At 35.4% G+C, this 72,089-nt stretch overlaps 3 protein-coding genes across 11 annotated transcripts; 2 read left to right on the top strand and 1 right to left on the bottom strand.

Annotated features, from left to right (window-relative positions):
• The first annotated feature begins 29,467 nt into the window (after nucleotides 1-29,467).
• LOC125859323 (uncharacterized) lies at nucleotides 29,468-35,662 on the top strand. The gene is made up of 8 exons (XM_049539047.1): nucleotides 29,468-30,078; nucleotides 32,029-32,176; nucleotides 32,306-32,456; nucleotides 32,541-32,666; nucleotides 32,802-32,882; nucleotides 33,739-33,931; nucleotides 34,002-34,272; nucleotides 35,012-35,662. Exons 1-8 carry the CDS (start codon nucleotides 29,881-29,883, stop codon nucleotides 35,278-35,280), a joined length of 1,437 nt encoding a protein of 478 aa, XP_049395004.1. The 5' UTR covers nucleotides 29,468-29,880; the 3' UTR covers nucleotides 35,281-35,662.
• A 3,792-nt stretch (nucleotides 35,663-39,454) lies between these two features.
• Nucleotides 39,455-46,378, top strand: LOC125859317 (uncharacterized). 8 transcript variants are annotated; one of them, XM_049539034.1, is made up of 12 exons: nucleotides 39,463-39,589; nucleotides 39,732-39,803; nucleotides 40,313-40,407; nucleotides 41,957-42,142; nucleotides 42,232-42,343; nucleotides 42,441-42,474; nucleotides 42,655-42,698; nucleotides 42,805-42,836; nucleotides 42,922-43,074; nucleotides 43,173-45,667; nucleotides 45,812-45,889; nucleotides 46,006-46,378. In XM_049539034.1, exons 3-12 carry the CDS (start codon nucleotides 40,337-40,339, stop codon nucleotides 46,050-46,052), a joined length of 3,252 nt encoding a protein of 1,083 aa, XP_049394991.1. In that variant the 5' UTR covers nucleotides 39,463-39,589; nucleotides 39,732-39,803; nucleotides 40,313-40,336; the 3' UTR covers nucleotides 46,053-46,378. The 8 variants fall into 8 exon arrangements, with proteins under 8 accessions (XP_049394992.1, XP_049394989.1, XP_049394995.1 ...); XM_049539035.1 differs by lacking the exon at nucleotides 39,732-39,803 and having other exon boundaries at nucleotides 39,455-39,473; XM_049539032.1 differs by having other exon boundaries at nucleotides 39,461-39,796.
• A 1,622-nt stretch (nucleotides 46,379-48,000) lies between these two features.
• LOC125859318 (uncharacterized) lies at nucleotides 48,001-69,551 on the bottom strand. Of its 2 annotated transcripts, none has more exons than XM_049539039.1 (15): nucleotides 69,384-69,551; nucleotides 69,072-69,206; nucleotides 67,978-68,064; nucleotides 66,191-66,262; nucleotides 65,434-65,635; nucleotides 63,611-63,729; nucleotides 62,708-63,100; nucleotides 62,486-62,620; nucleotides 61,653-61,772; nucleotides 61,312-61,467; nucleotides 60,545-60,772; nucleotides 55,820-55,977; nucleotides 55,403-55,541; nucleotides 55,194-55,274; nucleotides 48,001-48,490 (listed from the first exon to the last, which is right to left on the bottom strand). In XM_049539039.1, the coding sequence occupies exons 1-15, from the start codon at nucleotides 69,510-69,512 to the stop codon at nucleotides 48,284-48,286; spliced, it is 2,361 nt and encodes a 786-aa protein (XP_049394996.1). In that variant the 5' UTR covers nucleotides 69,513-69,551; the 3' UTR covers nucleotides 48,001-48,283. The 2 variants fall into 2 exon arrangements, with proteins under 2 accessions (XP_049394996.1, XP_049394997.1); XM_049539040.1 differs by having other exon boundaries at nucleotides 55,403-55,517.
• Nucleotides 69,552-72,089: the final 2,538 nt, after the last annotated feature.

The raw sequence follows: 72,089 nt of genomic DNA, 5'->3' as shown, positions 1-72,089 counted from the left end.
TGAAAAACTTCCAATACATGGTTAGATCGGTGAGGTTAGTAGGGTTCGCCGACTCAATCGGTGAGTCACCGACTTGATCTTTTCCTCGTCGTTTCCTGCATCATTTCAGATCAAATTCACTGTCAACTTCGACAAACTTGTATGAACTCGCCGATTGCATTCGAATCACCTTTGTATCCATCTACTCACCTTAGTTCTCATGACTTTTAGCTCAAGTTCATACATTGTTGGTGAACATGATGGAGCTTACCTTTCACGTTTGGTGAATTGTCAATCATCACTTTAGCTCATCTTTTTTGCTTTCAATTTATCCCAATTACACTATAATTTTCAGCGGAAACATGGCACACTAGGTGAGTTGCTGAGTGTCTGTTGGCAAGCATAAGCTTCGCCTTTTTGTTCTTTCCAATGTTTTTAGCCTCTTTTGTGTGATTTCAACCTTGCCTTGTCCTTAAGCCTTCATAGCTACAAAACAACAATAAATCATTAGATATGAACATAAAAAGGCATTAAGAACGTTATTTGTTGAACTAAAAAGGCCACAAATGAGTCCAAATCTTAGACTCATCACTAGTCAACCGTAGAACCAACTATTAAAGCCAAAATCCATCCAAATTTCCATAAAACCTTTCTATGGGTCGTCGTCCTTTCTACGACTCGTAGGTACCACTCGTTGAACCCAAGTTTGAGTCTAAAATTTTACTATGTATGGATCACTTCTACGGATCATTCGTACATTCCGTAGAACACCCTACATTTCGTCCTATCCATTCGTAGGTTAAACATCAAATATTTGAAATTTCCCAAAAATCAATCCAAGTCCTACGACTGCCTTCTTACGGACCATAGAACTTCCTACAGTTTGTAGGTGTCTTCCGTAGAACCTACCTTAGCAGAATTTTCTAAAATCTTTCCTTTTCAATCTAACATTGGGGTTTTAGCTAGACCCATCAGTAAATTCTACCCATATTCATATATTCACACCCCAAGAATTGGGGTTTTAGCTAGACAGAGTAAAGAGAGAAATCGATACTGAAAAGTGTTTCCATCAAATGGGTACGATAGATATTGTCTTTACACACGTCAAAGATGAAGAATCTTCAATACCCACTTTCAATTGCTTAGAAATAGAAACCTTTAAATCTTCAAAGCTAAGGAACAAAGTCTCCAAAACTCTACGTTCTAAAAACTGAAAATAATGTTTGATACTGGTTTCCTACAAAATCTAATTCAAAAATTCCATTGTGAGCTAAGAATTTAAACAAGTATTTATAGTTGTCAAAAGTATGTTGCGAAGGACCACTCGGCGCAGTTAGTCGGGATCGCCGATCGACTCGGTGATCCGCCATTTGATCTGGTTCATCGCCTTTCTGCATTGGCCTTCAACAACTTCAAGTTCTGTAACGTTGGGCAATGAAGTACTGCATCGCGAAATCGTTCGGTGACTCGCAGACTACTCTTTTATCTCGCTCACTCGATTTTCTCCTTCAAAGCTTGGCACACTGGAACATTAGGCGAGACCCTATCCATTCGGCGACTCGCCTAATGGCTTAGGCGATCCTCATGCCGTTTTTTCTTCGTTCTTTCAGCTGTCTTGTTCCTTTCTGCTCAATAGTGTCCATGCTTAGTCTCTAACTCCAAATACCTGAAACTCAAGGATTTTCATCGGTTATTGATACACAATATGCATTTGAGGACACTAAATCTATCAAAATAAAGTCCTAAAAGAGTTCAAAACGTGGACTCATCAACAGAGTAGAGAGAGATATTAGCAGCCCAACATGAATGTAAAATACATCAAAATGCACATAAATAAGGAGAAATCACTCCGAGCTAAACCATAACTCATATCAAGTTTCCTTGAACATACATGTATCTAGAAACATGAGAATGACTAAAATGCATGAATTTGAAGAATGAACTGTGAGAAACTAAATACCTCTAGCTAGAATAGGAATGGAGGAAAAAAATGATGATACTTGGACATCATATTGGATTCGGTCTCTCAAGTAGAACCATCAACTTGTTGATTCCTCAATAGGACTTTTATGGACGCAACTTCCTTATTTCTCAACTTTCGAAATTGACAATCCAAAATTTCAATCGAAATCTCTTCATTCGAAGACTTTCCTTAACTCTCAAAATTTTCAATGGCAATAATGGACGTCAGATCACCAACATACTTTTTCAACAAAGAAACATGGAACATCGGATGTACCAATGTTAAGTCGACGGGTAACTCTAATTCATAAGAAACTTTCTAATACGCCTCAAAATCTGTTATGACCCCACATAACGGGGACTAAGATTCTTTTCTTTCCAAACCTCATCACACCCTTTATGGGTGAGATTTTCAAGTAGACTCAATTATCAACTTTGAATTCAAGCTCTCTTCTTCTAACATCGGTGTAGGACTTTTGTTAACTTTGAGCCATTTTCAACCTTTCCTGAATGAGTCAAAACATTTTCCATAGCCTCATGCACTAACTCGAACCTATCAAAGTGAACTCACCAACTTCAAATCAATCAATAGGAGACCTACACCTCCTACCATAGAGAGCCTTAAATAGAGTCATTTGGATACTCGAGTGATAACTATTATTATAAGCAAATTTGATTAAAGGCAAATAATAATCCCAATTATCCTTTAAATTAACTATACAAGCTCTCAACATATCTTCCAAAGTTTAAATAGTATTCTCGGGTTGTCCATCAGTCTATGGATGAAAAGTCATGCTAAGTTTCACTTGAGTACCAAGACCATTCTGAAATGACCTTCAATACTGAGATTAAATTGTGTACCATGATCGAAGATAGTGGATAAAGGCACTCCATGCAACCTCACCATTTCCCGAATATAAAGTTTGACATAATATTTGACTGAAAATGAAGTCTTCACCGAAAGAAAATGAGTTGACTTCGTCATTCGATCCATAATAACCTAAATTGAGTCAAAACATGAAATTTGGCCTCATAGGCTGCAACAGACATCTTCACATGAAGAAAATGACCTTAATCCCTTCAGAAAGCTACAAATCTGTTTTTTCGGACTAAAGCAAAATTGAGTAGAATACTTGAATAAATCAAGAAATTTGGCCTTATATGCTGCAACAAACATATTCCCTCGCTCTATATTTAGGTACTCATCTCTCATTTTTTCCATCTAAGTTTAGGGATATACTTCTCCAAGAAGAAGCTATAAAATGATGCTCAAGTCATAGGTAGTGTCTTTAGCTGGGTCGACACTCAACATGAGATCGCCACCACATTTTGGCGTCTCCCTTGAATTGGTAAGTTAGAGACTCAACACCAAATTTCTCTACTATATCCATCTTATGAAGCAGCTCATGACAATCACTAAGGAAATCACAAGCATCTTCAGATTCAGTACCCTTAAAGACCATTTCAAATTTAATAACTTAATAAAGTAATCATGTCGGTCACTAGTCATTACATGTCATGTAGTCAATCAGAGACACATACTTGTTTTCAAGGATGCATCCATATGGGGATCCACAACGGCTTGTATGTTGTACTCCATGAACCTGAGGTGTTGGTGCTAGCATAGAAAATGTTGGGTGCTTGACCTTGATCAGATAAACCGTTAAGATAGGTGAGAACATAGTTGATCATCTCTAAAATAGGTTGGGCTGGTGCTTTCTTCTCATGATCTACTCATCATCCACCTTATCACCCTTTTTCATTACCTAATTGCCCAATGGAGGGGTCGTTGCTCTATCCTTTGCTGGCCCAGCTGCCTAACCTTCATCCTTGGTGGGCTTTCTCCGATGACCTCTACCACAATGTGTCATCACTACTCTCTATCGGGTTAATGCCCCAACTGTTGACTCAGGTGCATCCTTTATTGCTGGTGTTAGTGTTAACACTGTTGTTGCTCTAGTTTTAACCATCTGGAAAATAAAGTGAAGAAGGTTAGATACCAATTTGTATCACCCACTTACCAATTTGATTTAAGTAATAGCATGAAAGAAAGAAGGAATGAGTTTTCCTACACCCTGAAAGTATCAAAGAGTCTATTACATATTATTCCCAAAACTTGAAAGTCATCACTAGTTCATAGAAATCTGAGGAAATGGGAAGCACCATTTTGAGAAGGAAAATGGAACACCTTACAACACAATTGACCACAAACTAGGTGACAAGAATATGAGATATTAAGATAATGAAATATTTGATAAATAGGCCACGAGTTTCCTATATGTCCTTGTCTTGGGAGCTAAGGCTCAGTGAAGTGTATACGACAACTTGTGTGATAGCCTTGATTCCACCACATCATATTTATCCTTGCATTGTATTGTACTATATTGTATTGCATTGACTTGTCTTGTTAGTTTGTTTGCTTAACTTCTAAATTTGGTAATTAGTATGTTGTCTTACCAATTGCGATAATGATGCCTATGTGGGACTTTTTGTATGCCGGTGAAATGGTTTTATAGTTTATTTTTATAAGTAATGATATTTTATTTTACTCAGTAATCCTAATCTACTGAGTACAAGTAGGTCGTACCCACCCGTACTTCTACAATTTTTTGTTGGAGCTATTAATATGAGTGGTACTCCACATGGTTGATTGATCATGTTCGGCGAGTTGCTTTCAAAGCTATGGCGAGATCCTGTCGTAGATTATTATTTTGGAGCTTTATTTTTATTCTTAATTTATTTTTATGTATATTTCAAAGACGTGTGATGTAATTCATATATTGTATTAGAATACTCTTTAATGCTTATAATACTAGGTTTTGGAAATGTTGTATCTCAATTTTTCATTATGGCATGACTTTGTTCTAAAAGTTACGCATGTTTGTTTTGATCATATTTTGCTTCTACTTACACATCGATCTTGGGTTTGGGATATGTGTCATGATGACCTTGGTTTCTAGGTCATGGTGTCTATGTAAATCATCTATAAAATTTACAATATCGGGGTAAGCCCAAAATACCTCAGATGAATGATCTCCTTTGCATGTTTCATACCAACCTGAAATTTGTTACATTACATTCACTTGAACCTTCGAGTGAGCTAAGTTTAGCTTGTTGAACGTGTAATCATTTGGTTCTTCAAGGTTGATAATTGTGCTCTTAATTAAGTAAACTTATCAATCTCTTACATGCCTGCAATATTTTTCATCATAGATATCTATATATCGCTATTCTAGTCTGGGTTACCTTAGAGATTCCATTTAGATGCATGTATAGATCATCTTATGTCATTTCCAAAGCTTGACCACTTATTATTGAATCTAGAAATATCTACATATTTGATTCTAGACTCTCGATTAATGTATGAACCGACACTTCATTTGTTTGATTATGATGCAAAACAATCTTTGAAGATATTTGAACATTTCCCATGTTGTTTAAAGCTAAATATCTCAACTCTCAATCTTTCAATATTCCCAAATGAAAAATAAATAAATTAGGTATTTCTTCACAAAATAATTTTACAAGGTAATAAAGTTTGGTGGTTCAGCCTTTAACCACCTCTTCACTATCTACAAAAGAGAAAATAGGAATAGAGTGCTTCTCACATGATTGGTTGAGACTCCCTCAGGTATATACATGTCACTAATATCTTAAAAGTTCTAAATATATTATTGTGGATCCTTATGTTCGAGACCTATAAACTGTCCATCGGTGTGCAATAGTTGCACCACATTCCATTTTAACTCAAATCTACCTAATGTCTATGATATGCAGATGCCTACGTCGCATACTTTCAAAAGAGATACTACCATCTCTAAATGAATAGTCCCCTTTTGTAATTTCTAGATTTGATATAAATAAAATAATTGAACAGCAATTTTTTTCTTTCTCCGATGAAACAGTCTTTCTAGCTCAGGATGTGAATCATCTACTTCTTCATTCCATGCCATCGTATTTGCATCTAGATATTGTACATGTATAAATAACGACTAAGATAAAATTATTAATATATGAATAAAGAAATTGTAAAAGACTACTTTTTTAAGTTCATGATGGCGTCGCCAAAAACCTATTTCTTCTAAATGCACACACAACTATATGTGGTTGTGCAAGTTGTATAGAGACTCAAATGATCGAGATGTCAAACCCATAAGGTTTAGTGATTAACATGTGTTTAAGTAGATAATGATAGATCATGATCATTAATTTTATCTACATTAATTAAAAGATTAAAAACAAGTGAAATTTATTAAAATCAGTAATTGAGAAAAATTTCAGGGTAACGACTCTTTTAAGCATTCATGTATATTATACAATTTCATTACTTAATTAATTTATATAGTTGTTGATTTAAGATGTTTACAATATGATCATGGTATTCTGAGCCTATAACAATCTTTCCACATCGATTCCACGACTACATCATTGAGCAATGAAATGATAACTCAACATAGAAATATAAAACTATCTTCTCGTTTTTATAACCAAGTAAGACATTCAAGGTCTACTCTTATTCTAAATGATTGAAATACATTTCGAAAATCTTTTTTAAAAAAATATTTTGTGCTACATTTTTAAATCCATCTATGTAGACATTAGTGTCTGATACGAGTAATGATATAATGCTAAATGAAATCTAATTAAAAATTGGCATAAACCATCGGTGGCCCCCTAAAATTGGCATAATGTTTCACTTAGAAATCCCAACTGGACGATTTTCATTTTTAACACCTAACGTAGGGTCCCGTTATGTCACTTTAACACTTTTTGCACAGCTGGAATCTCACGTTGTTTTCACTCATCCAAGGCGCGTAAACATCATTTTTTCGTCTGATGTGGCGTCCAACTAGCAGGCTAACGGTAATATCCTTTATTCTTTATTTAATTGTTCTATTGAACCCTAATTTAGAACACCTACTTCTCCAATTTCTCCCTTGTTCTCCAATTTCTCTCTTTTTCATCCTTAATTCTTTCATGTCGAGCTTCGCTAATTCTTCCATGGCATCTGTGGATAAAGACCGATATTATAGATGTGGTAATGAGGCACTATTAAAGACTTCGTGGACACAATTAAATCCAAGGCGTAGATTTTTTTACTTATAAAATTTCAAAGGTAATTTTTTAAAATTTTCTTTAAGTGAATTAGATGATTAATTGTTGGCGTCTAATTCTTTTTGAATGGTTTTTACAGAAAATAGGTGATTGTGACTATTTTCATTGGTATGAAGATTGACACACTTCTCAAGCAAACAGGGTGATATGGGGTTTGTTGAAGAAAGTCAAGGCTTTTGAAGAAAAAATAAATTGAGCAAGAAATATATTTAATGTTGGTGCCATTGGTACTGGGTTGGTGATGTTTGAAATATGGACATTGAAGCCTAATTGTTAGGTGTTCCTGAGGTCTAGTAGTATTTATCTAACTGTTAGTGTTCTTGAGGTCTAGTTTAGTGTTCAGTCTAGTATTATTTTGGATGAAATGAAATTTTATGTTATTGTTGCAGTAAAGTTGTTGTTTTGGCTACATACAAGTCTCAAATTCGTTCTCACAATGTAACACCAAAAGCAAATAGCAATTTCATCATAATATTCTCAAAATGTAGTCATATTCGTCACAATGTAACACCCAAATTACACAAAACATGGACAATTATATTGCATGCTCCATAATAAGCTTAAAGTTAACATTATGCTACATACCATTCCAGGCTACAACCTTTAAAAAAAAGTGTATACCAGTACCAAAATAAAGCTAGCATAATCCAAAAACATTAGAAAGCAAAATCAGGGCCCAAAATCAACTTATTCTAAGTTGATGTTACTTTTTCTTTTTGTTTGCCATTTGCTGCAATTGGGAAGTGGAGACAACATCTTTGTTTTTCCATCTCAAGCCTCTAGGCTTAAAGCCAAGGTCTATACCCGTTGAACTTGCATCCTTATAACTTAAACCTGTTGGTAGAATCATTTGACTTGAAGTCCCAGGCTTTTTTTTGAAGAAAAAAACCAAGACTAATATATAAACTTGCATTTATTTAAGAGACAAATTTTGTGACAAACTTACGTTTAGTATTTGGATTCCACTTGCACTTGTGCAGATGCCAAATCCAACATTACTTTATCCATAATTAGTTGGCCTCTTTGGTCCCCCTCTTGCAAAATCTTCTCCAGTTGCAACTCTTTCTCTTTTTTGTCCAGCGGTTTCTCTTGTCCTTGGAGGTAGTTGACTGGTTATTCCTTTTATAACAGTAATACTTGTGTCCACGAATGGTGGTGGTTGGCTTGATTTTGCAGTTTCTCTTGCCCTCTTAACCCTAATTGTATCACCACAAACTGTTGTTGAAGAAGCATGATTGCTTGATGTTGTTGATGCAGGTTGGTTGAATCTTATTGGTCCATGTTGGTAGGAGCTTCTTGGTTCAGGATGACTACTTCCTTGTGAACTTTGACCAGTAAATTGTCAACTGTGGCTAGCTGGTTGTGAAGTATGGACACCAACCTAAATATCAAACATAAAGTTTGTTCATTAAATTCAACAAGAATTTAAACAAGGCACAAATAAATAATAAATTATTTTACCTTGCAATATTTCTTGTTGTGGCCTTGTTGTTTACACTTGGAACAAGTAATTTTCACCCCTTATTTGGACATCTTTCCATACTTCTTTCTTGGTTCATCTTTACTCTTTCTTATATTTCTTGGAGACTAGGCATTGGTTTAGGTTCAGGAGGCTCAATCCTTGGATTGTTAGTTTTAGGTCACATCTTCATATTTGAAATTGGTTGAATGAAATGACTATAAGCCTTTTAGAAAGTATCCTCCCTATACCAATGCTCCACAAGTGGTTCAAGTTCCTGTTCTATGTGGCACAAAGCAAAAATAACACGTTGACATGGAACTACAAACTCGTCAAGTTAACTGTATGCCTATACTGCCTTCTCTAATCTCAAACCCAACATCAGCATTCCAAACCATATTGCATGCCCTAGACTTGTCCTTATTCTCCTCCAATATAAGTCTATCTATAGGTGCAATATCAAATATCCAGGTGTCAACAAACTTAACCATATCCACAGTTCTAGTCATTATTTTTCTCCTAATTTCCACCAAAATGGTTATTATAGATTTGTGTCTACATGATAAGATCCATGAGTTAAAGTTTTCACATATGTTACTTTCAACTGCGTCACATTTGGAATGCTCTTGAAAGAATGCTCTAACTCATGACACATGTGGATAGTGCAATAAAACATCACAAATTTTCTTACCAAGTCGGCTCATTTTAGGAAGCTTCTCCCTGAACTTCACTTCAAAAGTTACCTTGGAACATCTCCAAAATTGTTTCCTTCTTTCCACTCCCTTCCATCTTTTATTCCAATTAGACCAGATGTGTCTAGCACACCTTCTAACTTCAACATTTGGTAGCAGTTCATCAACAATTTCATGAAGACCGTATGATAAAATACAATTCAAGAAAGAAAATACATTTCTGCATATCTACAATTATCAAAGTAATAGACAATTACCTTTTGCATATCTAACATTACAGTATGACCCTGCCTAGTACCCAACTGCAGGTCCTTTTTCAAGAAGTTGATAAAGAAACTCCAGCTATGTTTAGGCTCCTTGTCCACAATTGCCCAGGCTATAGGAAACATCTGATTGTTTCCATTCTTGCCAACTCCTACTAGAAGTTCACCCTTGCAAGCACCCTTTAAGAAACATCCATCAAATCCTATTATTCTTCTACATCCTTCCTTCCACCCCTTCTTCAACGCTTCTAAGCATACATAGAAGTGCACAAATAAATTCTATCCTAGTATAGTTTCTCTATCTATCCTTACCCAAACAGAACTACCAGGATTGATTTGTTTTATAATTTCAGCATAATCACATAACCTTTTGAATTCCATATTCCAGTCACTCATGGTCTCTCTAAGAATCATCATCTTTGCCTTGTAGCAAATTGTTCTACCCACATATAGTCATAATTCCTCCCTGCACAATTCTTGTATTTCCCAAATCCTCAAAGATATTTGTTTAGTTATTTCATCCTTGAATCTATTTGCTAGGAACTTAGTTGTACACATTTTGTTCTTATTTAATGGAGAACACTTGTGTATAGGATGGTAATTCTTAATCATGAACTTACCACAATCCCTATCAATAGCACCATAGAACAACCATTTGCATTTCTATTTGAATTTACATTTAGCTCTCACTCTATGAGCTTCATTAGGCCTTAACTTAATCTGATAATTTTTTTCAACAACATATTTTGCCAAAGCCTTTCTAAATTCCTTAGCATTCTCAAAAAACATTCCAAGTTCAAAAATAGCAACAATACCTTCATCATCATGCCTGCCATTTTTGCTCTTCCTTCTGCCTGGTAGATCAACACCTCTAACAGCTTCTGCATCTAGCATATCAGTGCTATCATCACTATCACATTCTGAGCTATCAATATACTGATGATCTCCTCCTAATCTGCCAACATATCTACCATTCCTATTTATTCCAATATATTCAAAGCCTCTGTCCACACCAGCCTCACCTATTGGTACTTCTTCAGGTATTGTTTTCTTCTTCCTAGGAGTAGGATTTTTTTTCTTCCTAAGATTATGATTTCTTTTTTTTTCTCCTTTCATCCCTAAGGGATCATAATTCTTCATCAAAATCAGAATCATTTTCATCTAGAATAGCATCTACATCTGTGTCACTACTAGGCAGATCTGTATCAGCATCATTCTTATTTGTATCACCCTCCCGGCAGTTCTGTATTAACTTCATTCAGATCTGAATCATCTTCATTCAAATTTAACCTCATTCTCCACAGTTCCCTCAGTATTTATACCCACATATTCATCAACAGGATCATACCATGTTAAAAGACTAGTTAGAGTAGGCAATTCCTCCAGCTCATCAATTCCATAGACCACATACACATGAAGCTCATCACCATCTATCAAGTCTTTTACAAATTCTAACAATTGAATTTCAGAAGTAACTTGAACTAATTCATTGTTATCTTCACAGTAAAATCCCTTCACATTTGTATACCCAAGGTCTTTAGTGTATGAAAGGAGATCGACAAGAGTAAAATGATATTTATCTATGCAAACACCAAATACATCTACTTTTCGTTGGTAAGTAGGGTTAGGGTTTCTAACAACACAACCCCTATGATGAAAATAGGTTAAAATATAGTTGTTCATATCCCAAAAAGAAAACCCCCAAAAAAATGAAATACCCAAAAGGCCTTTACTTTATCATCACTAGTTAGGCCAAAACCTAAATTCAAAATGAAAATAAAGAAACAGGAATCAACAACAAAATACACCTTCTTCAAGAATAAGCATACAAACACAAGAAAACAAAGGCAGAACCTTCAATTTCTCCAATGTCGCACAGCCCGATACCTCATCAATACTTGATTTTCAATCGCAAACCTGAAAAAATGTGACATAAAATAAAACAATGGTTAGTACTAACAACGAATTGAAGGAAAAACAAAGCAATACATGTGAAGTCGAGTGGGTTTAGGGATTGACCGATTTACCTACGATTTTCATTGGAGAAGAGAGAAAATCAATCAAGGAAGTTGAAACATCCATCTTTTAATTTGAAGAAAAATGACATGTAAAGGGGTTTAAGAGTTGGCATCATATAACTGGTAAGTTAATCCACGTAGATACGGTTGTATTGCACGCGCCTATGATCTACAGAATGTTGTGCAAAAAGCGTTAAAGTGACACATCGGGACCCTATGTTAGGTGTTTAAAATGAAAATCATCCAGTTGAGGTATCTAAGTGAAACATTGTGCCAACTTTAGGGGGCCACCGATGGGTTAGGCCTTAAAAATTCATTCAACTTGTTAAAAAATGAACGTAATCATACGTTTCTCTTATTACCCAAATAAATGAGAAATAATAATAGCAATAATAGATCAATAATATTAACTAAAAATTTACGCAAATAGCAAGATCAAATTAAAATCAAATAACCTTTTTCATAAATGATAAACACTACCTATTTCATTCAACACAAAAGAAAAGAACAACAGACACAAATACTGAAGCAACAAAGCAAACTAAAAACATAAACTTAAGCAAAAGTAAATTGACCAAAAATGTAAGACAAAGATAGCGACGACAACAAAAAAACTTCAACCCATGGACCCTCAAAAACCTAAAGCCTAAGTTCTAAGTCAAGCTTTTCGACCTCATGATCATCATTCTTCTTCTCACACATCCATCCTGCAGTAACTTCACTAGTGCTCCCAATGGATGAATGGGTTAATTCTAAAGGTCTGTCAGCTAATGCACCATTCAGATTCAACTGGATCTCATGTTGAGCCAGTTGACTAAGACGTTGGATGTTATTTTGATTAAGAGTAGGAGTGATAGGTTCATGTGCATTAACATGAGGAATTTGTTCTTTATCACCACGCATCATACAATAATGAGGAAGTTGGTGTGCCCGTTGTTGTGGTGGATTTGGGGTATATGACATCTGACCATGGATAACTTGTTGAGTCACCTGAATCATTGTATCTTGTTGTTGCGATTGGTGATAACCATGTTGTGGATGACCTTGAGGTTGAGGAGGCACCTCTAACACCATGGATTGTTGCAATGGGTTAAAAATTGATCGACGATCGCTAAGACTTATTATAGGACTCTTCAGCACTGAATTCCTTATAGGGGGATGACGTAAGCGTTCCTGGTTGCGTATAACTACTGAGTCAGACATGAGATAGCCTAAGTAACGACAATGAAAGGGGAGGTCAGCAGATGAACAAAAAAACTTGTGATGGTGTGCACCCTTTATCCAAGTGTCCTCAAATCTATGTTTGGTTTGGTGCCCCGCAAGCCCTTGACTAGAGGTGAACACCTCATTGCAGAATCTGCAACGATAACACCAAGAACCTGTAGGCCTTGTTAAAAAGGATGGATAAATCATTTGTCTTGTTAGTGGCGGCTGTATTTTTTGTGAAGAATTATTTGGAGAATTGAAAAATGAATTGGCGAGGAAGTAAAGAAATATCCACAGAAATATAAAGGACCAAAATTTCAAAAGAAATGATAATAATGTTTGTATGATTAAGGTAATAAGTTAAATGTACTGATTTTCTTTCCATATATTTATTAAAAGAATTACTCACATATGATATCTTTTACATTTTTAGACCATAATTGAATATTTTCCCTATTTCATCTTATTTCACTCCTTTGATTATTTTTCCTTTTTTAAACCACTCAATTTTAACTTAATATAGATATTCTTTAACCAAAAAAAAATTGTTTAATTTGACTTTCTTATACCTATCCATAAAGGTATGCACGAATTAAACAAAATTATATAAAAAACAATAATAGATAAGCATATTTTAATTTGAAGCTGACCAAACACATACAAAACAATATACCTTAAAGCTCAAAATAAATATTATCTAGTAGAATGAGTATTGTATATCAAAGTATCACGACCCAAAGTACACCATACACGTAACATGATGTATAAGACCCCGAAAAGCCCTATGATAAGTCTGAGATTTGGACTCATTTGAGGCTTTGTTTATATAGATTTACTGTCCTCAAATGCTTAATTTGTGTCATAAACTGATGTTAAATCCTTGATTTTCAGGTACATGGATTGAGGAACAAAGCAAGGACACTAACAGGCAAAAAGGAACAAAACAAACTAAAGAATTGAAGAAAGGCAAGCCTGGTGATCGCCAAGAGCACTCAGTGAATCGCCGAGTGGCTAGCTTGACCGCATAAAGTTCCAGTGTGCCACCCCTGAGGGAAGAAACCAAGTCGGAGACAAAAAGGATTAGTCGGCGAATCGCCGAGTAGTTTCGCGAAGCAAAAAAAAATATCCCCCAAAGTTACAGACCTTGAGGATGCTGAATGTCAAGGCAAAAGAAGATAGAAGAGATCGATTGGCGGCTCGCTGAGTGGTTCAACGAGCCCGAATTACTTCGCCAAACGGCCCTTTGTGGCTTATTTTTGGCAATTATATATTTTGAACATTTAGTTTAGTATCTTGATACATTTTACTATACGAAATAAGCTTAGAAGAACTTTCTCTTGAGTTTTTCTTAGTTTTGAAGAACCTTATAGATTCAATTTGGAGATTTAGGAGGTGGGTTTCGAATATTCTACAAATTGAGCATTGTAAATACTAAATCTCTCTTACCCAGTTGATAGATAATCAATTCGGTAATAGTTTTTATCCTTTTATGATGTTTGGCTAAAACCTCAATTCTTGGGGTGGGATCATGTGATTATTAATTGAATTAGTTTATGGGTATTGTTAATTACTAATTTAAATGCTATTTTAAAGTGAGTCTAATCATTAATTGAGGTTTAATTTATGAATTATAGTTTCAAATGCAGTTCTATCTTTGTGTTCTTGGCTTGGTCGAGAGGTTTAATGATTTGTGGGTATTGGGTTGACCTGGGTTTAGCTCGAGAGAGTGAACCTTAAACCTAATTCTACCTATCTAGCTCTAAAAGAGTGGACGAATTAAGGTGTGGGTTGTTCTTCATTATCGTGTTTGTTGATGTTCGAAAGAAATCACCTGAGTCGAGTTAGTTGTTCGAGAGAAATCTATCTCCCTTATAGTCTAGCCTACTCACTGATTTTTAGATGTTTACTAGTAGTTTCAATTACCCATATCCTTATATTTGCCTATAATCAATCACATCCCGAGAATCCTTCTCCCTATTGTTATTTTGAAGTTTCGGTGACTGCTTTGTAGTTGATAATTACAAACAAAAAACCCCATCTGATATTCATGTCACCCTTTTTATTTAATTACTATCATTTTCGATAATTTTTATTCCTATGGCTGATTAGACCACGTTTGCACTTCATAATTGAATTTGAAACACGTATCGCTCCTTGTGGGATTCGACCCCAACTCATTTAGTTGAGTTTTATACTGATTTACGATCGTTGACACCTAGAATTGGATGAGGTGTGCTTGAAACGTTAATCAAAATAGCGTCGCTGCTGGGGAGTGGTGTTGTTTGAAATTCTTTTGGTGAAGTTGAATTGTGTTCTTTTTAGTTATAGTTAAATCTAATTACTTTTAGTTTTGGTTTTGTGTTACTTGTGTTAAAAATAAAGGAGGAGATGATCGTTAACGGTAGCAATGGTAGCTAAGTGGGCCACCAAGATTATGTCGGAAACCTCAATGACATCAATGACCCAGTCCAAATGGGTGGTGTTGGGGCCACTCGTTTACCTCCAGCTGAAGGAAACATTGTTTTCCACATCACAAACCATGCTTCAGCTCCTACAATTGAAGGGTTTGTTTGGGGGGCTAGCTCATGAGGATCCCAATGAGCATCTCCAAAATTTTGTTAATGTCTGTAGGCCATTCTCATTTAAGAACACATCCAAAGAATCGGTCCGGTTGAGGTTGTTCCCATTTTCTCTAATGGGTGAGGCAAAAAAATGGTTGGCTGAGTTGCCAAGATATTCTATCACTTCTTGGATGGGGATGGTCATAGTGTTCCAAGTGCGATTTTTCCCTCCATCTAAGATGACGACACTTAGGGATAGTATCCAAAGTTTCAAGCGTATGAAGGGTGAGACAATTCATAAGACGTGGCTGAGGTTTGAGAAGTTAGTGTTGCAATGCCCAACTCATGGATTGCCCAATAACTTGTTGCTGCAATATTTCTATAGGAGTCTTGATTTGGTGAACAAAGGAGTTGCTGATCAATTTGTTCCCAGTGGAATAATGCAACAACCTTATGAAGTAGCCTCCCAACTACTCGATTGCATGACCAAGATGAACAGGTCATGGTATACTCGTGAGGACCAAGTCTATCCTCTCAACTTTAGAATGACAAAAGAGAAGATCGAAAAAGATAAAGAGACAGACCAAAACAAGGCAGGGATGACGACCCAGCTGGATATCTTGGCTAAAAATCTCATGGGTGTTGGTACGAAGAGTGTAAATGTTGTGGGTGTTAGTGGAGTGAACCCTGATGAAGCCCAATTTGAAGCGTTGTACAATGAGGAAGTGACTTTCCTAGCCAAACAAGGAAACGGTTATCGTGCTAACTACCCAAGACCAGATGGAAATCAAGGTTGGAATAGAGATGAGGGCTGGAGAGACCGTGATAGAGACTGGTGTGATCGTAACGCCACTTGGAAGGAAAGAGAAGGGGAGAAGGATAGATATGTTCCTCCCCAGGAGCGTCAAAAGCCCAAAGATTCTGAGGGTGGCCATACGGAAGATATGCTTTCACACATTATCAACAAGGTTGAAAGGTCCGATAAAGTTTTTAAAAAATGAAAGAGGATGTTTCGACTCTCAACCAAACGGTGACTTCTCACTCAGTCTCAATTAAGCAGCTGGAGACCCAAATGGATCAAATCTCATCTCATCTGAATTGTCTAGTGATACTATGACAAACCGCAAGAATGAAGCTTCAATGGGTACTTGCGTCATGCCACGACGTTAACTAAGGCACTTTTTGGGAGGCAACCCATGTTTTTAATGTTTTAAGTTTGATTTTGAATAACGAGTGTTGATTGTGCTTGTTGAAAATTGGAATGTGTTTGAGAATGTGCAGTTTGGCAAACGCAGAGTCCAGTCGGTGACTCACCGAAAAGGTCGATGAGCCCGACTTGGACCGTCGTTGGACTCACAAAAATATGAAGTGGAAGCCTGTAAAACTCGGCAGGCCAATTGCTGAATTGGCGACTTACCAAACAGGTCGGCGAGACCGATTTTGTCCATCATTTGGACCCTCAAATTAACTGGAGGTCTGGTAAAACTTGGCGAGGTAAAGTACCACTCAGCGCATCACCGAGTGGTTCGGCGTAGTCAACTAATACCGCCGAATAGGCGGCGAACTGAAAGGTTTTAAAAGGCCAAACAATTTAAAATTTCAAAATCTTTCGCATTTTCTCATTTCTAACCCCGTACACTCTCACCCGCACTCTAGACCTTCATTACTTTCCCATATTTTGATGTTTTCCTTCGTTTGTGTGTGATCTCGTGCTTGGATTTGGATTACTTTGTCGCCTAGCTTATCAAACTATCAATTCAGCAATCAGGTTGGTTTATCAAACCTCGAACTCTCGATTCGTAGTTGAACTCGAATGCCTTTGATAATTATGTGTTGTTGCATGGTGGGCCTGTGTTTAAATTGTGTTTGATGTGTGGTTTGCCTATTTCGTGCTTCAAACTTGTGCCTAATTGCTTAAAATGATGAATCCCCGTGTTTAATGCGTTTAAATTGATTCTAAAATATTGGATTGCGGTTATTTTATGTTGGGTCTAGTTGGGTGAAGTCTGAGTAACCCCTTAATTGAGCCAAATGACATAATTTTCCCAATGATGGAGCAGTTGACGTCATTCTTAATGGAGAACGTCATCAAATGGGCAATTTTGGCCAAATCGATAGAATTCTGAGTACTTAGGAGGCATGGGTCTTATGGGTCTTGTATGAATTGCATATGTGTGAGTTTGATTTTGATTTCGGGGGGCTGCGGGCTTGATTTTGCGAACTAGGGTTGAAATTTGGCACGTTGGGCAATTCAACAAGTTGGGTTGAGCTCGTTGAACGATTCGACAAATCTCCAACGTCCCCCTTGATCGCCCTTAATTTCACAATTTGGCTTAGTTTTAGTCTGTAACTTGCAGCAGGAAGCCTAAGCTCGCCAAGTGAACTCGGTGACTCGCCAAAAGGTTCATTTGATCGCCCTTTCTGCGCTAACCCCTAAAACATACTGTAATATTCGGCGAGCTAGTCTGAGTTCGCTGAAAAGCCCTGAACATTGCCGACCTACCATTTTTCTGAAAATTTTTTAGTTAGTCCTTTCGGCAAGCTCGATCTGGCTCACTAAAGTGACTCGGTGACTCGCCGATTGGTTCGACAAGTCTTTCTACAACTTGAATTTTGTAATTTTTCTTGAATTTTTTTTAGTTCTTTTTGATGTGTTTTGCAAATATGGCTAGGATTAATTGGGATGAAAGTGGCATGCCGCCCCTCAAACGAGCAGGGGGCATTGTGATAAATGAGGGAGCAACTGCTTCCAACAAAAAGGGAAAGAAAGCACCTCTACAGGGAGGCAAGGGCAAGGGTAAAATTCCCTTAGCTGAGAGGCCGAAGCACAACTCTGATAGTGATGAGGAATCTTTTGATTCTCAGGCCTCATTCTCCGAGCCTGAGAATGACCAACCACTAAAGAGCTGGCAAGTAGAGATTCGTGGAAGAGTTCGTCAAGGTCTGTCTAAGATCGCAGAGTCTACCCCTCATGTTGTTGATACAGTGCCAGCTCCGGTGCAAACGGTGGTTCCAGCACCACAAGTTCAGGGTCGTCCTCCCCGATTACTCAACAGGCTAAAGGCCGAGGGATTGAGGACTATTCTGGAGAAAAAGAGATTGTCCACGGATGGCGCAGTGGACAGGTACCCTTTGGTGTGGGACACTCTTCAGTTCCACAAATTTGAAGTATTCACCAGGCCCCATGGCTCATACATTCCCACCTGGGTCAGAGAGTTCTACACAGCATATGGTGATCTAGTACTCCAGGGGAAGAAAAAGGCCAGTGCCTTTAGACCGGAGGAGTCCATAATGGTATAGGGGAGGACAGTGGGATGCAGCAGCAATGATATCAATGTTGCACTTGACAGAGCTACAAGGTTTGAGCATGATTACGAGAGCATGACTACAACACAGACTCTGGATGACCTAAAGGGTTGTATAGCTCCCCTCATTTCTGACACCACCTCGAGGTGGATTGAGGCTGAAGCCCTTATTGAGAAGAAGGACTTAAATATAGCAGCTCGGTATTGGCTTGGGTTCATCAGCAGTTCTATCATGCCCTCGCAGAATGTGGACCATCTGAAGTCCACAAACTTCACTTCACTGTTTGAGTCAACAGAGGTCCCTAATGTGCCGGGTGAAAATGTCCCAACCAGTTCTGATATGCCTCCGGCTACCACCATAGATGAGGATATGGAGGATGTGGTTGCTTCTAAGTCAGAGGAGGAGACAGATGATGAGAAGCTCGACGTTCAGGAAGCGGCCATTTATGGGGACCTGCTAGTACAGTCAGTCATTCAGACATCACTAATAGATACCTCCAAAGCAGGCTCTAGCAGAGCTACAGTTGTTGTTATTCTCGGCACGACACTGATGCCCAAGACCAGAGTATTACCCCGTGCATTGACGCCCCAACAGATGGAGTGATAGAGAAGACAAGATGACATTTTTACCTCCCTCTTTGTTATTTTTATTGATTTTTGTGTGTTTTATTTACATTTGAGGACAACTACTTTTCTTTTGTAGGTGGGGTGAGGTATTTCCATACGTAGCTCCTGTGATTTGATTTCATTTGTATATATTGGGTTTTGTGTTTTGATTGTGTTTTGACCTTATTTTGTGGATATTTGAGCTTGTGGCTCCTTGTTTTGAATGGAAAATGGTTTTTGACCTATTTTGAAAATTTGTGCCACCTCTTTTGTGTGTGATTGTGGCTGTTCTTGTGCAAATTTGAGTATCGGTTATGATCCATACCGATGACTTGAATAGTGCTCTTAATTGAATGAAATGAATATGCGGCTACGATGAGACCAAATGAAGTTGCATAAATAATGTGTGGACTTTTTGCATCTCGTTGTGACTAGCCGATTATCGAATGAAGTCTCTTGTGATGAACATTGCACACTAGCTAGAAAGTGTGGAGTCTCGTTTGATATTGGTGCCAATGCCTAGTGTGATGAGCTTACCTTGAATATTGTGTGTGATGACACCTAGAATTTTCCCCGTTGGTCCGGTTGACTAAGTGATGCAAGCACTTGAAATGATCTTAGGCAACAATTTTAAAGAGTGAAACAATTTGACAATATACCATTTTTTTGGCCAACCTTGTGAGATGTATGAACCTTGCTTGAACCCTCTTGAGCCTTATCCTTTTTATTGGAAGAAACTTGAATAATTGTGATCCCTCTTTATCCATTAACCCATAACTTTCATGAAGTGTGGTTTGTTTAAATAGCCAACTTAGGCCAAAAGCCTAATTTGGGGGTGTGGTGAAAAGAGAAGGTAAATCAAAAAGTGTGAAAAATTCCCCTTTGAGCAATAGTCTTGGAAAAGATGGAACCCCTCCTTATAAAAAAAAAAGAGAAAAGAAGAAAGAAAAAGAAAAAGAATGAAAAGTTGTGAAATAAGTAGTGAAAGTGCAAAAAAATGGGGTATCCGGTAATTCATTTAAAGTGAATAATGGGGTGAATTACGAGCATAATCAAAATGTTAAAGAAAAGGAAGAAAGTGATGTTCAAACCACATTTCATGAGGGTAGCAACCACTGAGCCTAAATGACCTTACCTTTACACTTAACCCTGTTACAAGCCTTAAAAAGACCATTGTGATCTTGAGTGAGCTGAAACAAATGTTGATTGGAAAATAAGGGCAAACCTATGGGTAAAGTCATGCATGTGTTCATATTTGTGAGTGTGAGAGTTGTATGTGATTTCGAAACTATAAATTGTTGAAAAACTTTGTGTGAATAGGGAATCATCTTTGTGTGAGGGCATTTGAGTACCTTTGCTGTGCATTTGAGGCAAGTATTGTCAACTTGACCATCTTTGATAATGGTGAGTCACAATTTGAATCTTTGAGTGCACAATTGGTCATTGCATGAGTAAGTTGAGTCTTATTGTGTGCATTCATGTTGAGTCTTATGTAGCACTGTTTGAGACATCCTTTTTGAACTGCTGAACTTGAGTTTTACTTGAAGACAAGAAAAAGTTTAAGTTGGGGGTGTTGATGAGTCGGAGATTTGGACTCATTTAGGGTTTGTTTATATAGATTTAGTGTCTTCAAATGCTTAATTTGTGCCATAAACTGATGTTAAATCCTTGATTTTTAGGTACACGGATTGAGGAACAAAGCAAGGACACTAGCAGGCAAAAGGAACAAAACAAACTAAAGAGTTGAAGAAAGGCAAGCCTAGTGATCGCCAAGAGCACTCGATGAATCGTCGAGTGTCTAGCTTGACCGCCTAAAGTTCCAGTGTGCCATCCCTGAGGGAAGAAACCAAGTCGGCAACAAAAAGAAGCAGTCAACGAATCACTGAGTAGTTCGGCGAAGCAAAAAAGATATTTCCCAAAGTTACAGACCTTGAGGATGTTGAATGCTAAGGCAAAAGGCAATGGAAGAGATCGATTGGCGGCTCGCCAAGTGTTTTGGCGAGCCCGACTTACTTCGCCAAACAACCCTTTGTGGCTTATTTTTGGCAACTATAAATTAGATTTTGAACATTTAGTTTAGTATCTTGATTCATTTTACAATACGAAATTAGCTTAAAACGGTTTTCTCTTAAGTTTTTCCTAGTTTTTGTAGAACCTTAGAGATTCAATTTGGAGATTTTGGAAGTGGGTTTCGAATATTCTGCAAATTGAGCATTGTAAAGACTAAATCTCTCTTACTAGTTGAAGGATAATCGATTCGGTAATAGTTTTTACCCTTTTATGATGTTTGGCTAAAACCTCAATTCTTGAGGTGTGATCATGTGATTATGGGTTGAATTAGTTTGTGGGTATTGTTAATTACTAGTTTAAATGCTATTTTGAAGTGATTTTAATCATTAATTGAGGTTTAATTTATGAATTGTAGTTGCAAATGCAGTTCTATCTTTGTGTTATTAGCTTGCTCGAGAGAGAAGTTTTAGAACTAAGATTATTGATTAATGATTTGTGGGTATTGGGTTGACCTGGGTTTAGCTCGAGAGAGTGAACCTTAAACCTAATTCTACCTATCTAGCTCTAAAAGAGTGGACGAATTAAGGTGTGGGTTGTTCTTCATTATCGTGCTTGTTGATGTTCGAAAGAAATCACCTAATTCGGGGTAGTTGCTCGAGAGAAAGTTATCTCCCTTATAGTCTAGCCTACTCACTGATTTTTAGCTATTTACTAGTAGTTTCAATTACCCATATACCTATATTTGCCTATAATCGATCACATCCTGAGAATTCTTCTCCCTATTGTTATATCGAAGTTTTGGTGTCTGCTTTGTAGTTGATAATTACAAACAAAAACCCCATCTGACATCATGTCATCCCTTTTATTTAATTAATGTCTTTTTCGATAACTTTTATTCCTATGGCTGATTAGACCACGTTTGCACTTCCTAATTGAATTTGAAACACATACCGCTCCCTATAAGATTCGATCCCAACTCATTTAGTTGAGTTTTATACTTATTTACGATCGTTGACACCTAGAATTGGATGAGGTGTGCTTGAAACGTTAATCACCCTACACAAGTCACTTGACATACATGCCACACAACATGAAAGAAAATGCAAGATGTAAAGGTAAAAGTCCTATTTTGACATAAAAGTGAAAGTCTAATCATAGTTTGACAAGTCATTCCAACATTTCAAAATAAGTGGTTAGAACGTAACCCATAAACCACGTACAACATCCAAAAATTAAAGACATAAGAAAGTAAAGTAAAAGTGGCATGGTCCTCGGAACATGAGGGTTCACTAACTCTTTAATCTACAAAGCAATACACTAGTCACGAGCGGGAAGAGGAAGAGCCTAGGACCGTACATTATTTAAACAATGTAGGCACAAGTATGCAATAGTACATGGAGTGTACTAAGTAGTCGGACTCAATTATTTTATTTAGGATTTTCTACATCTATAAATAGTCCATAGGAATAATTATTAAGGAGAATCATGCTTTGTAAGAAAAGTTGTCAATGCTTTTTAGGGTTCGTTTCTTCTTCTTTTCTTAGACATTAGTAGCTAAAGACCCTTGTTCTAGGGCTGTAGCTACGGGTAATTAGTGAACATCGATTATTTTGAATTAATGTTGGTTATCACTTAAATTACTTTTGTATTCTTGTTTTAGTATTTCATGCTTGATCACCATAAAAATAAATATATTGTTTATTCTTAGACTCGAGAGACAAAGAGGTAGATAGACCAAAAAATATAAAAAAACTCGATCTCTTTTGCGTATCACTTGTTCAGATTCGTGTTCAGATTGACATCTGGATGAACACCGAGCTTGGTTATAAAATAGGATGAAATATAAATGCTCACTAATTGAGTTTGTCTATTCCCGCTCAGCGATGTAGTTAGACAGTCAATTGGAGTAGGTGATTAGAGGTCAGGAGATCATGATCATAAAATCAACCTTGTAAATTAGTAATTTGATAATCGTAGTTAATTGACCACCGTTTTGGACACATCCGACATAAACTTACTCATCATTGCCCTTGAATCGACAACCATAGTTGGAGCATACTTAGACAATTGAGTAAACTTCAAGGCATACTCCTTCACACTCATATTGCCTTGATGGAGATTAATGAGCTCAAGCACTTTCACTTCACTCAAGAGGAAAGAAACGATCAAGAAAAGCTCCTTTGATTTTGTCCCAATCAAGAGGACCTGCATCAACCGCCCTCTCTTTCTTTCATTGGTTGAACCAAACTTGACCAACACCTTTGAGTTGGTAAGCGTACAATTCTGCCTTATCTACCATAGACAATCCCATAATTCCCACTATTTTATTCATCTCATCAATGAACTCTTAATGATCCTCATCCACCATGGGACCATGGAGATCCAAAGGATTCATCCTACTGAAGTCCCTTATCTTTGTCATCGTCATACCCATATTTGGGTTCACAGGAGAAATATTCTCTCTATTGATTTGGGCCATCATAGGTTAAGCCAACCATTAAAGCGGCTTGGAATTTGGCCCGAGTCACTTGCTCAACCAAAGGATCGACTCGAACTTGAGGAATCTCAAGCTACACATTCTCACCTGCATATTTTCTCACATATGCTCTATGAGGGGCCATATCTTGAAAAACATCAGGGTAGATTTAGGAGAAGGATCTTTATAGTGATAGACTCTATGACACAATTTTAGAGTAATGAAAGAAGTGAAATTTCCTAAACGCTTTGTAGTCTCCCATTCATAAATATGGTGTGCTTCACACTCATACTTTTCAAGAAACCTTAATACCTAAAGAACGAATTCAACCAAAGAATTGAGTTCACTCATGGACTCAATGGGAGAAAGGATGCCCATTAATGAAATCTCGTGTATCTAAAAGGAAAAGTAGTGGTGGAATATCTAAACTTAAAGCTTGCAGATAAAGAACCCTAGTTTATTACTTGAGAGAATCACATTAGCCCGTTCTTGAACTTTGAGATGAGTTATCTTGAAAATTCTAGGTTTCTTGAAGAGGATCTTGAACTTGTAGTCTTTAAATCTTGGAATATTGGAAAAATATATTTCTTGATGTTCTTGATCTATGGGAGAAGGAGAAGTAATTTTGAGAGTGTCTATATGTATAAGGATGTTAATTTAAGGCTAGGCATCGGAACGGGTTGTACCGGTACCATTCCGGTCCGTTACGGTACCATTCCGGTCTGTTCCGGTCCGATAGTATTCGGGACGGGATGGGATACATTGAACCGGTACACGGAACGGAACGGTACCATGATTTGGTACCGGTATACCGGAACCGGTTCATCCCGGTTCATTCCGGTTCCGTTCCGATCCGGTCCGGTACCGATCCGGTCCCGATAAATCATTTTTAATTAAAATAAAAAATAATATTTTTGTCATTATTTACTTTTATTAGCATTTCTTTTTTGTTTATTTAATTTTTTTAAAATTACAAACTTAAGTTATTTAACTTACAAGTTATAAGTATAACTTAATTACTTATAAACTTTAAAAGATTCAAATCTTTAAAACTTATAACATAACTACATAAGCTCAAAAACTAAAAAAAAGACTTTATTAAACTTAACTTACAAACTTATATACGTAAAAATTAAAAAAAATATATCTTTAAAATAAACTTAAGTAAAATTATTATAAATTTTAAAACTTAAATACTATAAACTAATATAACTTAAAAATAAAAAAAACATTCGTATTTTCGTAATTCAAAATAACTCAAAAAAATAATTATTTTTTGAAATAGCTATATGTGTCGTCCCGTTTATCCCATCCCGTTCCGTTCCGATCCATTCCGGTCCGTCCCGATTCTATCCCGGTATATAGTGGGACGGGACGGAACTGAGCCTCCATCCCGGTAGTTCCGGTCCGGTTCATCCCGGTACTGGTCAACAACCCGGTCCGGTACCGTTCATTCCGGTCCGGTGGTCCCATTTCGGTCCGGTGCCCAGCCTTAGATGTTATTATGTTATAAGATGGAGTTGAGAAAGTTACTAGGGGTAAGAGGGCAAGAGTAGCCCTCTTGGAACGTAAGAAGACGTGGAAAATTGAATAAAAAAGACTTTTTCATGAATCTCGTCGGTCAAATCGGTGATTTGGAGGTTCCATCGCTAAAATTTTTGGTAGATCGCCATAGTGGGAATCTTTGAATCGCCAAAATTAACAGTTTTTTAAGGTTTTATGGCCACTTTTGTGATACGCCAAACGATTTGGCAATTCATTGAATTGAAAGTTGTCATCACCGAATTTTCTAACATGCGTATGTTTCATTAAAACAACTATAACTTTCTACTCCAAACTCTATTAAACAAATGGTTGATAGCTTTGGAAAAAAGATTGATAGACCTTTACTTTGATAGGTTATGAGTCATCTAACTTATCATATTATGAGAGATATGATCATTTGAAGTTAACTCTTGTAAGATCTAATGAAAAAACTTAATCGGTAGGAAAGCTTAAACTTGACTTAGTGCTAGAGATTTTTTATGATTCTAAACCACACCTGATACACTCCCTACATATAGTAATACACCTTAACACACACGCACAATTAAGATACCATACGATCCATGTTGATATGCTTTTACGATGAATAACTCAAATCTTTAGCATAGGATTTTGCAAGGTGTTACAGATCGATCTTTGAAACAACTATAATTGTTAATAAGTTTCAAGATGTGTTACAGAGGATTAACCAAATATTTCATTTAGTTTAGAAATAAATTTAGGCGTTGATCCATTCTCAATGACTCAATATAGTTCTATGTCATTGTTGATATGACTTTGTGGAGTAAGTAACAATTACAAATTAACTTGAGAGTTTCTAAGAGAGAACAACTCATCTTGAGGTGTTCAATCTTGTTCTTCAAGATGGAAGACTTATGTTGTTGGAATTTTTTTTTTTCAAAAAGAAAGAGAAAAGAGACTTATCATCATAAATAAAAAATTATTACTCAAATAATATTTTTAGTGTATTATTGTTTTATTGGAAAAAGGCCCTAAAATACCCCTCAACTATGTGAATTGGTACAAAATTACCCTTCTTCAATCTTTCGGGCCTAAAATACCCTAGACTTTAACCTTTTGACTCAATTTTGCCCTCATCTTTAACATACAAAATCATAATCTCAAATAACAAATTCATTAATGACGTATCATTATTCTATTGGTTACCCTAATAATTAATTAAAACAATCAAAAGGATCAAAACCACCCGCTCCACCCAAAATCCCAAAATCTTTTAACTTGAACCCAATATAAAATCAAATTCACAATTTCAAACTGCCAACAAACCCATCTACCTCTTTTGCTCCTTTCTTTAATTACTACTAGAAAAATCTCTGAATCCATAGTTGAATTTATTATTCCAACAAGTAGATAAATCAGAAGAAAAAGGAAAATCACCATCCCCTAACACTGGATGGATGAAATTCAAATAAAAAATAACTAATGTTCATAAAAGCTAAGTAATTTAATTAGAAAATGTAAAATTTAAAGAGAAAGGAAAGAAATCTGAAAATTTAGGGTTTGAAGAAATGAATAAATTGATAAAGAGCAGGCCTTTGATGCGAGTTATATATGAACTTGCAAGAATTGATTTGCGGTGTTTATTGGCGTCGTCGCCGGAGAAATGGAGGTCGGGTGGGGCTTTTGGGTTAAAAGATTTGAGAATTTTTACGGGTGGGGCTTTTGGGTGGAGCGGGTGAGTTTGGTATTTTTAATTAATTGTTAGGGTAGCCAATAGGATAGTGACACGTCATTAATAAATTTGTTAATTGAGGTTATGATTTAGTCCGTTAAAGATGAGGGCAAAATAGAGACAAAAGGTTAACTTCGAGGGCATTTTAGGCTGAAAAGGTAGAAAAAGGGTAATTTTGTACCAATTCTCATAGTTGAGGGGTATTTTAGGCCATTTTCCGTTGTTTTATTAACTTTTTTTTATCTCGAGATAATTAATTCAATCGTTTGTTTGAATGTTTTTCAATAATTTAATTTTTATTAACTTGTATTTGAAAAAGATCAACTTGTTTTGGAGATTTTTCAAATTAATTCTTCAAATCTCAAAACTAGTGTTGAAGCTTTTAAAATTTTTGAGTTTAAAAATATGTTTTATAAAAAAATAAATAAGATTTACTGAATGATTTTTTTTAATTCGGATGATGAGAGTAAAAGTCTTGAGTTTATTGGATATTTTTGAACTAATCTTGACTTATTTTGGTCCAATATTTTGTAGGTATTACTAATTTCTTGCTAAATATGTCGGGTGAAGTTCCAGAATTAGAGCTAAATAAATTAAAAAATAGAGAAAATTACACATTATTGGAGTGAAAAGGCCCACGCAAATGTATATCATCAAGTTTCAATCGCGCGGACAAGAAAGAATGGGAGTTGGCAATTGGTTGCCCCGCGCGGTCGGCTACGCGAAGTATCTCCAGTGCATGGCCGCGCAGGACCTCGATGAAAATAAGTCTAAATTAACAATATTTTTGAGATTTTAAAGAGGCAGACCCCATGCTTTATAAGGAGAACTGATCCCAAAGTTTAGGGCGTCTGAAAAAGCGTAAAACTCACAAGAAGCAAGAAGAAGAAGAAAGAACGAAGAATGGTACATCACTCTAATCCAAAATGAAAGTTGGAATTAAGAGTTGTTTGTAATGTCTTCTAGTTTTTTCCATATTTTTGTGAACTTGTTTATTTCTATGGAGTAAATTCTTAATAGGGCAAAGACAATATGATGTAAGGTTGTTACTTTTGGGTTATGCTTTTATTCGAAGGCATAAAACCGTGAATTGCTATTCATATTAGTATTGAAAAGTTAGTTATTCTTTTGCATTTTAATCGAAAGAAAAGTGTCTTGATTATTATCTTTTTATCCCACAGTTCAATTCTTGATTCATAGTTCATGAAGTAATCGAAAGAGCTTGAGAACTGTTGTAAAGGATAATCGTTAGAAAGTATTCACAAGAAGCTTTCCTAGAACTAACCATTTCAGTACATCTTTGTGTATGTTTACTTTGTTTACATTACTAGTCTATTGGAAGTCAAATTCATTCGAAAGAAGAGTTTTACTTATTGATAGAAATAGTAATCAACTTTTGTATTCGTAAGAAACAAAAATATTTATTTGTGAACCTTGAACTTAAGTAATATCCTTAGAATTGCAACCTTGATATCGTATTGTTTGTGTCCCTAAGTCCCTTAATTGATAGTCATTTTTTAATATTCGTTTCATATTTTATTGAATAATTAGTGATAATAATTTACATTTTTCAACATAGTGGTTTTACCACACAAGATTTGATTTTCTGAATTATACTGAAAGAAATTATATTGAATTTCTACTAGAACCAATCCTTGTGGATATGATACTTTACTATAATATCTTTGACTAGCGAAGCGCTTAATCATATTGTGTTTTGCACTTGTCAACAGACATCAACTCACATCTATTGTAAAAGTCCTCTTCGGAGTTTTCAAAAAGGCAAAAGAACAACAAAGAGAGTGCGAGATTGGTACAATGTATACATTGATTGACTCATCTCTCAATCCATCTAGAGGATGAATTGTGCTTATATGTTTATGTTCTACTAGTTTGATTCAAGCACAAAATTTTGAGAATTCAAAATGACGACACAACATTAATCGTCATATCCTACATAACTTCTCTTTGCGACAAATCTACTCTAAAAGTCATTTTTTCCTCCTTTGAATTCAAAGTTATTTCGTTTTCACTTTTGTTATTTTTAATCAATATTTGGATTTAGTAATGATCTACTCGTTGATTGAAGATATCATTGATACGTGTTGAAAATCCAAAATGACGGCACCACTCAAGCTGCCACACATCAAGAAACCTCTTTACCGTAGATCCACTCTAGAACTCCACTTGACTAGAAATAACCGAATCAATAGAAAATTTTCAATTTATTAGGTTTTCCGATGTAAACAAAGTAACTTTTTCACTAATTTAGGTTATTTGAAATCACATTATTCCTTTTCTATTATATTTTTCATGCTAAGATTAAACGTTGATGATCTAACAGTTAATTCATGATAGAAACGAAGTCTGAAATGATTGTATAACACGAGTCGTCATATCTCTGAAGACTCTAATTGTTACTCTTACCAATCTAAGTAATTTGAATTCAAAAAAGTTGCTAGATTAACTTGGGAGTAGCACATATTTTCAATTTGGAGTAATAATTTGGGTTCACCTAAATTTGGTCCAAACACTATTTAAGAGAGTACTATGACAGTGAAGCTCATGATTGAGAGAAAAATGAATGCACCGTCAAAAGCCCTTTGAAGGTGTGTTTTTGAAATCCGACACATTGCTTTCTCTCTCTTTCATCTCCGGCCCCTCTTGGCCTATCCCCTCCCCCCTGCCAAATCCGAACACTGTTTTTTGTAATACCAGTGAAGATTATACTTTGTTTTTGTTGCGGTTTTATTCAAGAAACTATACGAAAAACTATTCTTGAGTAGGCCTGTTTGCGGGGGGTTGGAAAAGCCCTAAATTTTCCATCTGGGTCATTGAGATTTAGGGTTTTAATTGAAAGCCACATCTTCCATTAGAACCCTATAGAAAGTGTGTATTGAAGCTGTTATGTTGTGTATATGATGTGCAATTAGTTGTATTAGGGTTAAGATTTGTAGAATTTGTTCCGTAGTGTTGTGTTTGATTTTGAGATGGATGGGCGGAGAATATCTGCTAGTCCTCGTCCGTGTTGTGGTAAGAGGGTGGTGGCTAAGAAGCGTTCTCGTGGAGGGATTGATGGGTTTGTGAATAGCGTCAAGAAGCTACAGAGGAGGGAGATTTGTTCAAAGCGTGACCGTTCTTTCAGTATGAGCGATGCTCAGGAGCGCTTTCGAAATATTCGATTGCAGGTATGAATGGATCTTTTCTCAATTCTTGGTTTTGAATTAATTCGTTCCTTAAGTTTTGTATATCTTGAGATTTCGTAGTCCCTGTTGAATGAAGTGGAACATAAATTGGGTTTATGGTGGTTGAGAGGTTTGGGGATACTAAGAGGTGCATAGATAGGTTTACAGTGCAGTTCTTTTTTTTCTTGTTTGGGGACCATATAGGTAAATTAACTCCGTGTCTCCACTCGAGTGATTTTATGTCATGAATGGAGGATTTTGCCAAATGGACTTCTAAATATATTGGAGAATTGATGTGAGGCTGTGATTGATGAAGTGAATGTTTATCGACAATCTTCTCGCTTCTAAGGGTTGGATATAGAAGAAGAGCTAAAAGTTGTTTACCTCTTTTGCCAAAACCGGGAAAACACCTTATTTGGATTTATAAGGGGAAAACCGCATGGAGGATGAATTTGTGTTCTATTTGGGTGTTACGTTATAGGTAAGAAGCTGGAGATATATGTGGTTGAATTGTCGCAGATCTTAGCAGTCTTAAAGAGGTCTAGGAGAATGCTTGTTGGTGTTTATGCTGGGACAGAGTTATAGTTCAAACAGAAGTTGAGTGCACTTCGCCTAATGTAGTGGGTTTGATAATTAGTTCTATATGGTGAATGGGTTGTTCAGTTATTTCTTATGCATTGTAGTTGTATATAAGAGGTTCTATCCCTTTACAATATTGAAATTTGGTCTAAAACTAAATTCAGTTTAAGAAATGGTTATCCTAAGATTTATACTGAAAATAGTCTTGGGCATTGAGTAAGAATTGCAATTTTCTTATTAGGTTGCCAGAACAGTTGAAATTATTTCTTCTGTGTTCAGACAGTTCTAATTAACTTTTTTTTTTTTTTTTTGTCTTTTTCTTTTAATGCTAAGAAGTTTTACTTTGAACTTTCTTCTTTTTCCTGGATAAATTGCTCTGAACAGTGATATCTCTGTCATCTGAAAGTTTAACAGAATCTCTTCCAGTTCCTATCTATTCATGTCGAACAGTAGCAGGAAGCTGGCTAGAATAGATCCTTAACCTGGGTGAAGGAATTTAACCAGCTCATTCTTTTATCTTTGTTGAGCAAACATGACATGAGTTGCTGAGTTGATTTACTACAGTGTATTCTCTGTACTTTTTTTTTTTTGCATCATATAGGTGTTTGAGTCAACTCTCTTTGATGCAAAAAAAAAAGAAAAAGAAAGCTGATAGCTAGTTTGACTTGAAATTTGTGCAACATTTTAATTGAACTAATGAACATCCGGTTTGAAATGCCAAGTAATAGCATGAAACAGAGTTTTTTTTTTTTTGAGAAAGGTAACCGAGAAACAGAATTATTATTGTTTTGCCTTAAGTGATGCATTTTAGAGCAGGTAACACGAGAGAGCTGATAGCTTATATCTAAGTAATAGATGTCTTCTGCACGTTTGTAATGGAATTCATGCTGTATGATGAGAAGTCTTTTGCTGATTGCATGTTAAAAGTTCATTGTTCTGATAACATATCTTTTTATGTTGTCTGTGATTTATTCCATCATTAATGTCCGACTAATATATAGATTTACTTTTTTAATTCTACCTTTTAGATTCTGGGAATTAAGTATCTCCATTTCTGAGTTGGTTAAGTTCATTGGAAATTCTGTCGTTTGTGTTTCTAGAAATGAGCGTGGACTATAAAGCTAAGAAAAAAGAACAGGGTTTACAGATTGTGGCCTTTGAGGGTTGGTTTTTGAGAAGGAAGAATTTCATTGTTTTTAAGTATATGTATTTTCTTGAAATGATTTACCACATACGAATTGTTGTTTTCTTGATGCAATTCAGTATTCCATCAAAAAATAATTTCCAGTTAGTTGAAATTCTATTGTTGTTACATATCCTTTCTTGTTAATTTAGTTCTGCTGACACCTTCATTTCATTTACTTATGATCTTAGGAGGAATATGACACCCATGACCCTAAGGGACATTGTGCCATGGTGCTTCCTTTTCTTAAGAAAAGATCAAAGATAATTGAGATAGTTGCTGCACGTGATATTGTCTTTGCCCTTGCACAATCTGGCGTCTGTGCAGCATTTAGTCGAGGTAAAGCAAATTGTTGATAATTTTTCCTGTATATTTGTATCCTCTCCCCTATCTATCTATCTATCTATCACCTCTGTGCATGTGCAGTGACTTCAAGTAAATTGATCCATATTGTTACAAATAATGCAGAGACAAATGAGAGAATATGCTTTCTGAACATCAGTCCAGATGAAGTTATACGAAGTTTGTTTTACAATAAAAACAATGACTCGCTCATCACTGTTTCCGTCTATGCATCAGATAATTTCAGTTCCTTGAAATGCAGAACTACAAGAATTGAGTATGCGATAGCTACTACATCTTGGTTTCTCTCTTACGTATGCTCTTTTATCATGTTCTAATCTGATATGTTTGATAAAATTAGATATATTCGGAGGGGTAAACCAGATGCTGGCTTTGCTTTATTCGAGTCAGAGTCATTAAAATGGCCTGGTTTTGTGGAGTTCGATGATGTCAATGGGAAAGTTCTTACTTACTCTGCCCAGGATAGGTAATTGTGCTTTTATAAAGTCCCTCTTTTAGTGCCAAAGAGATCCCACTCGCCCATTCCAAAAAAATAGATCCGGTGTTTTTTATTCATGTGAAGTAGTTTTTGTACTTACGGAACTCTTTTCACTTTCATCAGCATATACAAGGTGTTTGACCTGAAGAATTACACAATGTTATATTCAATCTCGGACAAAAATGTTCAAGAGATTAAAATAAGGTAAACTCATTACTTTTTGCATGTATGGCTTGATTTGTTGCTTGAGTAATTGTGTGGAAACACTTGTCTGCATTATATTCTTGCTTCGGGTGTCATTCCCGGTCAATAAGCTATTGCAATTATTACTTGATCCCTAATAAGCTTACCATATAAATGCTTTAGCTAGTATTCAAACTAACTTTTTTTCGTGAATGGTCTTAAGAACTACTCCCTCTGTTTCAATTTGTTTGTCTTACTTTTCTTTAAATTCGTGTAAAAAAGAATTCCTCTATTTTTTTTGGCAAATCTTTATTTCTAACTTTCCACGTGGCACATTTAAGAACACAAGATTAAAGAACATTTGGTGCATTCTACCTATCTTTAGTTTAGGACCACAAGATTTAAGTCTTCTTTATTGTCTTAAACTCCGTGTCAAGCCAAAAGCAAGCAAACAGGTCAAAACGGAGGGAGTATTATTTGTGTATAATTTCATGTTTGCTTGAGTCGCTACCAATTTTTTTAACATTTTTATGATGTCCTCAATTTTGTGTGTTGCTCCCTTCTAATTCTCCGTATGTTGGTTTTTTCCTGTCTCCCCAGATGTTTAATAGCTTTTGTTTGTTTGTGTGATAGTGCTTTTTAAGATTCTATTTAGTTGTGGGAATAACATAAATCTTTGAAGATCTCACGTTTGAAAGGTTATGACCAAGTGAAGAATGGATGATTAAGTAATGTGGGTTCATTCCACTGAATAAAATTCTGATTGATTGTGGTATACAAATATATTTTTCATAACCTTGCTGTGAATTGGCTTGACAAGACCTGGATAGCTTGTCTTATAATTTTTTAATGATTTCTCCCTTGTTCTTTTAAGCAGCCCGGGAATCATGTTGTTAATATTTACCAAAGCTAGTGGCCATGTGCCTCTGAAGATTCTGTCCATCGAGGACGGTACTGTTCTTAAATCTTTCAACCATCTTCTTCACCGAAATAAGAAGGTTGATTTCATTGAACAGTTTAATGAAAAGCTTCTTGTCAAGCAAGAGAATGAGAATCTTCAGATTCTGGATGTGAGTAGCTCTATATTCCACAGTTCATTGTGTTCCTTTATCATTTTATCTAATGAACTACTGGATGCAGGTACGTAACTCTGAGTTGACGGAAGTTAGCAGGACTGAGTTCATGACCCCCTCAGCGTTCATATTTCTGTATGAGAACCAGTTGTTCTTGACATTCAGAAACAGAACAGTTGCTGTTTGGAACTTCCGCGGGGAGCTTGTTACTTCATTTGAGGATCACCTTTTATGGCATCCTGATTGCAATACTAACAACATTTACATAACTAGTGATCAGGACCTAATTATTTCATACTGCAAAGCTGATTCTGATGATCCCTTATCTGAAGGAAATGGTATGTTGGATTTTGAGAATTCCTCAATTCTTACTTGATGATTGAAAACAACACTCTTATGTAAATCCATTTTAAGTGAGGGTTGACTTCCATGCTGTTTAAGAGTAAACTCTTTGAATGATTATTATTATTAGTACACTACCGCTGTTGTTGTTGTTGTTATTTTTACTTGTTAGCTCCATCATTATTTTTTACGTTAGTCTTGTTTTAATTAAAGTTGTTTTTATCATCATCGTCTTTAAATGTTGGGTAGATACTGGAATAAATGTATTGGCATGTTTAGTGAGGGATTCATATTGCCGACTCCGCTAGCTTGGAATTGACACATTATTGTTGTTGTTGTTTGTTTAGTATGGTATACAAGAGTCTAAATAATTGACTGAAATGTTAAAAAATAAAGATGTCTGTTGGAAGCATGTACTATTTGAAATAACTTGTAGTAATATTTGTTTTAAAATTTGTTGGAAGAACAAAAAACTTGCCATTTTTACTAAGGAGGTCAAAATTTTGGACCTACTCTATATTTGGCTGTATATCATGATAAATATGATTAATGTGCCACACATGTCCTGTATTACAGATTGCCTCAACATATTTTAGTATGCATAGAGCCAGGGAGTAATACCTTGAGGGCTGAACTAGTGGGATTATTTGCAGATTTGATGTTTATCTCTTCGGTTATTTTTTGTTGTATATTTATTTTATGGATTTCTGAGTTTTGAGTATTGTTGTTTGGCAGCGGGATCTATTAATATCAGCAATATTCTGACTGGTAAATGCCTTGCTAAAATAAAAGCAACCAGCGGCAAGGCCACTGATGATTGTAATGCTAGTGGCAGTGTGCCTGGTAAAAAAAGTTACTACTCAAATAAGCGGGTCCAAGATTCCAGAATTAGGAGCACTGTTGCAGAAGCCCTAGAAGACATCACTGCCCTTTTCTATGACGAAGAGCGCAATGAGATCTATACTGGGAACAGGCTTGGACTGGTCCATGTATGGTCTAACTGACTAATTATCCTGCTCCCCTGATGTCTAAGATTGTTACTGATGGAGGAATGCCTCAGGTAACATTGTATCACTAGTATAGTGTTTTTTAGTCTTGTACCCAAAGGAATGGTTTGAGTTGTGTCATCTCTATTTACTTTAAACTGTACCGTTTGTTTGTAATGTGGTTGCTTGGGTGATTTCCCTGTTAGATGAGGTATTCTAGATGATTTCTAGTGTACTGCTAGTGCTTTTGTAACTTAGGGCTGTCTACTGAGTCGTAGTCAGAGGTAGTTAACCAGCAAGTCTCATTTACTTCAGCCATTCTAATGCTTTAAATGGTTGAGAGCACAGTGTTATGTTTAAGTGACACTGCTTGTTGTTTCCTTAAGTGAATGATTTTTCTACTTCTCTTTAGTTATTGAGTGTTTCTCCCTCTATTTGTGTATGGTTTTTGTTTACTGTAACTTGGTAAGCAATTTGAACTATGAAACTGGAGTTCCCCTGTTCCAAATCGTGGCCAACGAGGCTTGCTAAGTTATGCTTAAGACTTTGGTTTCAACTGTTATTTTGGTTTCAAGATAGAAGGGAAATGATCCATGCTTCAAGATTTATAATTACTTTAATCAACTCTCAGGTCAAGCTTCTTCTCTGTTGTACGATGTCCAGAGTTGAACCAATTGAGGAAGAGGTATCCTACTATGTAGCTTAAAAACCATATTTAGATGCTGTGGGCTCTCCTAGAGTAAAAAAATCTGTGTCATTCAAGATAGTTTAGGTAGCTCTTGCAGCATGTGGTATATATGCCAAGTTTAGATAGTTCTTGCAGCATGTGATATATATGCTATATCCACTACTTTATGGCTTTTATATTAGACATTTCATTGCCATTCTATCTGGTAAAGGCTGTAATTTTCCAGTGAATAGAGGGTTCTCCTAGTATAATACTAGCACTCTAGTTTTGAATTACATAGATAAGCTTCTACCTACTAGGACGAAATGGTTATAGAGCGGGCAAAATGGGAAGGAAATGGATGTCTCCGCTGTTGAAAAGGGTTGGTCTTGGAAACTGGCATATTTAGAGATAAAAAATTAGGTGTGCGAGGACTGGAGATGAATAGAGACAAGAAGAAAGGGATATGGTTTAGTTTATTTGAATCTGGTGACACCAAAAACCACATGGAAATTGGAAATTAGGCATCTTGTGTGAATTACTGTTGCTTCAAGATTTACTAAAAAGAAGTGGCTGCTGTCTGTGTATTTAGCATTTGCCTTATGTGTTGCTTTCTTCTAAGTCAAGCTATAGGTCCACCATTCCCATGCAGCTGTCTCTCTATCACTTCTTTTATTCCTATTCCCTATCATATTAAAAGTCCTATCTTCAATTTCCAATTGTTTGACGTGTCACACTATGTTCTTGTAATGTAGCATAATATCCCAAAAAGAGATAAAAAGATCTATACAACCTGGGGTGTGAAAAATCGAATCGAAAAATATTGGTTTATTGTTATTGGGTTAACGGTTATTTAATGATTTTATAAAAAAAATTATTGGGTTATCGGTTCGGTATTGATTTTTTATATTGGGTTAACTGATAACTCATTAAGAATATAATAATTTACTATTTTAATTTTTAGTCGTACATAAATATCAAACAAAAAATATTAATATAATCACTATATTAGACTATAACTATAACGATCTTACACAATTAACATTACTTAATTAATTATGATCTCTACATTTACTCTTTAGGTTTTAGTATTACTTTAGTCTTTACGTTGACAATGTCAAAAACCTAAAGAACTAACAGCGACGACGGCAAAGGTTAGGCAACGACTAGGGTTGTGAATTGTGAGTATTTGCTATACTTTACTACACTAAGCAGAATTTTTGCACTCAATGAGTAATTAGATTTCTCTTTTTTTTTTTTTTTTTTGATTTTGTGTTGAATTGTTGGACAAGTCATGTATTTGTTTTGAAATCATTTTTTTATTGGTTAAACTGAAAATTGAACTGTTAAAGACCAAAATCAATAAATTGAAAATCGACAACAAATATCTTATTGGTTTGGTTATCGGTTTAGCATATTTAAAAATTCAAAAATCGAATCGATAATACTTAAAATCGAACCAATCGATACACACCCCTAATACAATCACATTTAGCTAAGATTTTACTTTTTAACTATTGGTTACAATTTAACAGTGACTTAAGAGTTTGAACAAGTAAAAGTGAACGGAACAAATGGAATAACTTTTATCATTGTGTCAAGAGTTTTAAGTTACAAGTTTGCAACTACCCTACACTTATTCTTATGTTGGACAGTCCAAAATTTTCATTTTTAAGCTTAAATAAAAGTGACAAATTAAGTCCATTAGTCATAGAGAAGGTACTGTTTACATTTCAAAATGCAAATTATGCTGTGTGGAACATGAGTCCAGCTAGTTTGACTTCCTCTCCTCAACCATTTGCCAAAATTACCTATAGCCTATAGGGCTTTTCCTAGCAATATTACTCATCTATTCCAATTTGATTGCTTGATTTTGACTTGATACAAAATTTGAGAAAGTAAAAAAATTATTTGAATTTTATAATCTTAAACTGAAAATATTTTGTATTTTTTTTGGTTTTATACTGTCACGTGGAAAGTTAGAATTAAAAAATTATCAAATAAAAAAAACTAATGGAATATTTGAAAACAATTTTCAAAAAAGAAAAGAGCATAAGAATAGCAACGTTTCGTAGATAAAACAAACAAGCGGAAGAGAGAGGACAAGAAAATGACAAGAAAAGTCCCTTGGGTATAGGAAATGGTTCAAAATGACCCCAAAATATATCTCTAAGCAATTTTGATTTTATAAATTTACTAAAAATAGATTTTTATTCCATCAAATATTTAACAAACTCACTAATAGATTGTTTTTAAGAATATTTTTAACCAAAAACACCTTCCATCAAACCTTACAAACCAAAACACCGAATATTGCATTATACACCAAAAATAGATAAAATTACTTGTATGGTTTTAGTTTATGTGATACTCTTTCTTTATAAATCATCCTAAAAAAATGATATATTTTAATATTTTGTAATAACTTAACTTTAAACTTTGCATTTTATTTATTCTTAATGAGATGATTTATAGTCATATAAATATTTATAACTTTTTTAGATTATAAGTTTCAAAAGTCTTCATTTCATTTTAAAACTTGGTATCTTGTCAAATAATTTCGCATCATTGGAATGGAGAGAGAGTAACAAAAACTATACCTTAAAAGAACCGCACACAACTCTAAAAAAAAAAGATTAAGAGTAATATAAACCAAAAAGAAAAAACTTCAAATATGAGTTCTTGTAAAAAATTAAATAAACTTACAGTTCATATTAAAATTTTCAATCAAAACTTATTAAATAATTAATTAGAATTAATCTATTATCACTTTCAATATTTAAATGATCCCCTTGACTTTAGCTCAAAATATAAGGGACCATTTTTGCTATTTTTTTATGAAGAGAGGACCACCAACTTAGTTTGAATTTGAATTCATAGATGGTCGTACACTCTTTACTTCGTTCCCATATTTGAAAAAAAATAATTTAGTCTCTCTATCTCAATTTATACATATTTTTTTTATTTGTTAATTATTTGACGATATCATCTTATTGGGACAAACTTAACATTTTTATTTTGAAGAAACGTCAATTAAAATAAGCCTTGAAATAACTTTAGTAAAGGACAATCTGGTAAACATAACAAAGATTGTCTTTATTTTTTAAATTCCGTTACAGATCAAACATAAATTGAGACGTAGAAAATACCTTTTTGGCCATTAAAAAATTTCAAACTAAAAAAAATACATTTTGATCATAAAATTTCAAAATTTAATAGAATTTTAAAATAACAAAAAGATATTCTTACTTTAGATTACTTACAAAAAGTACTTCAAATAATATTTATTAGAAAAAATCTCTAATTTTCAAAAAAATAGTTTTAATATAAAAATAAAATCTTTTTATTTTATTTTAAATTTCATAATGAAACATGATCTGATAGTTGGGTGCAATAATAAACACATCATCATGTAGTTACTACCCCAAGTATTAAGCTTTCCTCAAACGCAATCACCACTTTTTCATCCCCACTCTACCACCCACACACCCACTCCTCCACTAACCTCTGCTTCTCTCTCTCTAAACAGAGTCACACAGTCTCTGTAAGTTTTTTGCTCCCTTCTTTTTATCTTCTTCCTTACACTCAAAGTTCTCTTCTTTCTTTGCTTTTTTCTCTCGACACTCCAACTGGGGATGTGACCACAACTTTTATCAAAGTGTAAAGATTGTAACTCTTTTTATGTTCTTGAATCGAACCCCCATTTGAGATCTTCACTAACAAGGCAACAACTTACTTTTTTCTTTTTCTCCAACTTTGAAGGGTGTGCTTTATTTACAACCTGCATTTTATTCTTCTGCAGAAACCCAGGAAGATTTTAGTTAATCCAAGTTTGAAACTTGACATTCTTGGACTAAGCATTTCTGGGTCAGTGGTACTTTTCTAAACTGTTGCCAAGATTGTTTTTTTTTGTGCTTCTGAAAGGAAGTTAAGAAATAACGATGAATTGAATCAAATGGCAGATTAGATTTTGAATGAGCTTCTGTGTGCTCTTCGTTATTTTTGTTTAATTTCAGCTTATTGATCTATGAACAGTTGAGATTTGATTATTTTAATGTTGTTTTGTCAGGTTAAAAATATTTTTGGTAATGTTGGGTTGGTTCATTTTTTAAGGTCAACTTGCCTGATTTTGGTCCTTGTATGTTCCCTTAAAATCTTGAATAGGCAATGTGTTTGAGTTGGTAGCTACTTTTACAGCTATCTTTAGTGTAAATTTGTTATGTTTGAGTTTTCTTAGATCAAAATGACTTCTTTGTTGAAGTTGGTGCACGTCAGATGACTTCCTCTTGCATATATATTACTGCTACTGCTTAAAACGATTGAGAGTAATGAGTAATCATGCTATTCTTACATTGAGGTCTTTAACCAGTTTCCTTTCACCAGGCTTAGGCTTTAAAGAGACGAGATATGGAGGATGGAATAGATGCTGATGTCTTGATGGACTATGTTGAATTTCAAATTTTCCCAAGCCAGAACAGGTTAGACTTTTGTTTAAATTTCAATTGGCTGTATCATTTTCAGTTTTTCTGTTGGCTTCATTAGGCTCATTAACCAGTTGGGGTTGTCGTAGCTTACTTTTAAAGCCCAGTATTTGGGGCACTTGACATAATTCTGTAGCTTGTATTGGGTTCTATTGTTGTAAATGTTCATGCCTATTTATAGGCTTAAGGAAAGATCTCCATTGAGACTTGTGTTTTAACATTTGCTTTCGCATAAGCATTCCATTGCCACCATTTGACAAGTGATGAGAGGTGTTGACAATTGTAAGAATTTACTTGTCTAATTCTTTTACTGCCACATTGCTTTCATCAGCCATGAGATTTTAACTTCTCAAATACACTTTATGTTTGGTTTCTCAAATACACTTGCAACAAATATTTTTGAAATAAATATTTTTCCTACAATCTCCTACATATTTTAAAAGAAATTAAAGGAAGAAACATTTAAATTGTTGGGTTTGCATGATCCAAATGTAACAGATTTGGTGTCTTTTGAATTATGAATCAAACTTAGACTGATTAATTTTAACTAAAGTAATAGGCAATGATTATGTGATAATATGCTTATATGTTGATGGTATGCTCATATTTGGTGCAAGTTTAAATATTGTGCAAAATATCAAACTACTTTTGTCTACTAATTTTGTTATGAAAGATCTGGGTGGGTGAAGTAAATATGATATTAGCAATTAGTAATGTTGTCACAAGAACATTATGTGGAAAGATTTCTTAAGAAGTTTGAATGTTTTGAGATGATACTTGCGATCACTCCTTATGATGCTAACTCTCAATTGAAATAGAATAATGGTGACCAGTTGTTCAGTGTTAATATGTTTAGATTATTGGAGTCTGTTGCAGTTAATGAATTTTACTAGGCCTGATATAGCCTATGTTGTGTGTAGATTGAGTAGATATACTCATAATCCCATTAAAAAGCGTTGGTTTGCATTAATTAGATTGATGAAATATTTTAGACTTTAGAGGAATCATGAATTATGGTATATTGTATAGTGGATTTCCTTTTACGTTAGAAGGGTATTATGATGCAAACTGGATTTGGATCTTTGTGTATGTGTTCACCTTAGGTGGTGGTGCAGTATTATACAAATAAGTTGTCAAACAATCATTGCTAGATCGACTATGGAGTCAGCATTAGTAGCTTTGGATTTAGCTAAATCTGTGGTTGAGTGGCTAAGATATTTCTTAGTGAATATCCCTTTAATACATGATGTCCTTCCTCCTGTGTCTATGCACTGTGATTGTCAAGCCACAATTGCTCTTTCGAAGAACAAATCTTATAATTGTAAGAGTAAACACACGAACATGATATTGTTAATCAGCTGCTGAAAGATCAAATAATTTCCATTGATTATGTGAAGTCAAAATGAACTCAGTCAATTCCATGAACACTGTGGAAAGAAAATTAATTCTTCAAACCTCAATAGAGACACCTATCTGTTATGCCAACATTATTATCACGGCTCTCCTGATAATAATTGTTCCTATTTTAAATATATTTTGGGTGCAGGTATGAGTCACATATCTGCTACGGCAACAAGTTAGTAACAGCGGCCTCTGGACTTCTGGAGCAGTTGATACTTCATTCTCCCAAAATCAAATCTTTGCACTCAAAGGGATCAGATGCCAATTTCAGATTTAGACCTCTAGGGAATCTTAGTGATGCTAAATGGTTTACAAAATCCACATTGATCAGGTACACTCAGCCATCATATACTTCAAACTGTCTTTTAAACTTTTTTTCTGAACTTCCGTATCCGCATACTTCAATACCTGTATTTCCAGGTTTCTTCGTATTATCAGCTCATCACCTATAATTGCTATGGCCAAGGCCATGGTAAATGAAATATCTCAGCTTGAAGAAACTCGGAAATTTCATGTTTCTTTATATTCAAAGGTGATTTTCATCTTTTTTCGTATAATTATTCTGACCCTTCAATCAATCTATAGAACCTGTAACAAGCAGTATAATAATGGGCTTATTATTCCTTTAGGGTCCTCAGGATCGTATTGGGAGCGGGGAAGCAGGTTAGTCTTACTGTTCCTGCTGAACAATGTAGCCTAGATTACTTTCTCAAAAAAAACAATGTAGCCTAGATTAGTCTGTTTAACGGGATTGTGGTTGCTTCTGCAACTGTTTCTCTCTTGTGGAGTCTCAATCAGAAAAAAAGGGAAAATAACAACTAATATTGTTTTTCTTACTTCTAGCAGAATGCGATTACTCAAGTGGTGCAGTGTCATCGTTACAGCAAGTAAATTATCCATCTCTGTTTCTGGAATATTTTTTATTTATTGTCTTTTTCAGAAGTTATTGCATATACACATTGAAAGATAACATGATCTTTGATACCACTCCAGGAAGATGATAGCGCTTCATCAGATGCTTCCAAGTATGTCCCTATGCCTCTTACAATTCTGAATTTCAGAAATTAATCTAGCATCTTCAAATCATCCAAATAATATAATGGTGAACAGAAATGAATTGCTGAGGGCAATGGATTTGAGGTTGACTGCTTTAAAAGGGGAATTAGCTGCTGCTTTAAACCAAGCTGCTGGCACTACATGCTCTTTTGAAGATATTCTTAACATAGAAAAGTTCTCTTACTATTTTGGAGCTGTTGAATTGAGGTAAGTCATGGTAGAACAAGTGGTCTGGAGGATCTAATGCCTTTAATCATTTTTAGCAGGCTAATGACTGCATTATGATCATGTGTTGTCTGTTTCAGGAACTGTCTGCAGAAGTTTATTGCTGTGAGCGAGGAGAACAGGGCTATTGGCTTTCCGAGTAAAGAGTTCTCCCTTTCAAAAGTTGATGTCACAAATGACAAGGTTGGTTCAGAAGGGGGCAATTCTCAAACATCTGGACCACCAAAGTTGGATACACCAGTGAAGTATAGTGCTTCCCCTGCAAAAGCTGCACAGATGGAGAGGCAAAACTCATCAGGAACTGAAGAATCTTCTTGTTCAAGTGAGGAGGAACAACCATCAGTGGAAAGAAGTCGGACTCTCATAAGATCTGCATCTCCGAGAAGGTCTGCATCTCCAATGCGAAGAGTCCAAATCGGGAGGTCTGGGTCACGAAGATCCACTGCTATAACGATTAAGAGTCTAAATTACTTTCCTGCCAGAGAAAGGTCTCTCTCTCATAAAGATGATGCTGCTAGCGGTAGTGATGAAGAAGATTCTGAGCAAACCTCAAAAAAGGCTGAGAAGAATGCCTGTAGAATGAGTGTGCAAGATGCAATCAGTCTCTTTGAGAGCAAACAGAAAGGGCAAGCTGTTGATTATCAAAGGACAAAGTCACTATTAAGTGCGTCAGTTGGTGCTAATAAAGCGGTTTTGAGAAGATGGAGTTCAGGTGTGTGTGAAAACTTTAAAGGCTCTGTTGATGTTGCTTTTGATGATCCAGTTTCCGAGGCTATCAATAAATTAGAAAATCAAGAAACTGAGACTATTTTGGAAAAGAAACCCGATTCATATCCTCCTCCCGTAAGCCATGACACCGAGGTGGCTGCTACTGATTTCAAACAAAACTTAACTGAAGAAAAAGGATATAGTCCAAATGTTACAACAGAGGGATCTCTCCCTAACCAAGATGAAGAAATGGGTGAAAAGTTAAATGCCTCAGTTGAATGGACTCGACAAAAGGAAGCAGAGCTAGACCAATTGCTTACAAAAATGATGGAAACCAAGCCTAGCAAATATCGGAACTTGGCAGCAAGTAATGGAAAAAACCAGAGCCGTCCCGCCGAGCGTCGAGGTGGTTTCTATGATCCTTACAAAGAAAAGAGGGATGAGAAACTTCGTGGTGAAGCTGCTAGGAATAGAGCAGAGACGGATAAACAATTGAAAGCAATGCAACAAATTCTTGATGAAAGAAAAGCTGAAATTGTCACAGGAAATGCAAATAATGTTAGTAAAAAAACAAATATTAAGAGAACCCAGAGAACAGTCAAGAAATCCCCTGAATCCACAAATACCAAGGATGAAACTCCCAAACCTTCTGTTGCAAAGAAAGCTTCATCAAAAGCATCGCAACTGCCAGCAACACGGAAGTCATGGCCGTCTTTGCCGTCACCAAGAGTTGCAGGGACATCAACTGCTAAAACTCCTTCTACAACAAATTCTGCAGGTACTACTACACCTACCCGTAGAAGATCACAGCCAACAACAGCAGTTCCTCAGACAAGCCAAAAGGTTGAGAAGATACAACCCCAAGCAAAATCTGTGAAAACACCCCCGAGTAATATCAGAAAGAATGTTACAAATGGGAATGACAAGAAGCAGCAGACTTTGACAAAAGCTAGCAAACCTTCGAAAGCCAGAGTTCAGCCTACCCCTGGAGATTCTGCATCCTCTGCTAAACCTAGACTCGGCAGGGTAACCAAGAAAAGTAGTGTGGTGCCTCTGGAATCAAAGGAGGCAAAGCCTTTTCTTCGTAAGGGGTCAGGTACTGCATCTGGTCATAGTTCAGTCATAAAGGCCAAAGTTTCATCTCAGCCTGAAAAATCTTTGAGGGAATCTACGGACTTTGTTCAAGCTGAGGAGAATGAAATTGCCTCTGTTGCTTCTAGTCCTCTTAATCAACTGCAGGACAAGGGTCTTGAGGAGTTAAAGATCCATGAAGATGAAGACTCTGCAATTAAGTTAAACAGCCCTCAAAAGTATGCAGATACGGAGAGCTGCAATAAGGTTACACCAGATAATGAAGATGATTTTGGAAGGATGGAAGAGTCTGCACTGAACAGAGAGGTTGAAGAGGAATCTAACATTTCTCCTCGCGCCTGGGTGGTGATAGAGGAGCAGGAGGATCAAGTCCTTCCATGTAATGATGGTTTTGGTCCTAATGAATCTCTGACTGATGTTACAACTTTAAAAATCTCAAGTCCACGAGTTCGTCATTCTCTGTCTCAAATGTTGCTTGAAGAAAGCAGTGAAGATGTTATTGACTGGGGTAATGCTGAGAATCCTCCTACCATGGTTTATCAGAAGGATGTGCCGAAAGGATTGAAGCGGCTTCTAAAGTTTGCTCGTAAGAGTAAGACTGATTCAAATTCAACTGGTGTTTCAAGCCCATCTGTCTTCTCAGAAGGTGAGGAGGATCCAGAGGATTCTAAACTTCTCACCAAAAGTAGTTCTGACAATCTACTGAGAAAGGCTACACTTCATGGCAAGCATTCTGGACAACCAAAAATGTCTTCAGAAGACTATGAGCTATCCGGTATTTCCTTGTACTTCACAGCAAACATTTTATTTTTCTATTCTAGTAAAACCGCTTTAGTTGTCTGTAAGTTTGCTGCTTGCATTTGAGATCTGTTTCATAATTCTACTATCGGTAAACCTTACATAGACCGGATACTTGCAGCTCAAACAAGTATTGGCAGAATTGCTGCTCAGAAACTGCAAGCAAGCCGGCTTTCAGCTCCAGCAAGTACAACAAAAGGTTTTCTTCCTTTTATGTTATAAGTTGTGTCTAAATTCCTGTATTTTTGAAGATTAAACTTCTAGTTATGTATATGTCCTTCATCTCCTTAATGTTTTTGGTGTTTTGTTTTTCAGCATCGAGATCATTCTTTTCTCTTTCAGCATTCAAGGGAAGTAAATAAAAGTGCTAACTTCCAATGAGAAAGCAACAGCAGCCCAATGCAGAGTCTTAATATTGTGACTTGCAGCTGTTGCTTCTGACTGTGGATGGGGGTGTATGGTTTTTGTTTTCCCTTCTGGTGCGTTATTCTCCCCCGGGTATATGCTGTACACTCCAGAATACCTCACAAGTAGGGGGATTACATTGTTGAAACATTTGTCTCTGTACTTTGTAAATTTACTGTTAGAAATGTAGTTTCTTTTGTAGGATGATTGACCACATTCAATTTGTTATCTTTGCACAGAGCATTTTGCTGTTTCTGACTGAAAATTTTGCAAATATTACTTCAAGACATCTAGCTCTTTGCTTATATTTTATATATATTTCACTGGTTTCTTGGTCTTGTTCTAGCTTGAGAGTGTTCATTCGACCCAACACCCGGCTGATAAATACTTAGGCAGTTTTAAGTTTGATGAATTAATTCCGAAATAAAATACCCTTGAGTTGTGTGGCAGTGCTTGAAGAAAGAGGAATCAATATGAACTATGGCATGCAACTTGCAAGTCATGATAGATGTGTGTAACTTCATGTTGTATTTAACTTAATTATTGTGTTTGATTACTCAGAAATCATATTGAATCATTATGATTTTATAGCTATAAACAAAAGAGAAGATATATTTTAGAATGACGGCATGCAAGTAATGACAAATCGATACGTCTTTATGTTATATTCAATCTAGCTAGTTATCATTTTGGATAATTCACATTTTTATGATATCAACTTTTCACTCTTGGTACCTCTTTTCATTTTTTTTATTTCATTCACGGTACCTCTCTTGGCGCCATTTCTTTTTCTTGTCATTCATATACCTCTCTTTTATTTATTTCACTTTATTCATGCTACATCTTTTTTACGATTTCAAAGCTACAAACAAAGAAGGTACAAATACATTTTAAAATTGTGTCATGTTATTCATGACAAATCGATATGAATTCATGTTATATTCAATATATTTATCATATTGAATTACTGACAAACCATCTTGATTAGCCATAATTTCAAAGCTACAAATAAAGAAGTTTGTGTCATTCAAGTCAATCATGTCGAGGCAGGGGGGAAAATGCCATATATGCTTTTCACTATAACAGTGAAGATAAGATCGCAATGGAATAAGAACATCAAAACACTTATAGAAGCTTGGGATATGTTCGCGATAATTTTTATGAAGAAGAATGGCGCACGATCACAAAGACTTGAAAATGAGGTTTTGTTGATCTCATAATGGAATATGACAATCAGTCAATACTTTCAAAGGTAAAAAAATTATACAATGAAATATAACAAATTAGATCCAGAGAAAGCTATCACAAGGACAATGATTAGGAAACTCATTGTACATAGTTTGAAGCCGGAGTATAAAAGTATATTTATAGTTAAAAATCTGTTGACGAATGAAGAAGAGTTGTAGAAGCCATGATCAAGTGTCTTCATAAGAGATGAAATAAAGACACTCTTTCAGCAAGACAGCAACATGCATGACTATCGAAAAAAAAAGGATATTTTTCTTTATTTTTCCTTTAATGCATCTTTAAATCTATTATTGAAGTATGACCATTCATTTATTTCGGTGCCTCATTATATTGATTGTACCAATCCGTGAAGCATGTTGAATTTTGTCTATGAAGAAAAGTTTTTTTGCAACTTACGTTTGTACATCAGGTACACCTTCTATTCACTTTTACTTGTCCACTTAGAATTTTGCACACCACTTAAGAATAATAATTAATATAAGTATTTTATCACAATATTCATAATTGATATGTAGTCTTTAAAACTGGGAAATGATTTGAGAGAAAAGTAATTTATGCTAAGGTTTAACATGTAAAAAGTAAAACTGAACATTTAATTAGTTTTAGTGTAATGGACAACTAAAAGTGAACAGTTATCGTAGATAGCTAATATCACTTGGTGCTCCCACTTTCATATATGGTGATGATATGTCAATCAAATATACACTCCCATGTTCATGGTGAAGAAACGTGTTCAGGACAGTTCAGAAAGACATTCATCAAGATCAACAAACAGGCAGCAGTTACATAACCTGTGACCCTTAACTCCGTCGAAGAATGAAAGTATGAAACTGATTTAAGTGTGGATTTTACTTGGTGAAGGAGATAGATCATACAAGTACAAGCAAATTTTTACTTTACAGCTTAGTTCTTTGAGCACTCAACGGGATAAAATGTGACTCTAATCAGCATCTTGTCTACCTTTAAGATGTCGCAAATATGGATATATTTCATCTGCATGTGATCCATAATATCGCGAAAGTATTGCAGTGATTCTGCTTATGCTACCGGAAGCAGCAGAGACACCCACCAGTAGCTGAAGGGAGGCAAGTTTGATCAATTCGTTTCCAATGGCAATGTGGTTGGCACCATAGAGTTTTTCCAAGATCTGCTTACAGCTCATAAAACATCAATCAGGTTATTATTTACATGAAACTCTGGTAATATTGATATTAACTGTAAACTAAAGTTTTTTTTTTCCCTTTCTGATAAGATGATAACTGAAGTCTCTAATTCATTCCAAAAATAAGAAAATACAAATATAATGTGCTCACACAATCCAAATAAAAAGCCATTAAGCAGTAACTTAGAGCTATTGCTACTCAACATCTATTCAAGAGCCCAGTTTCTTAATTAGCATTCGCTTGACAGCTTATTAACACTAGCTTATGAAAGCACTATTTCAATGGATATGATGGTGAATAATGTATCTTCCCCCAGATGTAAGTGTAAACAACAAATTTTCGAGCCGAGAAAAATAAATAATCAAGACAAGAAAATTGGAGTAACAAAGTGTAGTATTTAATTTCAAAATGAAGTGTGTGTTACACTCTAAAATATGTTAGACTTGAATTAGAGTCAAGGGCTTGAATAGCTTGACCTTGAATCATGGTCTTCAAACTTGGATTTGAATTATTCGTCACGAACACTTGTATGGTGTAATGACCCTAAAGGTCATTTTTGAAAATTTTCATAAAATGACCGTTTTACCCCTCCTGATAGTTGCCCCAAGTCCTAATTGTTGTATTTTCGAAGTTCGTTTGGAGGAAAATTGATGGAAAGTTGAGTTTTTAAGAGTTAAAGTTTGGTTAAAAGTGCTATTTCGAGTCATTTGGAGTTTCGAGACTCGAATCGGATTTCCGTCGATTCCAGCGGTTTTAGAATGTCGAAACGGGTCTGTGAGAATTTACGGAGTTGAATTTGGAGTTAAAACGAAGATTTGAGGTCCTAAGTTGCTAAAATTGTGAAATTTTGATCAAGAGTTGACTTTGGTCAACAAACGAGGTTCCGGTGCTCAAAATGGAATTCCGAGGGCACCGTTGGATTCAGGGGATGATTCTAAGTCTAGAATGAGTCTTGGTTGAATTTTTAGAGGCCCCGAATGCGTTTCGAGTTTTTGAGCCTAAAGTTAATTTCTTGACGCCTCATCGGATACCGGGTCAAGGAGACCTCGAATTCAAATTTCGACGATTTCATTGAGTCCGAAATGTCATTTTCAAGCTAGTAGCATATTTGGTTTGTGTTCGGGAAGTGGTCAAGGAGTTCGTTTTAAGGCAAGTGGCTTCCAAACTTTGTAAAACTCTTAGACTACGCATGACTACTTTCCTAATTGTGTTGGGGAGTAATGGGGATTGAGGATGGGTTTTATTTGTTGATTGAAATTGTTGTAAATGAAAGATGGGGAATAAAACGAGCTAAATGTGTTATATGTGACTTGAATTTGTTGAATAAGTCATGTGATAACTGATATTGAGGGGATAGAAGAGCATGAGTAGGCTATGATTGATACAGACATTGATGTTGAGACAGATGATGTGTAATACTATGATGTGGTCGTGATATCATTGTAATTGAGACAGGTGATGTGTAATACTATGATGTGGTCGTGATATGGTTGTGATTGAGACAGATGATGTGTAATACTATGATGTGATCGTGATATGATTGTGATTGATGACATGTGCATATTCATTATTCATCCCATGTGTGAACTATCTGTTGCATGAGTTCTGAGACACTGATATGAGGATGGATGGATATGAGACACAGTTGAGACTAGCTCCGGCTAGAGATATATGAGATGGACTAGCTCCGGCTAGCGATTTGGATGCCGATGGGATCTGGTTCCGGCGGTGATACATGGTCCATGTGTGGCCCCCATGGGTTCTGATTTGAGTATTCAGCGCGGACTGATTACGTCAACAGATGTGTATCGTAGGACAGACATGCATCACGACTACATGACATCATTATTGCATTTTGCATCGCATTTGCCTTATCTTTGTCTGTGATGTGTGGATTGTATCGGTTTACCCTTCTTATGTGGAATTTGATCTACTTGCTCTTATTTGTTGATCGGAGGTTGATGAGGATATACTGTTGGTTCTGGCTGTTGAATATGATCTGTTTAGTATAGGTTGGTTGGGTTGCTGCTAGATTGAAGTTTCGGTGGTTCGGTTGGAATTGAAAGGAGTTGTTTGTAGCTGCTAGTTTTGCTTAGTTTAGAGTTACTTGCGAGTACCTGTGGTTTTCGGTACTCACCCTTGCTTCTACACAATTGTGTAAGTTGACAGCTCTCTCTCAAATTCGGCTTAGTATTTTCTTTAGCAGATTGAGCTTCGGGACATACTCGAGAGGTAGCGGTTCATTCCAGACGTGTCCTTGAGTTATCTTTACTTTCAGTTTTGTTCTATTCGAGAACTATACTTTGAGACTTGTATATTTTTATTCGAATTCTGTATTTAGAGGTTTGTACATGTGACAACCAAATTCTGGGTAGTGTTGAGTCTTAATTAAAGTCTTCCGCTTATTTATTATATTTTATTATCGTATTTCTACTTCTCTATCGTTGTGGTTGGGTTAGGCTGACGTGTCCGGTGGGAAATGGACACGTGCCATCATATCCGGATTTGGGGTGTGACATATGGTTATGACAAATGATGAATATGAACAAGTAACTTGATATTTGCCTTTGAACATGAACTTGCAGCCTTTGATCCATGAGCTCTCTTCTTGAAAAAACCCTCCTTCTGAGAATAATGAGGATCCCTATTTATAGTTGTAGGGGGTGGTGTGCCTATGGGATTTGATTGATCGATTTTAACTGACCAATCATATTCCTCTAATGAAAAGCTTTGATTTGATTGGTCGGAACATGTAACATATACATGTGGCATTATTCTAGTGGCTCATTTAATTTGACTTGGATTGCCACATAGTTTTGACATGTGACATGATTCTAGTGGCTTATTTAATTTGACTTGAATTGCCACGTGACATGATTTTAGTGGCTCATTTAATTTGACTTGGATTGCCACATAACTTTGACATGCGGCATAATTCTAGTGGCTTATTTAATTTAACTTGGATTGCCACATAAAGTGGCTCATTTAAATTGGATTGCCATATAACCTTTAAATTTAATATAGTCTAAATTAAAATCTTAAGAGTCCAATCATCTAAATTGGCTCATTTAATTTGACTTGGATTGCCACATAACTTTGACATGCGGCATAATTCTAGTGGCTTATTTAATTTAACTTGGATTGCCACATAAAGTGGCTCATTTAAATTGGATTGCCATATAACCTTTAAATTTAATATAGTCTAAATTAAAATCTTAAGAGTCCAATCATCTAAATTGGCTCATTTAATTTGACTTGGATTGCCACATAACTTTGACATGCGGCATAATTCTAGTGGCTTATTTAATTTAACTTGGATTGCCACATAAAGTGGCTCATTTAAATTGGATTGCCATATAACCTTTAAATTTAATATAGTCTAAATTAAAATCTTAAGAGTCCAATCATCTAAATTGGCTCATTTAATTTGACTTGGATTGCCACATAACTTTGACATGCGGCATAATTCTAGTGGCTTATTTAATTTAACTTGGATTGCCACATAAAGTGGCTCATTTAAATTGGATTGCCATATAACCTTTAAATTTAATATAGTCTAAATTAAAATCTTAAGAGTCCAATCATCTAAATCAGGAAGTTCACAGAGAAGCATACTGACCACCTAATGGCATACCTACAAGCAATTTGGTCTCTACTTCACTATCCTTATGATCCGATATTACAAGGTATCGCGACTTGGAAGAAGAGAAGTAAACCATGATTCAAACTACACAAAAAAAAGAGGACAAGTGTTTTATTAGCACTTAAGTTAGTAATTCAATAATCAAGGTTATGAATCCAGATAATGAATAATTGTTTCTTTGAGTGCGAATTATGCATAGTCTAAGCGATGTAAAGTCTTTGGCTCAAGATGATATGATGCTTTCGGCTTAAATCATGTAATCTTTGCCTTAGACAGTGTAAAGTTTTTGGCTCGGACGACATGATGCCTTCAACTTAAATCATGTAAAGTCTTTGCCTTAGACAATGTACGATCTTTGGCTCAAACAACATGATGTTAAAAAAATGTAATGTCTTTGGCTTAGACGACATGATGCCTTCAACTTAAATCATGTAGAGTCTTTGCCTTAGACGACGTAAAGTCCTTGGCTTGGATGACATGATTCCATCATCTTAAAACACGTAACGTCTTTGCCTTAGACGGTGTAAGGTCTTTGGTTCGGATGATATGATGTCATTAGCTTAAAACATGTGAAGTCTTTGCCGCAGATGGTGCAAAGTCTTTGGCTCAGACAACATGATGCCTTCAGCTCAAATCATGAAAAGTCTGTCTTAAGAAGGTGTAAAGTCTTCGCCATGAGCAGTGTATAATCATTGGCTCAAACAATGCAACACTTTTGGCTCAAATAATATAAAACTTCGGCATACCTAAAGTAATATTTTTCTACTTGTGAAATAAAGAGAAAATGAAATCATAGATTGGATGAATAAAAGAAAATTGACGAAAGCAAGGCCAAGAATATAGATTGACTTTTGTTAATGAGTTAATAGACACTAAATTTGTGACTATAATTCGCGTAACTCATTAACAGAAGTCAACCTATATTCTTGGTCTTGCTTTCGTTAATTTTCTTTTATTCATCCAATCTATAATTTCATTTTCCCTTTATTTCACAAGTAGAAAAATATTACTTTAGGTACGACGAAACTTTATATTATTTGAGCCAAAAGTGTTGTATTCTTTGAGCCAATGATTTTACATTACTCATGGCGAAGACTTTACACCGTCTTAAGACAAAGGCTTTTCATGGTTTGAGCTAAAGGCATCATGTTGTCCGAGCCAAAGACTTTGCACCGTCTGCGGCAAAGACTTCACATGTTTTAAGTTGATGGCATCATATCGACTGAGCCAAAGACTTTACACCATCTAAGGCAAAGACGTTACACGTTTTAAGATGATGACATCATGTCGTCCGAGCTAAAGACTTTACACCGTCTAAGGCAGGCAAAAACTTAATATGATTTAAGTTGAAGGCATCATGTCGTCTGAGCCAAAGACTTTACACCGTCTAAGGCCAAGACTTTACATGTTTTAAGATGATGGTCTGAGCCAAAGACTTTACACCGTCTAAGGCAAATATTACATGATTTAAGCTGAAGGCATCACATCATCTTGAGTCAAAGACTTTACATCACCTTGACTATACATAATTTGCGCTCAAAGAAATAGTTATTTATTATCTAGATTCATAACCTTGATTATTGATTTACTAACTTAAGTGCTAATAAAACACTTGTCCTCCTTTTTTTGTGCAGTTTGAATCATGGTTTACTTCAAAGATTTGACGTCCTCTTCTTCCAAGTTGCGACACCTTGTAATATCGGATCAAAAGAATAGTGAAGTGGAGACCAAATTGCTTATAGGTATGCCAACCGGTGGTCAGTATGCTTCTCTGTGGCCATCTCTGGCCATCTCTAGGGGAACTTCCTGGTTTAGATGATTGGACTCTTAAAAAAAAATTGATTACTGAGAAATCTGTCTCTAACCCGCCCTTTGGACCAATCACAGCCTTGTAAACTCGGTGGATAATGGGCCCGCCCCTCTACCCATCTCCACTTAAATAATGGGCTTCGCTCTGCGTGGTATGGGGCTTGAACCTGTGACCTAAGCCATAAATCCTCCACCTTTTGCCACTCGAGCTAGGCCTTGGGGGTTTGGACTCTTAAAATTTTATTGGATTTAAATTCGTAAATTAATTTGGACTATATAAAATTCAAAAAAACAGTTCAGGTTATGTGGCAATCCAAGTCAAGTTAAATGAGTCACTAGAATCATGACACGTGTCAGAGTTATGTGGCAATTTAAGTCAAATTAAATAAGCAACTAGAACTATGCCACGTGTCAAAGTTATGTGGCAATCCAAGTCAAATTAAATGAGCCAGTAAAATCATGCCACGTGTCAAAGTTGTGTGAAAATCTAAGTCAAATTAAACAAGCCACTAAAATCATGCCACGTGTCAAAGTTATGTGGCAATCCAAGTCAAATTAAATGAGCCACTAGAATAATGCCACATGTATATGTTACATGTTCCGACCAATCAAATCAAAGCTTTTCATTAGAGGAATGTGATTGGTCAGTTAAAACCGACCAATCAAATCCCATAGGCACACCACCCCATACAACTATAAATAAGGGTCCTCATTATTCTCAGAAGGAGGGGTTTTTCAAGAACAAGAAGCAAGAAGAGAGCTCGTGGATCAAAGGTTGCAAAGTCTCTACAAGCTGCAAGTTCATGTTCAAAGTTCAAGAACAGAGGCAAATATCAAGACGTTAAAAATCAAGTTACTTGTTCATATTCATTATTCGTCATAACCATACAAGTGTTCATGACAAATAATTCAAATCCAAGTTTGAAGACGAACATTCAAGATCAAGCTATTCAAGCCCTTGAGTCTAAATCAAATTCAAGAGGATTATCATAGAGATTGTCACAACACTTCATTTTGAAATCAAATACTATACTTTGTTACTCCGATTTTCTTGCCTTGATTATTTATATTTCTCGGCTCAAAATTTGTTGTTTATAGTAAGTAATGCTCCTCCAGTACTAAATTATAAATGAGATGATAATTATACGTCAGGAACTAATAAATGTGCTGATGATCAATTCATAGATGAGCCTCAAAAGGGAGTAAGTTTGCTCCATACTGCAGAATAAGCTAACCTGTATAGATGTTTTACAGTGATCAATTGCAGCTTGTAGTTCTCCTACCAAACAGAATGCCTGAGCAAGATTGTCCTCCACCTGAAAAATATCAACAGAATAAAAATATTAGTTCCTCCGTAATCATCAGGCAATTCAATGAACACCACAAGCAAATTTACTCTTGCTCACTGAAACAGAGGACAGAATAGAGCAGACCCTGTATTTACCTCTGCAATTCTCTTGTTATAAGGATGGAATATTGTTCTGAGAAGATCCGTACACTTCTCAGCATCTAGAAGAATATTGGTTGGGACTTCATTTGATGCTATTGCATCTTGTAGTCTGTTTGGCAAGTAAGTATCAGAGCTACTTAGAAATAAAAATGAAGGTCAAATTTCACCAGAGCAGTTGTGTGATATGAAAGGACACATCAATTTTCAATGTTCTAAAGTCTAGTGTTGGCACTACATCAACATGCCAATTAATTTGTCAAACTTGGAGAGTGCTGTGACAACTTTTAAAGACAACAAATACAATAAACCTGTGCCCTATCCCAACGATTTCTTGAACATATTTTTTCCAATTTTAAGTATATTCCTTGAAGTTAATGTGTCCAGCATGATAAATGAGAAGGTCTATTGTACCTCTTACAACAACTCTCAGTTTGATTGATTGCCGCACATGAAGCTTCCAGATCTCTATATGAATCACAAACCAAGCAATGTTGAGGTTCCAACTTATAATCAGATTCAAAAACATGGCAAGCCACTTCAGCAATATTAGCATCTTTCAGCTTCTCAACCTTCAATGTTAAGAATGTGTCAGGCACGTAAACAATGTTGTTCTTATAAGTGTACAAACTAGTAATAACAATAACAAGCATTCATAAGTATACTAGACTTCACGCATAATGACTAGTATAGTTCTTAAATATTAGCTAAAGGAACCCATACTCAAAATGACCAGATGGTTCATTGGTCTTAGGGCCTGTTTTCAACATCGCGGTCTCTGGTTCGATCTCAGTCAGCAGCTCAATTTGCCAGTCAAAACGTTTTCTTTTAATATATAGGAATACAGTAGGCTTCCTTCCACTTCCCAACAAGGATTTTCTTCCCTCTTCATATTTTCTCACACAAAGAATCTTCAACTTCAAGCCATTGACAATCATCATTGCCAAGGCCCAAGGTAAAATTCTTTTTAGTTCATGATTTCTCTTCTTAGTAAACAAACTAACAAAATCGAAAATTTTAAAATACATGACTTAATTTTAGGGATTTTATAAAAAAAATTGTGTCATTACTTATAATTATTAAGAGCTAATGAATTGGTTATCTCAGATTTACATACTTTATGGATGAATTTGACATTGGTAAGAACTCATTTTTTTAAATTCAAGTTGAAAGCAATGTGTTCCTTTATTATTAATTTTGAAGGATGTAATTCTTTTTTTTTTTAATGTGAAAGGGGTGTGATTTCTCTTCTTTATTATGAATTTGTGATTCTTGAATGAGAAAGAGGTGAGAGTCCTCTTTTTTATTATGAATTTATGATTTTTTATTCTCGGATGCGAAAGAGGTGTGATTCCTCTATTAAGTTGCAAGGGTATAATTCTTTAATGTGAAAGTGGTGTGATTCCTCTATTTTATATGAGTTTGCAAATGTGTGATTCCATCGTTTTTTATTGTGAAAGGTGTGTGATTCTCTTATTTTAAATTTGCAGGAACATTTATCCTTGAATATCTAAATAGATGAATTCTTGATTAAGCACCCACATTCTAGTAGTGGTCTATCTATTAGTTCACATGTAACTCTAGAAGTTCAAAGAGAGGCAATTTCACCTCCTCCTTCAAATGTTGATTATTATTGGGGTTGGATCTTTAAAACGGGATCCCAAAGAAAGAAAACACCATTTTTTTTAATATGATTCTAATATTCGAGATGTTGTGAGGAGACATTATATTTTGATGGGACCTTATCAATTGGAACTTTGTGTATGTCCTAAAACAATGTTTGGGACCAAAGATCGCCAATTTAATCCTTAGTGGTTTAAACCTCCATATTTTGCTTGGTTGGAATATCACATAAAAGATGATGTTGTATTTTGTTTGTGTTGTTATTTGTTCAAGAATGAATTTGAAAGTCGTGGCAATGCGGGGAAATCATTTATACAAAATGGTTTTAGAACTTGGAACCATGGTCCCGAAAGAAATCGGTTGCATGTTGGTGAGGTAAATAGTATTCATAACAAATGTTTGAATAGGATGCCTAATTTTGCAGGTCAACCGATTCAATCTTCACAAGCAAAGAGAGAAAAACAAAAAGTGATAATCGAATTCGCTTAAATGCCTCAATTGATGTGGTAAGGTTTCTCCTTAAAAATGGATTACCATTTCGTGATCATAATGAGATTCCGATTACAAAGGTCTTTTTCTTGAACTTTTAGAATTTCATGGGGTTAAATGTCAACATGCTCCAAACAATGATATGATGATTTGTTCGACAATTCAAAAAGCGATTGTGGATGCTTGTACTAAAGAAACAATTAAGGCTATCATCAAAGACATGGATGGTGATTATCTTAGAATACTGACATCTCACATAAAGAGCAAATGACAATAGTCTTACAATATTGTTAACAAAAATGGAGAGTTCATAGAAAGCTTTTTTGGATATTGTTCATGTGAGTGATACATCTCCAAGATCATTGCAAAAAGCAATTTACTCTTTACTTTTCTCGCTATATCTATTGAGACTTCGTGGACTAAGGTTAAGATGGAGCTAGTTGCAAGGAGAAAAAAATGGTCTAAAATCTCAGATTTTGCAAGATGCTCTGAATGTTTTTATTTATGACAAGGAAAATTCAAAGGCGCTACCCTTTGGGTGTGCACAAGATAAAACCCCACTCTTATGCAATAGCTCACAAACCACTGGGCCACCCCGAAGGGTCCTAAATGCTTTTTAGAAAGAGACAAGTGTCAATTGCAATTGATGAGCAAAGCAGTGAATATAATATGCAGACGGAGCATCTTGCAAAATCAAAGATTTTAGGACATTTTTTCTCCTTGCATATTACTAGCTCCATCGTAACCTTGTCCACGTGGTCTCGATAGACATAGCGAGAGATCCAAAAGTAAAGAGTAAATTATTTTTTGCAATGATCTACCGGATGTATCACTCACATGAACAATACCCAAAAAACTTTCTATCAACTCTCCATTTTTGTTAACATATCGTAAGACTAGTGTCATTTGCTCTTTATGTGAGATGTCCTTCGATTCATCAACTAGTATTCCAAAATAATCATCATCCATGTCTTTGATGATAGCTTTAATTGTTTCTTTAGCACAAGCATCCACAATCTCTTTCTGAATTGTCGAACAAATCATCATATCATTTTTTGGAGCAAGTTATAATATTACCTTTCCCACTAACCCCATGAAATTCTAAAAGTTCAAGAAAAAGATTTTTGTAATCGCAATCTTTACTCCCATCATGACCACAAAATGGTAATTCGTTTCTAAGGAGAAACTTTACCACAACAATTGAGGCATTTAAGAGAATTTGATAATCACTTTTGTTTTCTCACTTTGCTTATGAAGAAAAGATTGAATCCATTGACGTTGATCCGCAAAATCTGACATCTTATCAAACATTTGTTATGAATGCTATTTAACTCATCAACATGCAATCGAATTCTTTCCGGACCATGGTTTCATTCTAAACCATCTTGTATAAATTATTTCCCTGCATTGCCAGGACTTTCAAATTCATTTTTGAACAAAAAACAACACAAGCAAAATACAACATCATTTTTTATGTTATATTCGAACCAAGCAGAATGTGGAGGTTTAAACCACTGAGGATTAAATTGGTGACCTTTGGTCCTAAACATTGTTTTTGGATATACACAAAGTTTTGGTTGATAAGGCCCAATCAAAATATAATGTCTCCTCACAACATCTCGAATATTAGTATCATATCCAAAAATGGGCATTCTTTCTTTGGGATCCCGTTTAAGAGATCCAACCTCAAGAATACAATCAACATTTGAAGGAGGAGGTGGAATTGTGTCTCTTTGAACTTCTGAAGCTACATGTGAACTTACTCAAGGATCGCTACTAGAACGTGGTTTCTTAATCAAGAATTTATCCATTTAGATATTCAAGGATAAATGTTCCTATAAGTTTGAATTACTATTCAACTTAGTCGCAAATTTAACTTGCAATTTTTTTTAAAAAAAAGCGAATCACACCCTTGCGAATTCAAAGAAAATAGAGGAATCACACCCCTTGCATATTTAAATAAAATAAAGGAATCACACCCTTTTCACATTGAAAAATAAGAAATCGTACCCTTGCAACTTAATAATAAAATAGAGGAATCATACCTCTTTCACATTCGAGAACAAGAAATCACAAATTCATAATTTAAAAAAAAAAGAGGACTCACACCTCTTTCACATTCTAGAACCATAGATTCATAATAAAGAAGAGGAATCACACCCCTTTCACATTAAAAAAATAAGGGAATCACACCCTTTAAAAATTAATAATAAAATAAAGGAACGCATTCCTTTCAATTTGAATAAAAAAAAATCTTACCAATGTCAAATTCATCCACAAAATATGTAAGTATGAGATAACCAATTCATTAGCTCTAGATGATTTCCTATTATAAGTAATGACAAGATTTTTTTTTTATGAAAACCCTAAAATTAAAGACATGTATTTTGAAAATTTCGATTTTGTTAGTTTGTACTAAGAAGAGAAATCATGAACTAAAAAGAATTTTTCCTTGGGCCTTGGCAATGGTGATTTCTCTAGATTCTCAAAGGCTTGAAGTTGGAGCTTCTTTGTGTGAAAAATAAAAGTAAAATATGAAAAGACTGAAAAAATTGTTGCTAAGAAGTGGAAGGAAACCTACTATATTCCAATTATTACTAAAAGAAAACATTTTGACATTAGGGCTTAGAGTTTAGATTACTTTTATAAAATAAAACATGTTTTTAATCTAAAAAATAAAGGGGCAAATTGAGTTGCTGGCTAGGATCGAACCAGAGACCGCAATGTTGAAAATGGGCCCTCAAACCAGTGAACCATCTGGTCATTTTGAGCATGGGTTCCTTTAGCTAATATTTAATATATTCTTTAAGAAATATACAAGAAATCCGAGTTTAGTCGGATGACCACGGGTTCCCGTGACCCAGTTTTTACACATAAATTCGCCCCTACATCTAAAATGATTGTAATGTAGTGTCTATAAATAGGCTTCAGCGTAATAATGCAGTCAACCCTTCTAAATAATATTTTCTGAGTCGTCATTTTTCACAGAAATAATTTGTCCTAGAAACAATTGCATCATTAAAATACCTGCTTACTGTAAACTGTAGGGGCATCAATGAGGAGCTTCAGTTTTTGCTTCTCACATGTAGTGACAGTACGATCAAGGATCACTCCTAAACAATTTAGTTTAGTGCACCTATAAGCATTGATGACAAGGTCAGAAACATTCAACTCTGAGCAGCCAGTACATTGACATGTAAATGAGTAGCGGTCTTCTAAGAGTCGTTGACGGTCTTTGCAGTCCCACTGCCCTACCTGCAAATCAACCACATCCCAAATTGACAAAACATTACACAGGTGAAAGATCATAAACAAATCAAAGGGTCAGAAGCTGCAGTTGCATGAGCTCGCCAAACAACCACATCCCAAATTGACAAAACATTACACAGTTGAAAGATAATAAACAAATCAAAGGGCCAGAAGCTGCAGTTGCATGAACTTGCCTTTCCGTCTCCCTCTCCATCCCTCTACCCCTCCCCCTCCCTTCCCCTTTTATTTTGGTTTCCTTAAAAGGTTACAGGAAGATATTGAAATCTATGATACTTTTTACTCTTGATCATTCTTGAAATAATCTAATGCTCAGAATTTCTTTCTTCAGTTACCAAATCATAAGGAGAGCAATGACCTAGGAATTTGTGTGGACTGCTGCTGGTTACTTCTATTTAGCATTCACAGGAAAATCTAAGGATGTGATATTAAAACCTCAGAAAGCAAGATAAAGGTGCTAATGTTAGACTCCAAAATCCAAAATCTGAAAAAATAAAGACAGAAAGGCTATAACTAAACATGGTTACCTGGGGGCCATAAGATAGCTCTAGTTCAGAACCAGCTAAAACGTATTCTGTGGCTTGTACATGGAGGGTGCGTGAAAGAAAATATGTGTGGATGTTTGGCTGGCAAGAGTGGTTGAAAAAACTACCAGCTACATAAACAGCTTGACCCACTTTAACCTGTAGAAGGAAACATTAAAACCACAGCTTGAAGCTTTACCAAACTCAAATTTCTGAAAAATAAGAGTGTACTAGTCAATGATATTCTATGCTCTCTGCAATGACCTGTGAGTGCCAATTTAAGCTAAGATGTGCAGTAAACTAATGCACAAGACATAGAAAATGTGTGTCAGAGAAGTACATACTTGTTCTAAATTACTGGTTAAAGCATTCCCAGGCTCGTATATTGGCCCTTTTACCTCTGGAGCTTGCATACGGACAACTGCCATGGAATTTACTTGGATTTGAGAAAGAAGGATAACTGGCTGCAAGGAAAACAATGGCTCTGAGGATCACCCAAAATCTAATGCTAGAGTGATTTTTCCATATAATTCATGGATTCAAAGGAGGGCATTCAGTAGAGTTATACTTCTGTATCCAAAGTTCAAACAGTAAAGATGTAGGAAGCCACAGAGACATATGGTAATGACCTAGTACTAAAGCATATTAGGGTTCTCAAAAAAAGATATTACTGCATCTCTCCTTTCTAAGCGAAAAATGTTTGTTTAAATGAAAGAGATTCACAGTACCACCAAACCAACAAAGCAAAAGTATGAGGATCATGCTGAGTCAAAATAAAAAAGAGCCCCAAACAGAAATAAGACATATATTCTCTTTATCAATCCGTCCCAAAACATTGAGCTCTTTACAGTGTTAAACAGAAAGATTAGCAGTCAAAAGCAATGTATATGGAGACATAGGTTTACAAATCCACAAAGCAAGCTTAATAACAAAGCCAGCTTGTCCAGACTGAATCTAACAAAATTTTGGGTATAGCTGCATATTTGGACACAGTCAGTTCATCTTCATGGGCTTATGTTTTTCTTTTCTTCTTCTTCTTTTTCTTTTTCCTCTCTGGAATCTGAATATTTGCTAGTTTACAGAGATGCAAAGAATAATATCATTATACAATCAGCATGAAACCTGCATGCAACTTCTTCATTTTAAATGCAAAGAATTTCTGGAGAAAGGATCTTGCCTTTGAAACCATTATCCCACTAATGGGCAGTTCAGTTCTGTAAAAATGCTGAAGACAGTGCAGTAGAATGATAGAGTAGATATGCATCTCCAATTTGCTTTCAGGAGGGAGCTGTAGATAATTGTGAGAAAGATCCTACAAAATCCAGTCATCAGCTATCCAATTAAATGCTTCTTGGAAACACAGACAAGCAAAACAAAACCCAAACATTTGAGCATTTACCAGGAACCCAACAAGGTTAGAATCAGCACTTGCGCGTCTGTTTTGCTCGATGACTTTCACAAGGATTCTACCAGCCAAAACTACTTCTGACGGTAATATCAGAGGCCAATGAAAACCATGACATTCATGCCTGTGCTCAGCAATATGCCCAGTATCTAAAGTAGAAGCGCCTGCCAGAACAACATCTGACATATAGTTCTTCAGATCATCTGCTAAGCCCTCAAGACCACTAAAACTATTAGAGCTCTTATCAAACTTTGGCGCGCCGGCTTGTATTTGACACCAGTCACTGCAGTATAATGGAATTGAACATGACGCACAAGAAATGGCATCTGCTGGCAGTTCATTGAAGCAAAAATGGCAGTGAGTCTCCCGACATTTCTTCAAGATAACCTGAATTGAACTCAGCATGGTAAGAACCAAATAGCCTTGAAGCAAATGGTTAGTGCTTCATAATTTTAATGTTTATTACTGGTCTGTGAAAAACTAAAGATCCTCAGAGTGAGCTGTATCAGAGTCCCAAGAAAGATGAAGGGGGAGCAGAAGGAGAAAATGATTATTTGGATGCCACGAATATTATAAAAGAAAATGCACCCCTTGGAAAAAATTAGACTCATCCAGAAAATAAGAAGAGTAGTTGACACTGCACCCAAGGGTGGTCAATGAAGTAGGTTAAGAACCATGAAGTCTCAAGTTCAAATCCCAGTAGAGGCAAATAACACTAGGTGATTTCTTTCCATATATCCAAGCCTTGTTGGATAGAGTTACCCAGTACTTGGTGATGACGGTAGGTAGCAGGTACACCATGGAATTAGTTGAGGTGTGTGCAAGCTAGCCCAATTACTGCCGTTATAAAAAGAAAAAGTAGTTGACATTGTGAAAGGCGGAAGGTTTGGCTCATACCGCAGCATAAGGATCTTCTTTATGAACTAAGGACGCTTCAGAAACATCATCCACACAAAACATTCCTCTCCCCTTGGTTGTAGTAAGCAAACACTGAAGTTTTACTTGGTCTGGCTCATCTGTCACATAAGACCTACATTATAAGAAATCAAAGGAGAAGAGAAGCATGTCACCATATAGCAAAGCAAATCAAGAGCTACCTGATTTTGATAAATATAACTCCATGCACAAACAATACACGATGAAGAGAATGATGAACAGTTCTATGGTGCCTAATCAGTATTAGAATTAGAATACTTTTCATTGTAGAATGTGCACAAACTTTACCAATAAATAAAGGCAATCCTTTAAGATGCCAAGAAATGAGTACAAAAGTGGCAAGTATCCCATGGAATTAGTCGAGAAGCGCACAAGCTGGCTGGGACACCACGGTTATCCAAAAAAAAAGTGTGCAACAGTATACTTTGTTTATTGTATTTTTTATTTTGGTAAGGCAAGATTTATATACTTGCTTCATTGTTCAAAGATAAGATAGCAGATAATAGGCGCAAAACTGGTGGAAATGGAGTCACCATAATCTATAAGTTGAATACTGGCAAGTAACTAAAGATCAAATCCACCTTAAGTTTGATAAAGTAAATTTTGGTTAAGATGCTATATGTTCATGATACTAACACCGTGTATTTCTAGTTCCCTGCATTTATAAAGGACTACTGATTTTTTCTTATACATATTCATGCACTTTGGGGTGCACTGTTGTTTGAATGCTTACTGATAAAACAAAAAAAAAATTGTGTTTTTTTTAACAAAGAAATAAGAAATTTCATTGCTGGCATCAAGAAGATGCAGAATAGTACAAAAGTTAGGAAGATGACAAAACTTCGTTAGCTCAATTACAAAAAAAGACTAAACCAGTACCAGGGAGCTAACAAAGTTCAAAAAGTTCTCAGGTGAATCTATGGGTGAAAGACTATGCCAACTGTATAAATACAAAAGACACCTAGCCTTAACGGAGTGATATGGTTGTTTCTTTCTGACCATATACACAAAAGATACTAGCAGGTATCATCTTCCAGATTGGCTTGATGGCCTTACCAACTCTCCAATTGCACCAGCATTCAAAGACCTCTTTGGTGCTATGTCGCATTACCCAATTAATACCAAATATAGACAAAAACATACTCCATAAGGAAGCACCACTTTAGTTCACTTTACCAGGTGAAACTTGTGATCCTTGTTGTTACCCTCCCAGAGGAAATTCCTCCTGATCCTATCAAGCTGCTTCAGTACTTTGATAGGTATGGGAAATAGTGTCATGTAACAAGTTGGAATGCTAACTGATAAAAAAGTTTGATAATTGAGTCACTGCAGAAAAGCATAGCTTGCTGACCTAAACATCAAATGACAGAAAAAAAAATGTAGCATCTAATGCTGGAGTAGAACGAAGGAAACAGGATGAACATTGCTGTCCTCAACAGTAACACTTCTATAAGAATAGATATCGGCTGTTCAGCATCAGAGTCAATCTTTCAAGCACATCAAATAATTATATTAATGAGAATATGAGATCAGCTTAATACATGTACCCTTGAATGTGGAGGAGTTAAGTATGATGAAGGTTCAAGCATAGCTTTTCACATTCAAAAGAAACATATAATATAACAGACAATGAAATTGTCACTGGGTACTTTTTAGGAAGGATTTGGGATAAACAGCTGGTCTTTTTCTATTTTTGGGAATAAAAACATAATTAGGCGTCATAGGATTAACAGCTGGTCTTCTAAGAAGAGAGAAACATTAATTTGTCACCAATAGAGTCTTACCAGGAACTTCTGACTGATTCTGGTTGGTTTTCTTCCTTGGGATCCCTATTCTCTTGAATTTATCTAGTGCAATCTTTAGTTCTGCTTCAATCTGTCTTTTTCCACTTGAAGATATCTCTAACATTAATGAGATATTCAGATCTCGAATTGCATCCTCAAATTTACCCAAAGAAATGTTTGCTTTACCTCTCCGGAACCATGCCTAAAATAAAGTATAATTGAAAGACAACAGTTTCGCTTGGTTGAGATGTGAAAGAGAGAGTAATCAAGAAACTGAAGAAATTAATCTGAAATTAGCTTTAAATCCCCCCAAAAAAGTAGTATTTAACTGTTGTATCAATTGATTTTCTGTCAACAGTATATACTATAAATAACGTGAAGATTATATGGAATAGAATGGAGTATGATGCTTGACAGAGGAAAACTGAATGTTCTGCCAAATGTAATATCGAGCACTCAGCCACTCATTGGAGTTAATCTGAGATCAGCTTTAAGAAGTCAATTAATTATTGGTCAAAAAGAAACAGCACAAGAAGGACCAAAACTAGATCAGTTTTCCTTTTGAATAAATAGCACTGACATTCCAAACTCTTCCTACTATAAAAGATCAACTGCTCGTTGTGACCCAAAAGAGAGGTTGTATCTTTCTTCATTCAAATAAGAAATAAAAGATAAAACAATATACAGTAAACGAAATGGAAAACTTTAAGCATTTTATCAAAGAAAAAAGGAGCAAAGTGAGTACAGCCGCATTCACCTTGGCATAGCGTGGAAATACTCTAAGGGCCCTGCTGCAATCTCGTAAACACTCCAAAAGCAAGCCCATTTTCTGAAGACAAAAAACATTCGGTTTGGTAAATAACAGAATGCAAAGTATTGATTGCTAATGAAGAAAGAAACAAAATGATTCAGATTTCAGAATACAAGGTGACCTCATAATTGTTCCTGAAAAACAGGTTGGGAAATTGATTGTTTGGAACTATCATTTTTAAAAGTTCCTACCATGTATTTTCAGCACTAGCACCTGAACTTCTCTAGCTAAACAAGTTCCTCTTTTTCTGCTTCTTCCTATATCTCCATTAATGCCTCTACCTCCTTTGACATTTCTTAATCAGTGAAATATCTGTCCAAGTTTATCAAACTCCAACAGAACTATTTTCTTTTTGGAGTGATGTTTGGATTGGTCAACAACCTTTGAAGATTTTGTTTCCTGATATATAACTTTTGAACCAACAGCAGAGAGCAACAATCTTGGAAGTCAGGGATAATCAAGGATGGAATCTCAGCTTTAGAAGAATGCTCAATGATTGGGAAGTGGAAAGGTTGACAGACTTTTACAACACCCTTGAACAGTTCAAGGATTATTCTACCAGGGTGGACAGTTTAGTTTGGTTGAAGGACAAGCAGGGAAGATTCTTTGTCAAATCTGCCTATAAATGCAAGTATGCAACAGCAATGCAAGTCATCAATTTGGTTCCTGGCCTTGGAAGATGATTTGAAAAGTTAAGATCTCTTACAAGGTGGCATGTTTTACTTGGTTGGTGGCCAGACAAGCTGTTTTAACACAAGACAAACTTATGAAAAGGGGTCTTCATCCATGCTTCAGATGCCTTATTGTGAATCTGAAGCTGAGACAATAAATCATCTTTCTTACACTGTAAAGTGACAGAACAACTTTGGCAGTTTTTCATCAATTTGAGAGGGCTCGGATGGACTATGCCAAGGAATACATTAGAAGTTATGGCTTGCTGGAACAGAGATGGTAGTTGCCAGGACACAGGGAGAAATGGAAGACTGTCCCAGCTTGCATCTGGTTGACAATATGGAAGGAGAGAAACCAGAGATGTTTTGAAGATAAGAGTATCACTTTCCAGAAATTGAAAATGAGCTGTCTAGTGTTTTTCTATTTTTGGTGTATTCATGAATTCCCTCAAGAGGCAAAGGACATTACTAGTGTTTTAGAATGTTTATGGGGGACTAGGTGATAGGTTTTGCTTTCTCTAACTAGTACTTGTAATTATTACTGAAAGTACATCATTGGTGTAGCTTTCTTTGTTGATAATAGATATATTAACTTTTCAAACAAAAAAATAGCTTCTCAGCGAAAATGTAGTCTGGACTGTCTTTTACTTGAAGCCCACCAGAATTCATCAAACTACCATCAACAATTCCAACTTTTTTATTTTCTCCTTAATGATTACTATATTGTGCCAATGAACTCAGAATAGGATAGTTTGCTAAATGAAAAAAGAAAATAACAAAAAGCAATCTGAAAAAAAGAATTAATAACTGAGAAATCCCATGTCAGTTAGTTTGCCAACCCCAGTTGGCCCATGGGTTCAAAATTTGGAGGAGTATGGGCCCATGCTTCTACCCTAGTGCCACTTAAATACCAGATTTCCTATCATTTTCGAGTCAATTACAAAGTTCGAACTTTTGACAAGCGTCCATACCACATATTACCTGTTGCATCCTTACCATTGAACCAATTTTTAAAAATAATAGCATGAAACAGCTTGCAAATAGATAACATTTAATATTCACCTGCAAAGTAGAAGCACGGTTCACATAAAGCAATGCTACCAGATTTATCTCCATATCATCCATATCTACAGGAGCAAGACGCAGTGCCTATCCCATCCACAGAAGTGGCAACAACAATCTTCTATTAGGAATTGTCAAATACTTATCAGAAGAAGAGTGAAAATTAAAATGCAAAAGAAATAAGAAAAGGAAAGCAGGAAAGACAGTGTATAAGGAATGCAGTTCTTAAAATGTGTTGTGGATGAAGGTCAACTGACATTAAGTGTGCATGTTCATTACCCCGCAGCTAAATACTCCAAATTAAAAGAGTGATAGTCCATCACCAGAAATTTCATAAGGGTAACAACATTTTTCTCCACCTCTTCATAGTCTTGCTTCAATGCTGCTTCTTTCACTTGCCAGAGTTCACATGAACAAGGCATTGGAGGGAAGATTAGATGAATTTAAGGCTTCTCTTAATCTCCCTTTTCAATAACGACATGATGCATCTAATATTTCACACATAAAACATATCCTAATCTCTAAGAATTCTGAAACAGCTAAAAGTTAATCTGAGGTGTAGTTACGGTTTGAATAGAATGTCAATAATGTTTTATCAATCCTACCTGGTGAGATGAAAGATCCCAGTTTTGTAATTCCTTTTTTTCTTGGCAGTAAATTAGCTAGTCCTACATGCTTAGACTAGAAATACATATTTGATGAGTACCTTTATGAATGAGTATACAGGTGCCTTTAACTCGAGTATAGAAAAGGTCCAAAGAGAAGCTTTAGCCACTGAATCTGAAACAACTTTGATGAGTTGTCTCAGTAGTGTACTGACTTTATTCTATTAGTTGTACGTTTATTGGCTTACCATACTTCTAGTTAGTTGTTCCAGACCAATATAAACCTTCGTTCTTCTTTTCTTTCCACTTTTTTTCACATTTTTTACTGTAAATTTGTCCAATACCCCAACTCCTAGAGGATAGAAATAATGTTATAAGATCAGTCTGATTATGAAATCATAGAATCAAGATACCAATTTTGGGAAAAGCTTGTCCAGTTGTCCTATCTATATCAATTACATAATTTAGAAAAAAACAAAATTAACTGACCTTGGAATAGAAAAGCAATGCGTTAGAATACTCTCCTTTGGAGAAGCATTCATTGCCCTTTAGCTTGGTTTCTAAAGCAGCATTCCGGTCCTTGCAACATAGAGCCACAGAAGGGTCCGTCAAGTCCTTAATCATCTGTGGAATAGCAAAAAAGCACAATGTAAACAAATTGCACTGTTTTGCCCAAATCGTGTATACAGGAGCACCAGAAGAAGAAAAAAAATAGACAGATGGAAACAAGTATTATCAAAATACAATACAAGGAAACACGTAGCGAAAAAAAAGTACTAGAGAAAAGAGGAGAGAGAGAACTTGATGAAATTGAGGCAAATTGTGGAAGAAATCGAGGAGAGAAGAGCATGTTGATGGAAGTTGAGAGGGTGTGCTGTTGGATATTTCTTGCTTAAGGGCGTCGGGAACTGCTGATTTCAGAGTCTCCATGGGAGAGTAGGTTCAACCCTTGCTGCAGCTATGAGGTGAGGAGCAACAACACTTAAGCCACTATTTGTCTATTCCCATTCAAAAACAATAATAAGGGTCCATTTGGTCGTGCCATATGGAATCGTGATATACAATCATGATATGATATCATGAAATGAAATTGAAATTCTGTTTGGATATGCAATATGATTTTTTTATGTTCAGTATATTTCTTGTAAACATAAAAATCTCATAAGTTGTAAAATTATTAAAATAGCTTCAATTGTTTATTCAATTTTACCAAATAAACAAAAATTTATAAAAAGGAAAATTGTATGAAATATATGAAATAACAAACTATTAATTCAAATAAAATTATATAGTCATAGTTTATTTTATTTGTAATTTGCAGCAAACATCCCATTTTTTTTACCATCTAATTCGATATACAATTAGTCATTTTATATATTTCTGTATAAAATGCGTTTGTATTTGTATAAAACGAGAGAAAAGTGTATATACAACTATATATATATATATATATATATATATATATATATATATATATTCGTCATATACACTTATAATTATATAAATACAGATCTTATTATACAAATTACAATGTATAAATGAATTTATACAAAACTAAACAATTGTATAAAATTGGATGTATCTAGCGAATTATACAAATCAAATGTTTCATAGCAAACATAAAATTTGATATAGAGCACAATTATGCAAACAATAGTTATAACATACTAATATGATCTTTATGTTTACTATATGTGAAAGTTGTTTTTTTATAAAATAGCATAATAAATTATTATAAAGTTATTTGTTTTCCACTTAAGTAACGGTTCCATCAAACTTTAATTGATCGAACTTTAATTCAATAAAAAAAAAATTGAACATAAATTGAAGTGTACGAGTCTTTAATATAATTTTCCACGTAGTACAAACTATCTCCTCACGTTGAACTTGTATTTCTCGATCATATGACCGAGAAGATGAACCAACATTGTTACTTTGAGTCATTTGTTGGTCAATATCATTCGCAACTATATTTCATGCTCATAGGCCATAAATATTCCATCACTCCTTTGGTATTCTCGCAAATAATTATATAATAATGTACAAGCTATGACAATTTTCACTTGTATGTCAATATCATAATGGTTCATGCCTTGTTTCACTTGTGTGCAATTACACATTTTGAGTGCATTAATTTCGTGCTAAAATCAAACATATTGGAATTAGTGATTATCAAACATACATCACCAATTTTATTTTTTTCATATTAAATTGCTTTAAACATTTTCATAGGTAGCCGAAAAAGACGTTTTTTTTTATTATGAAAAATCAAAAAAGTATTACTCCCTCTTTTCTTATTTATATTCACTAAATCAATTTCTACTTTATCATTTATATTCACCAAATTTAAAGTAATAATAAATTTTTTGTTGGTGAGAATAATAAATTTAAAAAAGTAATGATGTGATTATAAATTTTATTTACAAATGAAATAAATAGTTAGTAAATATAAATGTGGGGTTGTTTTAACAAAATATAAACTTGTGGGTCAATTTTTGTATTTAAAAATCTCAAATCATGATATGGAATTCCCATATCATGGTTTCTGGAGAATATGGAATTTCATCTCATGATATGAAATCATGAAATGGAATCAACGTGAAATTGCATGTCCAAACGCTGATTTCATCTCACGATTCCATATCATGATATGGTATCTCATGACCAAACGCCGACTAAGAGTCTGTTTAGACTGGCTTAAAAAAGTAGCTTTTAACTCAAAAATAAAAAGTTAAACTGAAATGACTATATAACTTTTAAGTAAAAAAATAAAAAGTATGGGGAAACCTACTTTTTTATTTTTAATTATTTTAAGTCATTTTTTACCTTACCAAACACTTCTTAACCTATTTCAAGTCATTTTTTTTATTATTATTTGAAATTATTTTTTTATATTTGCCAAACATTTTCAAAAGTAAAAAAACTGACTTAAAAGTAGATTTGATCAACTTTTAAGTCAATTCAAACACCCTCTAAATACTCTATTACCTTTCTAAATTTAAAAATATTTTGCTTAAGTATATTATTAAAAAAATTGTAAAACCCCGAAAAAATTTTGAGCTAAGACTCGAACCGTTCTTCGTAGTGAGTGAGATTTTTGCAAGGAATTTAAAATTTCTTGAGTGTTAAGGTCACTAGACGTAGCACCTTGACTTCCAAAAAGAATCGAATTGGAAATAGCAAAATCTGAAATTTTGCAAGTTAAGCTAAGTATGAGTTTTGGGTCGACTTCAAAAGACCATAACTCCTAGATCAGGATGATTTAGGTGTGCTACCAGATACCTTAGGAAAGCCCTTTGAGTCTTCTTTCCAACGCCACTGAGTTTGCTCAATTCCGAGCTCTGAGTAAAAAGCTATGACGGATTTACTAACGTCGAGCAAACTTGGCAGCAGCTCCGCGACGCGGAGCCAACACGGACCTCACTGCCTGGTGAAAGATCTTTTCGACTCCCAGCTCGTTTTAATTATTTTTTAGGGGTATTTTACTCCTAAAACCCTTAAGAGGTC

This window comes from Solanum stenotomum, chromosome 3, assembly GCF_019186545.1.
Source record: "Solanum stenotomum isolate F172 chromosome 3, ASM1918654v1, whole genome shotgun sequence".
Classification (NCBI taxonomy): Eukaryota; Viridiplantae; Streptophyta; class Magnoliopsida; order Solanales; family Solanaceae; genus Solanum; species Solanum stenotomum.
The sequence above is the reverse complement of the archived record's forward strand: the minus strand, read 5'-3'. Positions and strand labels throughout refer to the sequence as shown.

Excerpts from the sequence above, each read along its gene's own strand:
- LOC125859317 (XM_049539035.1), top strand. The coding sequence starts at position 40,337 with ATGGAGGATGGAATAGATGCTGATGTCTTGATGGACTATGTTGAATTT. Across the intron at positions 40,408-41,956 it reads ATTTTCCCAAGCCAGAACAG|GTATGAGTCACATATCTGCT; the intron begins GTTAGACTTTTG and ends TTTTGGGTGCAG. Across the intron at positions 42,344-42,440 it reads ATGTTTCTTTATATTCAAAG|GGTCCTCAGGATCGTATTGG; the intron begins GTGATTTTCATC and ends TTATTCCTTTAG.
- LOC125859323 (XM_049539047.1), top strand. The coding sequence starts at position 29,881 with ATGGATGGGCGGAGAATATCTGCTAGTCCTCGTCCGTGTTGTGGTAAG. Across the intron at positions 32,177-32,305 it reads CTGTGCAGCATTTAGTCGAG|AGACAAATGAGAGAATATGC; the intron begins GTAAAGCAAATT and ends CAAATAATGCAG. Across the intron at positions 32,457-32,540 it reads TGCAGAACTACAAGAATTGA|ATATATTCGGAGGGGTAAAC; the intron begins GTATGCGATAGC and ends TGATAAAATTAG.
- LOC125859318 (XM_049539039.1), bottom strand. The coding sequence starts at position 69,512 with ATGGAGACTCTGAAATCAGCAGTTCCCGACGCCCTTAAGCAAGAAATA. Across the intron at positions 63,730-65,433 it reads GAATCAGTCAGAAGTTCCTG|ATGAGCCAGACCAAGTAAAA; the intron begins GTAAGACTCTAT and ends CTTATGTGACAG. Across the intron at positions 60,773-61,311 it reads AGCTATCTTATGGCCCCCAG|GTAGGGCAGTGGGACTGCAA; the intron begins GTAACCATGTTT and ends GTTGATTTGCAG.